Below are 72,089 nucleotides of genomic sequence, written 5' to 3'. Positions count from 1 at the left end.
AGGTTCTGTCCAGGTTTGACCAAGATATAATTGGTCTTCCAATTCAAAGATGGAGAAAATTCCATTGTAGCTGTCTGAGCTAAAAACAAAATACAATTAGAAATGAACACCGTTTAATGTTTAAATCTAGAATTTTGCAAATGATGCCATAAATAAAAAAATACAAACAAAAAATAAATCCTCACCAAATTTCTCCAAACATATCAGCCAGAAGATCAACTTTGCAGATGTCATCTTGCTCCAAGTTTTGGGCTGAGTGAAGAGAAGACTGGTCCTTTTTAAACTGATAAATGCTGCACTTGTATCTGATTGGGCAGCCGGAGATGACTCGAGGGTGTGACATACAGGAAACACGATCACTTGTAATGTCAGATTTGCTTGATAAAATTGATGTTGGAGAAATCAAAGGAAGATTTAAAGGTTAAAAAAACCCACAAGAAAAAACTTTGGATTACCGTATTTTCACGACTATAAGGCGCACCTAAAAGCCTAGAATTTTCAAAAAAATCTACGGTGCGCCTTTTAACCCGGAGCGCCTTTTGTATGGATTACGGTAATATTGGTTAATCGCGGCTACCGTAGTCAGTAGGCGTGGCCGAGGTAACAGCAGTAAATTCAGTCCCAAACCATTTCTGTCTGTAAAGACCCCAAAATGGCTCCTTGCAAGAGACGCGCTTTTGACGCAGAGTTCAAACTGAAGGCTATCAGTCACGCAGTTGAACACGGAAATAGAGCAGCGGCAAGAGAATTTAACGTGAACGAATCAATGGTGCGAAAGTGGAGGAAGCAACAAGACGACCTGCGCCAGGTAAAGAAGACTCAACGGAGCTTCCGAGGAAACAAAGCAAGAAGTGGATAACAAAAGGAACTCCAGCCGCTAAATATTGGTGTCAACGGGGCATTCAAAGCTAGACTGCGAACTGCGTGGGAGCGGTGGATGACGAACGGCGAACACACATTCACCAAGACGGGGAGACGCGCCGCGCGTCATACGTCACTATCGGCCAGTGGATCGTAAATGCCTGGGCATCGACCGTGGTCCGAGCTTTCGGGAAGGCAGGGATTGTCACTGAAATGCCAGACAACACCAGCGACACCGACCCTGATGACGACTTTGACGAGACGGAGCCGGCCATGTTGGACGCCGTATTCGCACAACTGTTCAATTCGGACACCGAAGAAGAAGAATTCGAGGGATTCCTGGATGAGGAATGAACTGATAAAGTGATCTTTACGTGTTTCTTTTGTGTGTTTACAACTTAACAAGGCTGGTCATACTGTGAATATGGAAATTACCGTTGAACAACGTTGTTATATTGCTATTGCTATCGCTTTGCACTACTTCGAGAGTTCGAGTTACCGTATATTGTGTTTGCACTAACGTTTGATTTACCGCAACGGTACTACGTGATAAAAATGTTGCACTAATCGAAGATTTATTAAACTCCACTATCCCTTGTGATAAAATTGTTGCACTGCCTGTTATAACTCGCTGTTATTAAACGAACTGTGTTATGCGAAAACACTACGTCACTCGGGGAAAAATAATAAAACAGCTGTTTATTGTTTGTTTTGGTGAGTGAATAGAGTGTGAGAACGACGGTTTGTATTCTATTAATAAGTTTGACTGACTTATCTGGCTGTTTATTGACATTCCTTTTAGCGCAGCTCGATCTAGTGAACGCGTCATGAAACCACAGGCACTACGCAGTTTCTATGCTATGCGCCTTATAACACGGTGCGCCCTGTGTATGAAAATATTTCTAAAATAGGCTGTTAATTGAAGGTGCGCCCTATAATACGGCGCGCCTTATGGTTGTGAAAATACGGTACCTTAAGAATAGGATTTTGCTTCATATATAAATAGAATTCAATTTGAGTTGAGTTATAATGTGCATCATTTCTAACCAATCAACAACAACCAACCAACCAACCAGCCAACCAACCAGCAATCATTCTTTTTTATTTTTTCCATGTTGCAGTAATGCATCCAGTAAATGCTCACTAATTATTATGACAGACAGCTTTTGGAAAATGATGCAGCAATGAGGGGTAGCATGGGCTCAAACAAGATTGTGCACGTAAGAGGGAGCAGATTACGGTATTAGTCTGTCGGTCAGCATGAATGACATGATCTTAATGTGGGCAGGTACAGTAGACCTCTATCAGCAGTGAGGTGGCATGGGCCTGCTTTCGTTGGACTATCTGAATTGGTGGAAATATGGGAGATCACCATGACTTGTATCAGCATTTGTAGGTTTAATGGCCTGGTTTTTCTGAGGCTGGATATGGCAAAGTGACGGGATGACAGGGAGACTGATGCTACATGATCACAAAACCTCAGATGATCAACAATCATGACTCCAAGGTTTCAAACAGCCTCGATAACAGGCAGGGGCCAATTTTGTGATCTATGTTTTGATGAATGGATAGTTTTGCCAAGGAAAGAAGGAGCTCATTTTCACCATGGTTAAGTTGAAGGTGGTGGCCCTGCATCCATGCGGATATGTCTGAGAGACATGGTGAGATCTAGTCTGAGCCGGAGGGTTAGTCTGGGGAAAATGAGACGCAGAACTGGGTGCCATGTGGAAAGCAGTGGTATAAAACACCATGGGAGACCATGGGATGATTTGCCTGAGCAATGTTGCGTATATGGTAAAGAGCAGCAGCCCCGGCACCGATCCTGGGTGACCCCAGTGGAGAACTAGTGATGAGCCAAAAGTTGATCATGCCACGACACCCTGAATGAATGCCCAGATAGGTACAATTCAAAACAGGAAAGTCAGAGCAACAGAGCTGAGATCCTCCATATATTCACTATTCATGAAAAAAGTTCATTTGATTGGCTAGCAAGAAGTGACACTGACTGCCCTTGTTTGGAAACCATGAACACGTGCTGAGTGGCTCGCACCTTGTCGAACAAGCTGAAGTCCACACGATGAAGATGACGTCAAAAGCAATTTCTTAAGAACAATTTCTTAAACCACCTGGCTTCTGGGTTAAAGTTCTTGAATTTGGCTTAAAAGGGGGGGAGGGTCTACTTAATTAGCAACACAAGAGAGATAAGCACACCTTTATTCACCATAACTGGAAAATGTTTGAAAGAGGGGTTGATTTTGCTCTTACAACAAAAAATTGTGCCCCCATTGCTTTAATGTTGATGGGATCCTCTGAATATTCTTAACAATGAATTCCACATGAACCATTACAATAATAATATATCGTCCAAATTTCATCTTGCCAACATTAGCCAACATGCATGAAACCACTCTCTTGCTGCACAAATTTGGATGAAACAGTTGAATCCTGCTATGTTGTAGTTGATCATGATCCTCTTCTCTTGTGAAATTAACTCGACTGATCACAACAGAACCTTTCTTAAGAGAACGCCGCTACAATGGAATATATTTGGTTGTTACTTCTTTGTGGTCAGCTTTGAACAGAAACTCTGCATAGACTTCCTGTCAGCAGCCACACAGACAAAGCACACGTTAAAGCTAAAGTTAGACTGAGAGCTGATCTTTTACTGGTAGCCACACTGATGGGGTTGTGTCATGCAATATGTACATTTACAAGAAACAGCTAAAAAATATAGTAAAGTATAGTATTGTTTGTCCTGATTGGGAAACATTTCACACTAACTGTTTAACACAAATGAAATCATAGCCATTCTGTTCCGTTGAAAGGATACAGTAGAACCTTTGCTTTTGAATTTAAATATAACAGGCGTAGGTGAAATATCAGCATCACCATCTTTGATGACATACTTTACTATCTCATACTTTACTAGCTTTAGATAGCAAAGCTGCTGACGTCGATCCCAAACTATGCACACCATATAGGCCCAATTTTGTCCCATCAAAATTAATTTCATAAAACCTTTGGACTGTGGGACAAAGTCGTCTATCCAGAAAAAAACAAAGGTGACACGGGAACTCCACTCCCAAAGACCAAAATTCCTGAACCTTCCTTGTACAGATCTGATAAAGTGTCTGTCTTTGTGGTGGTTTGCGACACCTAACCACAACCACATTGCCTCTTATTAGAGTTGAGTACATTTGATGTGGATCTAAACTGAAAAACATTTTTTTATTTCTGTCAATTTCCAAGCAAGACTCGAGCAGGCTGCCCTTCCTGTATTCAACTTCTGACTTGTTTTTCCACTAATGGAAACTTTAACTCTGAGGTTTGCGCCACCTTCACCGCAGCAGTGAAAAGTAAATGTGAGACGTAACATTCATGCTCAACATGCAGAATATTTATAGATTGTCTTTATGGACACTGAGTTGTTTTTGTTAAAGAGACCCATTTCCACATCCTCGGAAAAAATGTATCCAAAAAGTTAAATTAACTTATTTCCTTTGATTTAACTTTGATATATAGTTTACATTTCCTCTTAGTTTTATAATTGATACTGAGTTCCATCATTAATGGGATTTTTTTTTTAACCCGGCAGCAGCATAACAGAGGTCACCTCCATCATGGCTCTGTTAATAACACAGTAAAAAACCGGAGAAAAGGTTAGTTTAATAATAATTAATTTATTTACCAGGTCATATGATTCTTTCAAAATAGTCTAGCGATAAGTTACCGTGGTGTCAGCACCTGCAGAACTGAGTGGAGGGCTCAGGACGCAGCCTGAGCATGTGCTCACTCTGAACATGTTTGATATGTGGGCTAGAGAATTAATTGGGAATTCAGTAAAAAGATCAGAATATGCGCAGCATTCACATTTGAAGCGATATGTTACATTTGTCAGTTTACGTTTTGGATGCAGCACCAGCAGAGAGGTTACTGCGTTCAAATGAAGCACACCGTGATTGTGGTCTGTATGTGCTTGAATTGTCAAAGCTGTGTTCAGATCACACTTCCTGAGTCATGCAGCTTGACAGCAGGAGGTAGTCGCACAAAGGAAAAGGAGATCAGCTTAAACTAGTCTGTTAACTTCTTTGTACACTTCTACGCTTTATTTGCAGAATTATTTTCACTCTTTGCCCACTTGCTCAATATTTGTGTGCAGTTAGCTACCTTTCAAAGAACAGTTATGCAGATTTGTTGGCTGACATGCAACTGTGGCAACAAAGACCTGCATTACAAAGGAAATGCTGTTTGAACAGTTGTCTACTGCAGCCACAAATTAGTTAAATAGACAGAGACTGCAGCAGGTATCAGCAGCAACGATTGCTTGTTGTACTCAAGTTGTATGGTGGAGATTCAAATGTCATGTAACTGTGGAAAAATGGGATTTTCTTACAGGCAGAATTAGAAACATTTGAGGAGACATCTTACCCTAAACCGATGACACACAAGAACTTTTCCAGTTAATTTATTTTTTACAGACTGAGAAAAGTACAAAAATTAAATACACTCATGAGGTGACCTTACAAACACTTGCACACCGCCCTCTTCCTTTGTGGGAGACATGTAAAACACAAAAGCCTTGAAAACGTCAGAGCCAACAAAGACCATCTAGGTCAAAACCCGTTTTGACATCCTGTACAAGAGCCGATAAAACCACCATGATGAACCTGATGCGAGTGAGCTTGATCAGAGCAGGAGCTCAGACACAAAGTGAGAAAATGATTTTCTTTCAACTCAGTTGGCTGCAGGATGTTTACACATTAACACAGGTGTTGGTGGGGAACAACTCATCTTTATTTTTTTCATTTGAAATAGAGAAAAGAGATTTAACAAAAACATTAATTAGGTATATATGTATGTGTATATATGTATGTGTGTGTGTATATAAATATGTATATGTATGTGTGTATATACAGTATATATATAAATATGTGTGTGTGGTGTTCCTCAAAACTGAATGTCTGTCAAGAATGACCTCAAGAACAACACAAATTACATTATATCTGTGGGTAAAACAGTGCTCCCGTAGTGCATTCACATCACCGGGGCAACATATCAGGTGTGTAACTGGTCATATGATGAACTGGTCAGAAACTGAATATTTGACATAAAAGACTTGGATCGTAACGGCGTTGAGATGAGCGAGCTCTGTGCATGGACCCAACATCTGGTTGGGAATTATACTGCATTACCTGGTGGGGCAACAGTTTCCTAGCGGTGGCTGCTTTAGCCTAAATGCATAGTCCTCACATACTTGAGTAGGCTGTATGTTGGATAGACGAAAACAGAGTTATGGTCTAAGACAGAGGCATGAGAGGTCAAGTGCAAGAGAGTGTGACAGAGAGAGAGAGAGAGAGAGAGAGAGAGAGAGAGAGGAAGAGAGCTTTGCAAGACCATATTTACCTCATAAACCCTGCTTTATCCCTCCAGTCTCATTTGTGGCCATAACAGCAACTGATCTTCATGTTATTTACTTTTGAGCATCTGTTTAATACAATGATACAAAGACGATAAACGACTTTTTATGTGTTCAAAAATCTTCACAGAAACCACAAACACAAGAAACCACATAAAGTAGAAACTATGCTAAACTTCTTCCATTTTGGTTTGCAGCAGTAAAATATAACATCGGCAGAACTGTATGTGATAATGTCTGGCTTCAATTTTCACAGTTCCTCTTGTAAGAGCTAAACTAATTAGATTTTTTTTGATTGATTTTATTGAGCTCAGCTGGAATCACAGAATCTTCTTGAGTTACATTGTTTGAATGTTTAAAGGTTCCTTTTCCAAGTTTGAAAAAAAAATCTGCACAGACCAAATATTACAAGGATATCCAAAGACACTAACAATTGCATTTGTGTACGATTAAGTAATAGATATGGCTGATCATTTTCATGGGACTACCAGATTTGTACCACACACAGGTGGGATGATGTCTGTTGAGATGATGACTGTTCAGGATTCATTCATTTAAAGCTAAAGGCCTGAATGCAGAATCAGATCTTAATTGTATGAACATCTCGTTTATATTTCAAGTAATGTTGAGAAGATAATAAACCCTAAACCCATCATCTGAAAAAAAGTCAGAGTAGCATGGTCTCCAAAATAAAAGTGATATTTCAGAGGTTTCTATAAATAAAATTGCTCTTAGAATGTGTTTCCACTCACGAGTGTTTTAGATAAGAGCTCTGAGGTTCTTCACCAATAGCTGCTGTAAAGTTTTTGTCTTTATCAACCATCAGAACAGTCATCTCACCTGAAAAAACAGAACAAACAAAGTTATGAATTATTTTGAGGGTTGTTTGTTTCTTTCCATATTAAAAATAGAAATGAGAGTGCTCCAGTGCTAATATTAGATAGATAATACAAGAATAATAAATCACTCACCCATCTTCCCAGCAATCACACATACCAGATAGAAAACAAACGTAAATACCATTGTGTTGCTGTGCTGAATGAAACTAATTTTGTCCTTTCCTCCACTTAAGCCTGAGTTTACTGACTGGCTGTGATTGGCCGACCCGGTTTCTTTGTATGTCTTATTAAGGAAACAAGGGTATGAGTTTCTCTGAGACCTTGTGACGTGTTGATTGTTTTAGACGCATGTTTTTGACACATCTGGGTTTGCATTGATCCTTGCAACTTAAACAGTCAATTTTTAGTAACAGTTTGGGAAAACATAATGCATCTGTATCAGGACTGGATGGTCAGGAGCCATTTCACAGGCAATAATTAGCAAAAATCACAGATCATAAACTCACAAAACATAATTCTAATGATCCTTTTACTTCTCAACTTCATATATTTCCCAGGCTTGTCCAGTAGAGCAATGCAAAGAGACTAAAAATCATGTGTACATCAGAATATATTAATGCAAGTTTGTTATGATATGATTAGCTGGGTAATTAAAGTCACTGTCAAGCCACGAGAGCATTGTGATTCAGAAAACTAAAAGCCATATTTGAAAAACCCTTCAGCAGTGAAAGTATCTTTGTTCTAAAAAAGAAATAATAAATCCTGCAAGCAAAGCAATAACTGAGTCCTGTCACCATCTGTTCTGCCATAAGCAGGACAATGCTGCCACTCCCGTCACTCTCTCCACAGCCTCATGCCTGACTTTCCAGCACTCATTCCTGGACTCATTTCCTTTTACTGACCCTTACTGTTCCATGTTACAACCAGTCTTGGAGCTCTGAGCCTAACACAAACCCCCAGCTTCCTCAAGGTCTAAGTGACCAATGACACAAAGTTAATCAAAAGTTAACATGGGTGATCATTTATACCAAGGATCATTCCAAAAATCAAAATTCAAAAGGTTTTATCAGCACAAATATCCTCAGAGTGACTTTTAGCCAAAATAACAATCAGAATCAGTCTAATTGAAAAGAAACAACCAAAATGTTCCCTAACAGGCAATAACCAAAATACATTCCTTAACCTACCTAACTTCAAAAACAGGAGAAAACAATATAAAAAATGTGGCCGTGCACTTTTACACATCACAATGATTCAAAACACATCAGAGGCCCACTGGATTATTGAGGAAGTTGAGGAGCTTGCAGGTGGCAGCAATCTTCTGCTTTAAATTTAGTCCCTCCTGGACAATCCACCAATTGGCAGATACTTGATCTTCGGATGACCAATCCGGCATCTGGCACAGCACACAGCCATTTGCATAACTTAACATCTGTCCCAGCCCTGGCCACTGTCTGCTGCCTGCCCGGTGATTTTTCATTATTGAAGTTTACTACTTCTGCAATTTGCTATGGGCCTACCTGCCATTCATCCTGGTGAAGAAACATAGGACGTTAGATGGGTGATCCAAAATGAGGTTCAATATGAGGATTTTTAGCTGATAGCCATTGGATATAAAAGTGATGTCAAAAAGGTGAAAATACTAAAGATGATTACAAGCCCATCAAGGACCATGGAGGCTTTATTGGAAGGAAGTGGAAGGGGTTTCATCAAATGGGCACAACATAAAGCAGCAATTTGTAGGCCATCGAATATGCGGCTGAAAATGGCAATCGAGCAGCTGCAAGACATTTTAATGTCCTGTGGGAACAAAGCAAGGTGGCCCGAGCTGGAAAACCGAGTGAAACAGTTGGTTGTGGAACAGCAAACAACTGGAAGGGGTGTCTCTACTGTCCCCATTCGACAAAAGGCCAAAGCGATTGCTGAAGAAATGGACATTGAGCACTTCCAAGGAGGTCCGTCTTGGTGTTTTTGCTTTATGAGGAGGTAGCATCTCTCCATACGCGCAAGGACAACTGTTGCGCAGGCGGCTGCACGTGGATTACCAGAGAGGGCGGCCATCTTCCGCACCTACTGCCGCGACAAGATAACCGCGCCCAGCCACATCACCAACATGGATGAGACCCCTCTGACTTTTGACATCCCTTTGACCCACAAAGTGGAGAAAAAGGGACCAGCACGGTGGCGATACGCACAACGGGGCACGAAAAGTCGTCGTTCACCGTTGTTCTCCACTGCCACGGAAACGGACAGAGCGCTGGATGAAGGAAGGCGAACACTCCTTCACAAAGACTATGAGGCAGCGGCGGGCAAGTTATGCCACCATATGCGGGTGGATTGTAGAAACATGGGCTATGATACCGTCTTCATGTATTGGAAGAGCTTTCACAAAATCAACGCTGAAGCGGAACCGGTTAGTGAGTCTGATTCAGATGATGAAGAAGAGGAATTTGGGATGTTGGACATTGAAATAGTGCAGCTGTTTAATTCAGATACAGAAGATGAAAACTTTGATGGTTTTGGTGGCGGAAGAATGAATATTTCGTTCAATAAATGTGATGAAACTCACCATTTTACTTCCGTTGTCATTTTTTACTGTATGTTTTAGCATGCGCCTAATAATACGGTGCGCCTTATGTATGTTTTAAAAACAGATATAGTACCCGCAACTGAGACTGCGCCTTTTATTACAGTGAAAATACGGTAGTTCAAAAGTGCCATAATCATAATATTTTCAAAGATTATGATTATGCCATAACCAAATATTTGTAAAGATTATGCTTTATGATTATGGCACTTTGTGATCAGTAATCACAACATGATGAAAGTGGCACAACACAAGGGGAGACGCACATGAGGTGAACTGACACAGGGGTGGCACGGTTATGTAGGGGCTAAAATGGCTGCCACAAAGCAAGAAGGTTCCTGCAGTCAGGGGGGCTTTTTTGTGCAGAGTTTGCCTGTTCTCCCCGTGTCCATGTGCATTGACATTAGAAGTGAATGAGGGCATGAACAGTTGTTTGTCTTTTTGAGTTAGAAGTGGGATAAGCGGCCACCTGTCCCCTAAAAGGGATAAAGAAGTCGAAGACTGATAGAGGATGGACAAAAATCCCTTGGCCAGTTTTTTCACAATTCTAATAAAAGTGTTGAAGGTCTTTTGTTGCAAAATAAAATTTTAAGTGATTATATCTTAACAATGGCAGCTGTGACTGCTTTTCATCATGCTGAATGCTGATGCACCAATTAGGAAGCTAACCAAGGTCTGCAGATTCAAAAAGCAGCAGACAGATGTCAAGGTTTCAGTTGTATTGGGAATCTTGAGCAGGTAGTAATTTTTAATTAAATCAACAATTAATATTTGTATTGTGTTCAATTTTGTTATCTGTTTTGTTAGTCTTTATGCCCCAAGTTTTACAAAAAAAAGGTCACAAAGAGAGCTAAACATTTTCTAAACTGCTGGCAAATTGGATCCCAAATAAGCAAAAATCGTTCCTGGGAAAAATGTTTCCGGGGAGAGAGACCACGGTGGACACAGCAGGAGTACGCCAACCCTTTGGATAATACTGCCCCTGCCTTAGCATTTCTATGTATCCAAGACATAGCCTGCTGCTGTTTACATGGTCATGATCACATAATGGAGCATTTGTCTCATCCAGTGGGTGTTTTGGTCAACTTAATAGTCCGATGGATATGAATGCTTGTGAAAACCATTGTTGCAGCTTTTGACTTCACAAATTAAGGACTGCAACAGCACGATACAAGCTTTGTCTTCATAAAATGAATATAAATATATGGAGGTAATCTAATCGAAATGGCCAGAAAAAACAACTTTATTAGGAAAACTTTGCCTCATCGAGACTGATAAATGATACAATTGAAAATGTAGAAACCGGTATGAGTAAATACAAAATACTTAATTAGGTCCTGTGTTAACCTGCAATGACAACAAGACATCTACATACAGCCTCACAGCAGAGTACACACATTCATTCTGTCTGTTCTGCATTGATCTGTTGGGCTGGTTGTTCCTCAAAGCTGAATAATGGAGGTTGTTTTCCTCTTGGTAGCCCTGGAGATTGTGATAAAGGGTATGTTAGTGTGTGTAAATAAGGATTATTTATACATACAAAAAAATCAAAATTGTCTCCACCTCTGCATTTGCTGTGGATGAAGCTTGGAATCTTGATTGAGAGTCTGTTTTAAAACACAGGAAGACATTTTTTTAAAGTAATTTTCCCAGTTTACCTTTAGGAATCTTCAAAATATATTGCATCAGTTACCCAGAGAGTGATGACTGTTTTTCCTCTTTGTCATAAAAACTGAAATGGATAATAAAACAACCACAATGATGGTAAATATCCAGGCCGCACTGAGGAAATACACCAAAACAAGATGGTTTCCTTCATCTGTAACGAGATGCATCAGAAATTGTGATATCCGCGATGCCGTTTCAGACAATCACTTAAGTATTTCCACAAATTTGTCCTCTCACTTTATATTAAGCTAGTTATGATGTCATTACTGTGTAATTCAGGGAGACAATAGACATCACCAGTCACAAATTATTTTATAAAGTAACAATATGCTGTAGAAGCAGAACCTATACTGACATAACAAGGAATGAGTTAAAGTGATACTCACCCCCACACACCAACTTGGTTCCATTTCCAAACAGAATTTAAAAAACTTATATGCCACACTAAATTAACAGCTGCGCATTCTGGATTATTTACAGTCTTTTTCAACTTTAAGATATTTTTTTGTTAAATAAGAAACATGCAACGGCTGCAAGTGCTTGTTGGAAAAGTCACCACCAATCTCTTTGGTTTTAGTGACATTTAGCTCCAGTCAGTTGTTGCACCAATCAAAAACCTGGGGAAATAAAGCCCTGGGAGATACAGCCTGTGGCAGATACTGACAGCAGATACAGCAGGACCATGTGTAAAAGGGGTGGTTTTGTACGATAGCTTGGCTGCTTTCATGTCATGCTTAACTTCTCTATTGACTTCCTTCTTCTCAGAATCAGAGCATGTGAAAAAGGAACTTTTCTTTCTGCTAAGGATTTCCTTGAGCTTTTATCCTTGTGTGACCCTGCCATGGCCTATCACCTAATGCATATGGCCCCAGACCCTGCTGCAAGACAGACCCATGTCTCTGTTTTATGTTTGGACGATCTGGGCCCATAGACAAAGTCCCAGCCATTGGTCGTGCACCAATGTGCTCCAAACAGAGGCCTCGGCCCCCTGGTCACTAAGTGGGACATGCTGTTCCTAATTGATAATGTCTTTGAGATCTGTGCTTTATCTGGCCCTCCACCTAGTACCCTTTTCCCATTGGAGGCCTTATGAGGGGCAAATTAAGACAAAACAGATTCTGGGATGTTGAGGACACTTAAGCTCCTCCACCATGATTCGTTGGTAGTTGGAGGACAAGACAATCAAGTGTGTGTTGGTTATTTTCTCCTTTATTGTACCAAGGATCCTGAACATCCTGAACAATGTAGAATGTACACAATGAATCAAATATCTATAAATCAACCACAGAAGAGCCTTTTTCTATTTTGTGAGTTTTCTGAAACTACAGGATATCTAAAATTGTTGAAAATGGTCATTTTTCTATTCTACTGCTTTACACTGAAGTAAACACATTCAGTCCAGGTATGTTCTCTGTTCATCTTCTTCTTCCACAAAACAGAACCATCTGCATCTGGACGATCCTGTAAATGACAACAATGAACTCAGTGCCTTTTGAATATTTAATGAACGACTTTATTCTGACTAATAGAAAATACCTTTGGTTTGAATAGAGGTGAGAGTCTTACATGCGATTCTGAAAAATAAAATGGAATGTTAGAAATGTAAAATTACTATCTAAAAGCAGACCGGACGTGTAATTAATCATACCTTTATAATTGCAGCTGTGACTGTAACATTCATTTATTTATTATTTTTAAGAATATTCAAAATATATTACATCAGTTACCCAGAGAGTGATGGCTGTTTCTCTTTTTCGTCATATAAAGTGAAATGGTTAATAAAATAACCACGATGATGGTAAATATCCAGGTCGCACTGAGGAAATACACCAAAACAAGATATTTTCCTTCATCTGTAACGAGAGGCATCAGAAATTGTGATATCCGCGATACTGTTTCAGATAATTATTAAGGTCTTTACACATATTTGTCTTCTCACTTTATATCACGGCAGTTATGATGTCATTATTTTCTATTGAGCGAAACTACAGGCATCACCATTCACACATTATTTTATAAAATAACAGTATTTAAAGAGAATCTATACTGACATAACAAAAATATGAGTTAAAGTTATACTTTGACCACAAATGTTTTTAATGTGCTGCTGTGGTGTAAAATTCAAACAGCATAAATTTTATGACTGTATGAACTTAGAACTTAAGGTTCATGTTGCTATAAATTGCTCTATGTGTTTAAACATAGAGCAATTAAGAAATTAAGTTACATTTTGGATTTTTTTTTTAACACTGAGGTCATGTTGGCTTTATTATTTTTACAGGCGTATGGAAACAATCTGCACATAAAATAGCACTTAACAGCTTTTGAATAAAATGATTTCAAAACTCACTCACCCTCAAACACCAGCTTGGTTCTATTTCCAAACAGAATGTGTCCACATGCTGCAACAGCGCAATAGTAGGTCCCAGTCTGAGAAGTGTTCAGGTTCTTCATGGAGAAGCTGTAGAAACAGGTGTTGGTTTCCCTCTCACACTGCTTATTCCTGCCTGTATGGCTGTACATGAGTCCCAGTTGAGATGGTCCAGAGTTTCTGAACCAGTAAACAGTGTGATCCCCATCACAAGTCCACCCAGTATGGACTGTACAATTCAGCGTCACAGACCCTTCTGCTTGGATAGAATGTGATGCTGGCTGATCTATAGTCAACCCTGAACCCTCTACAATGACATTATAACCTTCTGTAAAGTCAAATACATTTAAATACCGATTTACACAGTAATATGTCGCTGAGTCTGATAACTTCAAATCTGTTATTGTCAGATTAGTTCCTTTGTTACCAGCATGTAGTTGGAAACGTGGATTGGAGTCATTAACACAGCTACAACGATTCCTTAATATCCAGTATGTACCGAGCAGAATCGGCTTCTCTCCCAGAGTTTCTTTAAACCAAGAGATCTGGGTAGAAACATCACCTCTGTGAAGACACGGCAAAGTCAGGTTCTGTCCAGGTTTGACCAAGATAATAATGGTCTTCCAATTCAAAGATGGAGAAAATTCCATTGTAGCTGTCTGAGCTAAAAACGAAATACAATTAGAAATGAACACGTTTAATGTTTAAATCTAGAATTTTGCAAATGATGCCATGAATAAACAAAATACAAACAAAAAAGAAATCCTCACCAAATTTCTCCAAACATATCAGCCAGAAGATCAACTTTGCAGATGTCATCTTGCTCCAAGTTTTGGGCTGAGTGAAGAGAAGACTGGTCCTTTTTAAACTGATAAATGCTGCACTCGTATCTGATTGGGCAGCCGGAGATGACTCGAGGGTGTGAGATACAGGAAACACGATCACTTGTAATGTCAGATTTGCTTGATAAAATTGATGTTTTTGAGTTGAGTTATAATGTGCATCATTTCTAACCAACCAACCACCAACCAACCAACAACCAACCAACCAGCAATCATTCTTTTTTATTTTTTTCATGTTGCAGTAATGCATCCAGTAAATGCTCACTAATTATTATGACAGACAGCTTTTGGAAAATGATGCAGCAACGAGGGGTAGCATGGGCTCAAACAAGATTGTTCACGTAAGAGGGAGCAGATTCCGGTATTAGTCTGTCGGTCAGCATGAATGACATGATCTTAATGTGGGCAGGTACAGTAGACCTCTATCAGCAGTGAGGTGGCATGGGCCTGCTTTCGTTGGACTATCTGAATTGGTGGAAATATGGGAGATCACCATGACTTGTATCAGCATTTGTAGGTTTAATGGTCTGGTTTTTCTGAGGTTGGATATGTAAAAGTGACGGGATGACAGGGAGACTGATGCTACATGATCACAAAACCTCAGATGATCAACAATCATGACTCCAAGGTTTCAAACAGCCTCGATAACAGGCAGGGGCCAATTTTGTGATCTATGTTTTGATGAATGGATAGTTTTGCCAAGGAAAGAAGGAGCTCATTTTCACCATGGTTAAGTTGAAGGTGGTGGCCCTGCATCCATGCGGTTATGTCTGAGAGACATGTTGAGATCTAGTCTGAGCCGGAGGGTTAGTCTGGGGAAAATGAGACGCAGAACTGGGTGCCATGTGGAAAGCAATGGTATAAAACACCATGGGAGACCATGGGATGATTTGCCTGAGCAATGTTGCGTATATGGCAAAGAGCAGCAGCCCCGGCACCGATCCTTGGGTGACCCCAGTGGAGAACTAGTGATGAGCCAAAAGTTGATCATGCCACGACACCCTGAATGAATGCCCAGATAGGTACTATTCAAAACAGGAAAGTCAGAGCAACACCACATAGGTGGCCCTGGCCCATAGACAGTGACCCTGAGGAGAAGACAGCAAGAGAAGCTGGAGGAGGAACTGATGAAGATGTAAGCACTCTCTGTTGCACATGGATAGAATCAATACGGAGTATATCAGAGGAACTGGAATATTGTGTTTTTGTAAGCCTATAAAATCATGAATTAGTCCACTTATTAACCTATATATTAAACAAAATGTATGTACTCAAGTGAATGTGTCATTATAATCTAAAATATAATTAATCTAAAAATGTTTGCATACAGACAATTCGATGGATAAATGTGCTTAATACAAACAGAAATAACACTATTGACAAGAACATGTGTTGATGTGACTGCAATGGGGATCACATTAACATTACAGCAATGTCATTTTCCTTACACTAGTTGTCTTTGAATGCCAAGGTCAAGAGAGTGAAGCGATGTAGTTTGACTGCTGTGTGTTAAGACACAGCAAAGACTTCCTGTTTGAAACCACCAAGACAGAAGGGGAAAAGTCAAGCCCAAAAAAGATTCTGACTGTGTTACAAAAATACATTTGGACATTTTAGACAATAAAGGGCTGCAACTTTATTTGAATCTTATTTTAGAAGAAGATTGACTGCAGGACAAAATATATAAGTACAGGATTATTTTTAAACATGTCAAAACTTTAAGTGTTTTGCATCATAGTCTAAAAACATGGCTGTACGTATGGTAACGTATGAATGGTATGGTATATTACTTGGTATTTCTTTACATGATGTGTATATATTTATGTAATGTTTTATTCCAAGAAGAAGAAGAAAGAAAGAAAAGAAATATCATTTCAAATGTAAAAACAGACAGCAAACAGGTCGAGCAGTAACTGATGTTGTGGTTTTGTTTCTACTGCACAGTGTCACATGTGTGGGGGTGTGTAAGCTAACACCCTAACACCTAGGGTGTCTAAACTAAAGTGCCACACTAAATTAACAGCTGCGCATTCTGGATTATTTACAGTCTTTTTCAACTTTAAGGATATTTTTTTGTAAAATAAGAAACATTCAACAGCTGCAAGTGCTTGTTGGAAAAGTCACCACCAATCTCTTTGGTTTTAGTGACATTTAGCTCCAGTCAGTTGTTGCACAATCAAAAACCTGGGGAAATAAAGCCCTGGGAGATACAGCCTGTGGCAGATACTGAAAGCAGATACAGCAGGACCATGTGTAAAAGGGGTGGTTTTGTACGATAGCTTGGCTGCTTTCATGTCATGCTTAACTTCTCTATTGACTTCCTTCTTCTCAGAATCAGAGCATGTGAAAAAGGAACTTTTCTTTCTGCTAAGGATTTCCTTGAGCTCTTTTTTATCCTTGTGTGACCCTGCCATGGCCTATCACCTAATGCATATGGCCCCAGACCCTGCTGCAAGACAGACTCATGTCTCTGTTTTATGTTTGGACGATCTGGGCCCATAGACAAAGTCCCAGCCATTGGTCGCGCACAACTGTGCTCCAAACAGAGGCCTCGGCCCCCTGGTCACTAAGTGGGATATGCTGTTCCTAATTGATAATGTCTTTGAGATCTGTGCTTTATCTGGCCCTCCACCTAGTACCCCTTTCCCATTGGAGGCCTTATGAGGGGCAAATTAAGACAAAACAGATTCTGGGATGTTGAGGACACTTAAGCTCCTCCACCATAATTCGTTGGTAGTTGGAGGACAAGACAATCAAGTGTGTGTTGGTTATTTCCTCCTTTATTGTACCAAGGATCCTGAACATCCTGAACAATGTAGAATGTACACAATGAATCAAATATCTATAAATCAACCACAGAAGAGCCTTTTTCTATTTTGTGAGTTTTCTGAAACTACAAGATATCTAAAATTGTTGAAAATGGTCATTTTTCTATTGTACTGCTTTACACTGAAGTAAACACATTCAGTCCAGGTATGTTCTCTGTTCATCTTCTTCTTCCACAAAACAGAACCATCTGCATCTGGACAATCCTGTAAATGACAACAATGAACTCAGTGCCTTTCGAATATTTCATGAACGACTTTATTCTGACTAATAAAAAATACCTTTGGTTTGAATAGAGGTGAGTCTTACATGCGATTCTGAAAAATAAAATGGAATGTTAGAAATGTAAAATTACCCTCTAAAATAAGCCCAGAAGTGTAATTAATCATACCTTTATAATTGCAGCTGTGACTGTTCATCACGCACCACCGAGAAAGCCAGATACTCTACCAGAAAGGTGCTGAATGATGATGCACCAAGGAAGTAAACTGAGAACTGAGTGTGTTTATCATCTATAGATGAACACAGCAGCAGACAGAAGTCAAGGTTTCAGTTCCATGGTGAAGAAGAACAGGCAGTAGAGCTTGAACAAGTACAGTTAGCGATTTACTCCAACCACCAGTTCTGTTGAATAAGTTTTTCTCAAGTACCCAGGCTCTGAAACCAATGAGTTGAGGTGGAATGGCCTTTTATTGCAAGTTTAAGCCAATTAAAGAATTGTTTTTGAGGTTCATAATCTAAATCCAAGTAATCATTGTCAAATTCCTAGTTTGGCTACAATATGTCCACACAAAGCTTTTGTTCAGGTATTTGCAACTCAGAATAAAACTTATCATAAATTGCACCTTTTCGCTGAGGAGTCACCTCTCTACAGTCACTGTGAACATGTCACACTGCTTTGAAACATGTAATGTAAAGAACAAAGACTTTTGTGCTCGTAGCCAGATTTGCCAAAAACCAGACCTGGTAAAACTAGACAAATCAAATAATCAATTCAAATTCCTGAATCCAAGTTAAAGTCATAACAGTCGAAACTCAGAATACCGGAGTCATGAACATAGAAGGTAATTCACCCTCAAAGACCTGTTTGGTTCCATCTCCATGTAAAATTTAAAATGGGCTATAAATGTTACATTTCCTCCACATTTTAGAAACTAAAAGCTCCATATAACAGAGAATCAGGGGATATTTAGGCCATATCTGTTTAAACATAAGGTTAATTTTTCTATCAATCGCTATATATTTTGAAACCAACTGAACAGAGCTAACTGGGGTAACCTTTCTATGGACAATAAAATAATTCGTGGATTCTGGCTTAATTTTTTAAAAACTGGATATTATGTAAATTATTTCTACAATATATATAAAATAATCTGCACAAAAATATGTAGCACTTTAACAACTTGTATAAACCTTTTGAATAAAATGATTTCAAACACACTCACCCTCAAACACCAGCTTGGTTCCATTTCCAAACAGAATGTGTCCACATGCTGCAACAGCACAATAGTAGGTCCCAGTCTGAGAAGTGTTCAGGTTCTTCATGGAGAAGCTGTGGAAACAGGTGTTGGTTTTCCTCTCACACTGCTTATTCCCGCCTGTATGGCTGTACATGAGTCCCAGTTGAGATGGTCCAGAGTTTCTGAACCAGTAAACAGTGTTTACAGTAAACAGTAAACATGGTTTTGTGGTGGAAGAATTAATATTTTGTTCAATAAATGTATCGAAACTCACTGTTTTACTTCCGTTGTCATTTTTTACTATATGTTTTAGCATGCGACTAATAATACGGTGCGCCTTATGTATGTTTTAAATACAGAAATAGCACCCGTAACTGAGACTGCGCCTTTTATTACAGTGAAAATACGGTAGTTCAAAAGTGCCATAACATCATATATTTTCAAAGATTATGATTATGCCATAACCATAATATTTGTAAAGATTATGCTTTACGATTATGGCACTTTGTGATCAGTAATCACAACATGATGAAAGTGGCACAACACAAGGGGAGACGCACATGAGGTGAACTGACAGAGGGGTGGCACGGTTATGTAGGGGCTAAAATGGCTGCCACAAAGCAAGAAGGTTCCTGCATGCAGGGGGTTTTTTTGTGCAGAGTTTGCCTGTTCTCCCCGTGTCCATGTGCATTGACATTAGAAGTGAATGAGGGCATGAACAGTTGTTTGTCTTTTTGAGTTAGAAGTGGGATAAGCGGCCACCTGTCCCCTAAAAGGGATAAAGAAGTTGAAGACTGATAGAGGGATGGACAAAAATCCCTTGGCCAGTTTTTTCACAATTCTAATAAAACTGTTGAAGGTCTTTTGTTGCAAAATAAAATTTTAATTGATTATATCTTAACAATGGCAGCTGTGACTGCTTTTCATCATGCTGAATGCTGATGCACCAATTAGGAAGCTAACCAAGGTCTGCAGATTCAAAAAGCAGCAGACAGATGTCAAGGTTTCAGTTGTATTGGGAATCTTGAGCAGGTAGTAATTTTTAATTAAATCAACAATTAATATTTGTATTGTGTTCAATTTTGTTATCTGTTTTGTTAGTCTTTATGCCCCAAGTTTCACAAAAAGACATAGCCTGTTGCTGTTTACATGGTCATGATCACATAATGGAGCATTTGTCTCATCCAGTGGGTGTTTTGGTCAACTTAATAGTCCGATGGATATGAATGCTTGTGAAAACCATTGTTGGAGCTTTTGACTTCACAAATTAAGGACTGCAACAGCACGATACAAGCTTTGTCTTCATAAAATGAATATAATATATGGAGGTAATCTATCATTTGTTGACATGGCCAGAAAAAAAACAACTTTATTAGGAAAACTTTGTTTCATCGAGACTGATAAATGATACAATTGAAAATGTAGAAACCGGTATAAGTAAATACAAAATACTTAATTAGGTCCTGTGTTAACCTGCAATGACAACAAGACATCTACAGCCTCACAGCAGAGTACACACATTCATTCTGTCTGTTCTGCATTGATCTGTTGGGCTGGTTGTTCCTCAAAGCTGAATAATGGAGGTTGTTTTCCTCTTGGTAGCCCTGGAGATATGTGATAAAGGGTAAGTTAGTGTGTGTAAATAAGGATTATTTATACATATAAACTTTTTTTTTTTTAAAAAAATCAAAATTGTCTCCACCTCTGCATTTGCTGTGGATGAAGCTTGGACTCTTGACTGAGAGTCTGTTTTAAAACACAGGAAGAGATTTTTTGAAAAGTAATTTTCCCAGTTTACCTTTAAGAATCTTCAAAATATATTACATCAGTTACCCAGAGAGTGATGACTGTTTTTCCTCTTTGTCATAAAAACTGAAATGGATAATAAAACAACCACAATGATGGTAAATATCCAGGCCGCACTGAGGAAATACACCAAAACAAGATGGTTTCCTTCATCTGTAACGAGATGCATCAGAAATTGTGATATCCGCGATGCCGTTTCAGATAATCATTTAGTATTTCAACAATTTGTCCTCTCACTTTATATTAAGCTAGTTATGATGTCATTACTGTGTAATTCAGGGAGACAATAGACATCGCCAGTCACAAATTATTTTATAAAGTAACAATATACTGTAGAAGCAGAACCTATACTGACATAACAAGGAATGAGTTAAAGTGATACTTTGACCACAAATATATGTTTCTCCTCATTTCTCCTCATTTTAGATACTGAAAGCTCTGTGTAAACAGAGAATTGGGGGTTATTTAGGCCATATCTGTTTGAACTGGTAAATTTTTCGATAAAACACTATATATAAACCAACTGAACAGAGCTAATTAGGATAACCTTTTTATGGACAATTAAATAAATTACTGGATGCTGGCTTAATATTTTTAAAACTAGATAATATGTAAATTATTTCTACAATATACAGAAAATAATCTGCACAAAATTAGAGCACTCACCCCCACACACCAGCTTGGTTCCATTTCCAAACAGAATGTGTCCACATGCTGCAACAGCACAATAGTAGGTCCCAGTCTGAGAAGTGTTCAGGTTCTTCATGGAGAAGCTGTAGAAACAGGTGTTGGTTTCCCTCTCACACTGCTTATTCCTGCCTGTATGGCTGTACATGAGTCCCAGTTGAGATGGTCCAGAGTTTCTGAACCAGTAAACAGTGTGATCCCCATCACAAGTCCACCCAGTATGGACTGTACAATTCAGCGTCACAGACCCTTCTCTGCTTGGATAGAATGTGATGCTGGCTGATCTATGGTCAACCCTGAACCCTCTACAATGACTTTATAACCTTCTGTAAAGTCAAATACATTTAAATACCGATTTACACAGTAATACGTCGCTGAGTCTGATAACTTCAAATCTGTTATTGTCAGATTAGTTCCTTTGTTACCAGCATGTAGTTGGAAACGTGGATTGGAGTCATTAACACAGCTACAACGATTCCTTAATATCCAGTATGTACCGAGCAGAATCGGCTTCTCTCCCAGAGTTTCTTTAAACCAAGAGATCTGGGTAGAAACATCACTTCTGTGAAGACACGGCAAAGTCAGGTTCTGTCCAGGTTTGACCAAGTTATAATTGGTCTTCCAATTCAAAGATGGAGAAAATTCCATTGTAGCTGTCTGAGCTAAAAACAAAATATAATTAGAAATGAACACCGTTTAATGTTTAAATCTAGAATTTTGCAAATGATGCCATAGATAAACAAAATACAAACAAAAAAGAAATCCTCACCAAATTTCTCCAAACATATCAGCCAGAAATCAACTTTGCAGATGTCATCTTGCTCGAAGTTTTAGGCGGAGTGAAGAGAGACTGGTCCTTTTTAAACTGATAAATGCTGCACTTGTATCTGATTGGGCAGCCGGAGATGACTCGAGGGTGTGAGATACAGGAAACACGATCACTTGTAATGTCAGATTTGCTTGATAAAATTGATGTTGGGGAAATTAAAGGAAGATTTAAAGGTTAAAAAACCCACAAGAAAAAACTTTGTATTACCTTAAGAATACGATTTTGCTTCATATATAAATAGAATTAAATTTGAGTCGAGTTATAATGTGCATAATTTCTAACCAATCAACAATGACCAACCAACCAACCAACCAACAACCAACCAACCAACCAACCAACCAGCAATCATTCTTTTTTATATTTTCCATGTTGCAGTAATGCATCCAGTAATGCTCACCAATTATTATGACAGACAGCTTTTGGAAAATGATGCAGCAACGAGGGGTAGCATGGGCTCAAACAAGATTGTGCACGTAAGAGGGAGCAGATTCCGGTATTAGTCTGTCGGTCAGCATGAATGACATGATCTTAATGTGGGCAGGTACAGTAGACCTCTATCAGCAGTGAGGTGGCATGGGCCTGCTTTCGTTGGACTATCTGAATTGGTGGAAATATGGGAGATCACCATGACTTGTATCAGCATTTGTAGGTTTAATGGTCTGGTTTTTCTGAGGTTGGATATGGCAAAGTGACGGGATGACAGGGAGACTGATGCTACATGATCACAAAACCTCAGATGATCAACAATCATGACTCCAAGGTTTCAAACAGCCTCGATAACAGGCAGGGGCAAATATGATCTATGTTTTGTTGAATGGATAGTTTTGCCAAGGAAAGAAGGAGCTCATGGTTAGATCTAGTCTGAGCCTGAGGGTTAGTCTGGGGAAAATGAGACGCAGAACTGGGTGCCATGTGGAAAGCAGTGGTATAAAACACCATGGGAGACCATGGGATGATTTGCCTGAGCAATGTTGCGTATATGGCAAAGAGCAGCAGCCCCGGCACCGATCCTGGGTGACCCCAGTGGAGAACTAGTGATGAGCCAAAAGTTGATCATGCCACGACACCCTGAATGAATGCCCAGATAGGTACAATTCAAAACAGGAAAGTCAGAGCAACACCGCATAGGTGGGCCTGGCCCATAGACAGTGGCCCTGAGGAGAAGACAGCAAGAGAAGCTGGAGGAGGAACTGATGAAGATGTAAGCACTCTCTGTTGCACATGGATAGAATCAACACGGAGTATATCAGAGGAACTGGAATATTGTGTTTTTGTAAGCCTATAAAATCATGAATTAGTCCACTTATTAACCTATATATTAAACAAAATGTATGTACTGAAGTGAATGTGCCATTATAATCTAAAATATAATCTAATCTAAAAATGTTTGCATACAGACAATTCGATGGATAAATGTGCTTAATACAAACAGAAATAACACTATTGACAAGAAGATGTGTTGATGTGACTGCAATGGGGATCACATTAACATTACAGCAATGCCATTTTCCTTACACTAGTTGTCTTTGAATGCCAAGGTCAAGAGAGTGAAGCGATGTAGTTTGACTGCTGTGTGTTAAGACACAGCAAAGACTTCCTGTTTGAAACCACCAAGACAGAAGGGGAAAAGTCAAGCCCAAAAAAGATTCTGACTGTGTTACAAAAAACACATTTGGACATTTTAGACAATAAAGGGCTTCAACTTTATTTGAATCTTATTTTAGAAGAAGATTGACTGCAGGACAAAATATATAAGTACAGGATTATTTTTAAACACGTCAAAACTTTAAGTGTTTTGCATCATAGTCTAAAAACATGGCTGTACGTATGGTAACGTATGAATGGTATGGTATATTACTTGATATTTCTTTACATGATGTGTATATAATTATGTAATGTTTTATTCCAAGAAGAAGAACAAAGAAAGAAAAGAAATATTATTGCAAATGCAAAAAGAGACAGCAAACAGGTCGAGCAGTAACTGATGTTGTGGTTTTGTTTCTACTGCACAGCGTCACATGTGTGGGGGTGTGTAAGCTAACACCTAGGGTGTCTACATAAGTTCTCATCATACCCTGTGTGTCTTATTCAGATAGACAAGTTCTAAAATTTCTATGCCACACTAAATTAACAGCTGTGCCTTCTGGATTATTTACAGTCTTTTTCAACTTTAAGATATTTTTTTGTAAAATAAGAAACATGCAACAGCTGCAAGTGCTTGTTGGAAAAGTCACCACCAATCTCTTTGGTTTTAGTGACATTTAGCTCCAGTCAGTTGTTGCACCAATCAAAAACCTGGGGAAATAAAGCCCTGGGAGATACAGCCTGTGGCAGATACTGACAGCAGATACAGCAGGACCATGTGTAAAAGGGGTGGTTTTGTACGATAGCTTGGCTACTTTCATGTCATGCTTAACTTCTCTACAGAATCAGAGCATGTGAAACAGGAACTTTTCTTTCTGTTAAGGATTTCCTTGAGCTCCTTCTTATCCTTGTGTGTCCCTGCCATGGCCTATCACGTAATGCATAGGGCCCCAGACCCTGCTGCAAGACAGACTCTCTCTCTCTCTCTCATTCTCTACCGCTTGTTCCTCCACTGAGGGTCGCGGGGGGCTGGAGCCTATCCCAGCACAATGGGCGGAGGCAGGGTACACCCTGGACTGGACGCCAGTCAATCGCAGGGCTGACACATATAGACAGACAACCATTCACTCTCACACTCACACCTACACCTACGGGCAATTTAGAGTTTCCAATTAGCCTAATCCCCAATCATGCATGTCTTTGGACTGTGGGAGGAAGCCGGAGTACCCGAGAGAACCCACGCAGGCACAGGGAGAACATGCAAACTCCACACAGAAAGTCCCCAATCAATCCCAACCGGGGATCGAACCCCGGCCTTCTTGCTGTGAGGCAACAGTGCTAACCACCACACCACCGTGCCGCCCAAGACAGACTCATGTCTCTGTTTTATGTTTGGACCATCTGGGCCCATAGACAAAGTCCCAGCCATTGGTCGCACACAAATGTGCTCCAAACACAGGCCTAGGCCCCCTGGTCACTAAGTGGGATATGCTGTTCCTAATTGATAATGTCTTTGAGATCTGTGCTTTATCTGGCCCTCCACCTAGTACCCCTTTCCCATTGGAGGCCTTATGAGGGGCAAATTAAGACAAAACAGATTCTGGGATGTTGAGGACACTTAAGCTCCTCCACCATGATTCGTTGGTAGTTGGAGGACAAGACAATCAAGTGTGTGTTGGTTATTTCCTCCTTTATTGTACCAAGGATCCTGAACATCCTGAACAATGTAGAATGTACACAATAAATCAAATATCTATAAATCAACCACAGAAGAGCCTTTTTCTATTTTGTGAGTTTTCTGAAACTACAAGATATCTAAAATTGTTGAAAATGGTCATTTTTCTATTCTACTGCTTTACACTGAAGTAAACACATTCAGTCCAGGTATGTTCTCTGTTCATCTTCTTCTTCCACAAAACAGAACCATCTGCATTTGCACAATCCTGTAAATGACAACAATGAACTCAGTGCCTTTCGAATATTTCATGAACGACTTTATTCTGACAATAAAAAAATACCTTTGGTTTGAATAGAGGTGAGTATTACATGTGATTCTGAAAAATAAAATGGAATGTTAGAAATGTAAAATTACCCTCTAAAATAAGCCCAGAAGTGTAATTAATCACACCTTTATAATTGCAGCTGTGACTGTTCATCACGCACACCGAGAAAGCCAGATACTCTACCAGAAAGGTGCTGAATGATGATGCACCACACAGGAAGTAAACTGAGAACTGAGTGTGTTTATCATCTGTAGATGAACACAGCAGCAGACAGAGGTCAAGGTTTCAGTTCCATGGTGAAGAAGAACAGGCAGTAGAGCTTGAACAAGTACAGGTAGCGATTTACTCCAACCACCAGTTCTGTTGAATAAGTTTTTCTCAAGTACCCAGGCTCTGAAACCAATGAGTTGAGGTGGAATGGCCTTTTATTGCAAGTTTAAGCCAATTAAAGAATTGTTTTTGAGGTTCATAATCTAAATCCAAGTTATCATCGTCAAATTCCTAGGTTGGCTACAATATTTCCACACAAAGCTTTTGTTCAGGTATTTGCAACTCAGAAATAAAACTTATCATAAATTGCACCTTTTCGCTGAGGAGTCACCTCTCTACAGTCACTGTGAACATGTCACACTGCTTTGAAACATGTAATGTAAAGAACAAAGACTTTTGTGCTAGGAGCCAGATTTGCCAAAAACCTGACCTGGTAAAACTAGACAAATCAAATAATCAATTCAAATTCCTGAATCCAAGTTAAAGTCATAACAGTCGAAACTCAGAATACCGGAGTCATGAACATAGAAGGTAATTCACCCACAAAGACCTGTTGGTAGTGATGGGACGATGATACCTCAAGGAGTGTATTGACACACGACACAAAAGTCGGCACTGTATTGATACTGTGTTGGTCACCCGATAGTGACCCCTGCAGTAGTTATAAAATGATTGCAGGTAAAGGAATTCCTTGTTTGCTAAACTGAGTTGGTCTGTAAAATATAGCAAATTGAGTTACAATTTTTTACTTATGTACACACATTTGTTAACTGTTAAATCATATGAAATAAAAGACAAAAAAGTTATGAATTTTTATTGAGGAACAAAAGTTTTTGGAGTGTCTTTGCTCCAAGGCGATTTCTCCTCTTAAACACCATCTCCCCAGCCTTATGTGGCGGGGTGGAGAGAGAGGTGGAACGGTCAACGACAACGCCACCTGGGGAATTTCACCCCAGGAATTAACCGGAAACAGGCACGCGCAGATACGGTTCGGTTCCAGAGGCAGAGACAGGATTGAGGGTTAGGCAGTACAATTTTATTAAATCCAACTCGACACCGAACTAACTCGGCTGTACAAAAATCAAACAAAAAGGGGGTGGACAGGGCTGGGGCCCCACCGGCAGGTGAAACTCAATTAGGGGAGATAACCAAACTAAAAACACCCGTGCTACTGCAACCAAAACTACACACGAGGGGTGAGGAAAACGCCCTCCAGCAGGGGTTGGGTCCCCGCCGTGGCCCGCAGCACCTGTCCACAAAGAAAAGAGAACAATTAAAACACTGTTAAGAGTCTAAAAATGAAAGCAATAGCTCATGTGGTCGCCTCGGCGGCACCACTACGTCTCAGTGCCGTCCCCCGAGCGAAGGGGGGCGAGAGAGAGAGCGTGAGAGCGAACCGGAGAGAGTCCCGAAAGCGGGACGGAGCCAAAGCAGCAGTGGGTCCAGTAAACGAGGTGATCTACTCCATGAGGGGTTCCCGCTGGGGCATCACGACCCACTGACACCAGCCGGCAGCCAACTGCCCAGTGCCAACTAGCGCGCACGCCCTTACGGCAAAGCACTCTGGACGGAAGGATGGCGGGAGGAAGCACCACCTTCTTGGCGCTGCCAGACAGCATGCTCATTCTGGACAGGTTCAGTTGGTCAAACAGCCCAGATAGCTGCAACCACGCTACACCTTCGTCGAAGGGGGAAGTCCACTAAAGCTAGCTGGAGGCAGTGCCTTATATGAACCTTTTTCTCCCCACCCACCAATTAAGGCACTACCTCCATATGGCACCTGTTCGGAGGGCAGGCCACGCCCCGCCACACTTAGAAAATACTCTTTCACACGGTGCAGATGACGATGGTGAGCAGAGAGTTTTAAGTCCAAGTTGATGCAGATGTGGATATGTTTTCTGGTGCTCTCACGAGTATCTGCCAATTCTTCATTGCCATGCCGAGTTCTATAATGCCTCAGCATTGATGAAGTGCTCTTATTGATGTAAGGCACCTACAATAAAATAAAAAGTGAATTTATCTGAAAACAATTCAAACCTCTTACCAGAACAGAGTAAAAACTAAGGTGGCGCATTGCATTCACTTGTTAAAAAAATAGACACCCTATCTCATGATTTCGAGATCAGGATCTCGTTATTATGAGATAAAATGAATAAAGCAACTGTAAGGCTCTTTAACTGACTATCATATGTATCACAGGTCATTCACTTGATAAAGTGAGTGCAATGCGCCACCGTTAAAAATTGTATATAACAGGAAACAATGCTCAAAGCGGAAAAAGATTTCCCTTGTTTGGAGTCACAAGATCAAAATTATTCCACACTGGGGAAAACTTCTTAGAACGATCCATAATTGCGCAACTGCAAAACTCCATCCAACAAACGCACGACATGTCGATACGTTTGTTTCCTTATGAACACACTTTGACGCGGCACGTCCAAATGATACAATTCCTGTATCGGTCACGTGATTCTTTCTTAAAGCAATACACGTACCGATACGGGGTTTCACTCTTGAGCTCTCGGCACAGTGCTGACGCACCAGTGTCGCTCGTCCCATCACTACTGTTTGGTTCCATCTCCATGTAAAATTTTAAATGGGCTATAAATGTTACATTTCCTCCACATTTTAGAAACTAAAAGCTCCATATAACAGAGAATCAGGGGATATTTAGGCCATATCTGTTTAAACATAAGGTTAATTTTTCTATCAATCGCTATATATTTTGAAACCAACTGAACAGAGCTAACTGGGGTAACCTTTTTATGGACAATAAAATAAATGAGTGGATTCTGGCTTAATTTTTTAAAAAACTGGATATTATGTATAATTTATTCTACAATATATATAAAATAATCTGCACAAAAAATTTAGCACTTTAACAACTTGTATAAACCTTTTGAATAAAATGATTTCAAACACACTCACCCTCAAACACCAGCTTGGTTCCATTTCCAAACAGAATGTGTCCACATGCTGCAACAGCACAATAGTAGGTCCCAGTCTGAGAAGTGTTCACGTTCTTCATGGAGAAGCTGTAGAAACAGGTGTTGGTTTTCCTCTCACACTGCTTGTTCCTGCCTGTATGGCTGTACATGAGTCCCAGTTGAGATGGTCCAGAGTTTCTGAACCAGTAAACAGTGTGATCCCCATCACAAGTCCACCCAGTATGTACTGTATGTATATGTACTGTATGTATATACTGTATATATGTCTTATTTTATTTTATTTATCTTATTCTAGTGTGGTCTTCTTTATGTTGAATGTTGCAGCGTCACACCATGACAAATTCCTAGTTTGTGTAATACTGTGTATTACATGAACAATGGCAATAAATCTGCTTCTGATTCTGACTGTACAATTCAGCGTCACAGAACCTTCTGCTTGGATAGACTGTGATGCTGACTGATCTATAGTCAACCCTGAACCCTCTACAATGACATTATAACTTTCTAGAAAGTCAAATACTGTTAAATACTGATTTACACAGTAATAGGTGGCTGAGTCTGATAACTCCAAATCTGATATTGTCAGATAAGCTCCTTTGTTACCAGGATGTATTTGGAAATGTGGATTGGTTTTGAAGTCATTCACAAATATCCAAAGTTTACTTGATATCCACTACGTACAGATCAGCCTCGGCTTCTCTCCCAGAATTTGTTTAAACAAAGAGATCTTGGTAGAAACATAATCTCTGTTAGTTTCATGAAACACTTGTTGACCACTTTCCTTTAGGCGTTTATAATCGCTTGTGTCATGGGGGGAGGGCTGTTGTGTTTTTACTTCAAATTAATGAAGAAAGCCTTGATATATACATCCTTCTCCATGCTGTGCCTTTTTTTTGTATCTAGAATTCCTGCTTCTGCAGACACTTCTACATCCTGTTCAAAACCACATGTCATTTACCTTTCAAGCTTTTTTCACACTAAATTACGATGTGATTCGTGTGTGACCTTATATCAACAGCATGGTATACCCACAGTGATTACATTGGTCCTGACGTGATGGTATCATAGAGGTACCTGTTTGCAATAGTATAGTTATGGTTGACTTCATGTGAAATTAACATCACCCCAAACTCAGACTGGTGTCACTACATGAATAAAAAAAGTCTTTAATCTATGAAACATATTTTTACAAAGATCAATCAATAACATCACATTCCCGTATGTCAATATTTGAGGTGTGCCTTAAAATGTTTTATGTTGTGCAACATTCTATGCCGTAGTCTGATGATGTGGCTGTATTGGTTATACTGATGAGGTAGCCAATGGATACAAGATATTTCTCAGTGTTAGACTTCTGTGGTCTTGCAAGTTAAGCCCTTGGGTTTCTGATTAATTTCTTATAACCTTTGAGTGTTATTCTGACGCACACATTCTAAAACATTTTCGTATTGTTACAAGTTTTAAAATATTTTTTCTACAAAATAAAACTACAACAGCAGAACACACATTATAAATTGAGCATGGCCGAGTGGCCAGTTTGAATTAATTTTCAGCTAAATATCAAGCCTAACTTTTGCTTGTTTTGAATGTTGTAAACTGGGGGTCTACTCGGAACAGACTAAAACACATGGCCACTGGATCAATTCGATTTAAATGGCAAATTGATCATGTGGTGCAATGGAAGGTACAGACAATGATTGTTCAAGTATGTGGAGAGTATGTGCAAGTATACAAATGTTTGTTGTTTTGTGAGGTTGTGTGCATGGGGGGGATGCAGGTATATGTATGTTAATGTGTAAAGACATTGTGGAAGACATGCATCATCCCAGTTCTTAAGAAGAATCCTCCCAGGGAGCTGAATGTCTTCTGACCAGTGAAACTCACCTCACACCGCAGCACGGGACAAACTCAGCATGATAGTAGTGGACCTGGATTCTTGGTTCTCCAGATACCGTATCTCACCGACAGGCCACGGTATACCAGCCTGAAAGACACTGTGATTAGCAGCACAGGAGCACCCCAGGGCACAGTGCTGGGCCCTCTACTATTAACCCTGTACACATTAGACTTTTACTACAACTTTGAGCTGTGCCAAATTTAGAAGTTTGTCGATGACACAGCCATTGTGGCATGCATCAGGGACAACAAAGAGATGAAGTAACAACAATCAGACGGAGCATAGGAGCCTGTTCATGGAATGCCTGGAGCCACATGAACCATATACACCTCAACACCTCAAGACAAAGTAACTAGTCACTGACTTTGGGATGTCTAGACCAAAACTATGGCCAGCTCTTAGAGAAAGAGTTGAGGTGGAGGCTGTGGAGTTCTACAAGTACCGTATTTTCATCAAATCAAATCAAATCAATCTTTATTTATATAGCGTCTTATACAATCAAAATTGTTTCAAGGCGCTTTCCAGAATCCCAGGGCCTAACCCCAGACAAGCAACAGTGGCAAGGAAAAACTCCCCTTTAACAGGAAGAAACCTTGAGCAGGACCAGGCTCATGTAGGGGGACCCTCCTGCTGATGGCCGGCTGGGTAAAGAGAGAGGAGAAGGGGGAGGACAGGTAGAGGATAGGATAGGTAGGAGAGGAGAGGGGTAGAGGAGAGGAAAGTAGAGTGAAGGGGAGGTAGAGGAGAGGAGAAGGAAAAGGAGGAGGAGGGGAAAGAGGAGAGGAAGGGAGAGGAGAGGGAGAGGAAAAGGAGAAGGAGAAGGGAGGGGGAGAGGAGAGGAGAGGAGAGGAGAGGAGAGCCACAGACACAGAACACACACAAATAATATGATATACTCACTTCAGCGGGGCCGGAGGTCATTATGCAGCTCCGAGGGCGGCAATACCTGTAAATAATAGGGGGGGGGGAGAAGCAGAAAACTACACAAGAATCAGCATAACTAGTCTGCTTGATGAGGAGAGGAAAGGAGAGGAGAGGAGAGGAAAACATGACCCAGTGGAGTGACAGAGGCCATTCAGGTGATCATGTTTCCGGACCCCGGCAGCCTTGGCCTATAACAGCATAACTAAGATGTGACCTAATGATTAGACGACCCCCTAAGTATGATAATTTGTCTGTCTATGATAGTAACTGGAACTACTGAATTAGTAATAATAAGCTTTTTCAAAGAGGTAGGTTTTGAGTCTGATCTTAAAAGTAGCGATGGAGTCAGCCTCCCGTACCTGGACAGGGAGCTGGTTCCATAGCAGGGGGGCCTGGTAGCTAAATGCTCGGCCCCCCATTCTACTCCTAGAAACTCTGGGAACCACAAGTAGACCAGCATTCTGAGAGCGGAGCGGTCTATTGGGCTGATAAGGTATCACTAGCTCCTACAGGTAGGATGGAGCTAGACCTCTGAGGACCTTGTAGGTCAAAAGAAGGGTTTTAAAAATTATTCTAAATTTAACGGGCAGCCAATGAAGCGACGCCAGTACAGGAGTAATGATCTCTTTTTTCAATACCTGTCAGAACTCTGGCTGCAGCATTTTGGATCATCTGGAGGCTTCTTAAAGAGTTGTTTAGACACCCTGATAATAAAGAGTTACAGTGGTCCAGCCTGGAAGTAACAAATGCATGGACTAAGTTTTCAGCATCATGCCGCCTCAGCAGCTTCCTGATCTTTGTGATGTTCCTCAAGTGAAAAAAGACACTTCTAGAGACTAATTTAATGTGTGAGTTGAAGGAGAGATTTTGATCAAAGTTACTCCTAGATTCCTCACAGAGAGACTAGATGTTAATGAGATACCATCTAGAGTGATCATGTGATCTAATCTATCCCAGAGAGGTTCAGGACCAAACACCATGACCTCAGTTTTTCCTGGGTTAAGGAGGAGGAAATTTGAAGACATCCAGGACTTTATGACTTTAAGACAGGTCTGGAGCTTCACTATGCTTCTCTGTCTCCTCTGGTTTCATGGATAAATAGAGCTGAGTGTCATCAGCATAACAATGAAGATTTATCCCATGCTGTCGAATAATGTTCCCTAAGGGAAGCATTTACAATGTGAAGCGGATTGGTCCAAGTACAGAACCTTGAGGAACTCCATGGCTAACCCTACTGTATGAGGAGGGAACACCATGGACATAAGCAAACTGGTATCTATCAGATAAGTATGATCTAAACCAGTCTAGTGCTGTCCCTTTAATCCCAATCACATGTTCCAGTCTCTGTAACAGGATGCTGTGATCAACTGTATCAAAAGCAGCACTGAGGTCCAGCAGACCAGCATAGAGACCAGTCCATGATCTGAAGCTATAAGAAGATCATGAGTGACTTTAAGAAGTGCTGTTTCTGTGCTGTGGTGAGCTCTAAAGCCTGACTGAAACATCTCAAACAGGCCGTTCCTCTGCAGGTGCGCCAGTAACTGAGTCACCACCACCTTCTCTAGAACTTTAGAGATAAAAGGAAGGTTGGATATTGGCCTATAATTTGCTAAGACATCAGGATCAAGTGATGGTTTTTTAAGCAACGGCTTAATCACTGCCACCTTGTAGGACCGGGGTACATAACCTGACACTAAAGAACCATTGATCTGGTCCAGGATAGAACTGCCTATCAATGGTAAAACATCTTTCAACAGGTGTGTTGGGATGGGATCTAAAAGACACGTGGTGGTCTTGGATTTCTGAATTAGCGATGACACCTCAGAAAAATATATAGGGCTGAAGGAGCTTAAGGGCTCGTTGGAGACCCTGTATGTTCCCACAGTCGGCACATCTGGTGATGGTCCAGTTGTTGGGATGGCCTGGTTAGCTTTCTCTCTGATAGCTAGAACTTTATCAGTGAAGAAGCTCATGAAGTCTTCACCACTAAGGGAAGAAGGGATACGTGGATCTAAAACACTGTGACTCTTAGTGAATTGGCCACAGTGCTGAAAAGAAACCTGGGGTTGCTCTCAATCAAAGAAGAAAAATAAGCTGTTCTAGCCTTACGGAGGGCCTTTTTGTAAACTAATAGACAGTCTTTCCAGGCTACATGATAGCTGTCTATTTTACAAGAATGCCACTTCCTTTCTAGTCTTCGCACTTTCTGCTTGAGGGTCCTGATATGTGAATTATACCAGGGGGCACACCTCCTCTGATTTATTATTTTCTTTTTCAGGGGGGCAACAGAATCAAGCGTGATTCTCAGTGAGGTTGCTGCACCTTCAGCAATAGAGTCAACCTCAGCAGGGCTAAGATTATAATGACTGATCCCTGGGGAACACACGGTGGTCCTGGGATCAGCACAGGGATCACTTCCTTAAACTTAGCTACAGCATTATCTGAAAGACATCTGCTATAGTAAGACTTTGTTCTGAGCATAGAAGAATCCTTAATCATAAATGTAAAAGTGATCAAAGAATGGTCTGACAGGACTGGGTTCTGAGGGAACACTGACACATGTTCTACCTCAACACCATAAGTCAGGACTAAATCTAGGGTGTGGTTAAAGCTATGAGTTGGTTGGTTTATCTGCTGGAGGAAACCAACTGACTCAAGTAATGAAATGAAGCCATTTCTAAAGCTGTCATTTATAACGTCCATATGGATATTGAAGTCTCCAATGATAATGACTTTGTCCGTTCTAAGGACCAAGTCAGATAAAAAATCAGAGAACTCAGACAGGAACTCTGAATGTGGCCCAGCAGGGGGCCGATATACAACTACAAACAGAAGTGGCTTTTCTGTCCTCCTTTCATGACTATAAGGCGCACCTAAAACACTGAGATTTTCTCAAAAATTGACAGTGCGCCTTATAATATGGTGCGCCTTGTGTGTGGACTGAGTTCCAAAATCTGCAGTTCGCCTTTGGTGGGTGCACTACGGTAAACGCTCCGCCAATCGATTAGCAGCACACCTACGCGTAAGGATCCCCTAAAATGGCGCCGGTCAAGCGAGACACGTATGAATGAGGCTTACTTTAAACTGCAGGACATTAAATATGAAAATATTTAATGAAAATGGCAATCGAGCAATCTTAATATTTTCGCTTTATGAGGAGGCGGCATCTCTCCATACGTGCGAGGATAACTGTTGCGCAGCAGCTGCCCGCGGATTACCAAGAGAGGGTGGCCATCTTCCGCACCAACTGCCGCGACAAGATAACCGCGCCCAGCCACATCACCAACATGGATGAGATCTCTTTGACTTTTGACATCCCTTTGACCCACAAAGTGGAGAAAAGGGGACCAGCACGGTGGCGATACCCACAACGGGGCACGAGAAGTCGTCGTTCACCGTGGTTCTCGGCTGCCACGGAAACGGACAGAGCGCTGGATGAAGGAAGGCGAACACTCCTTCACAAAGACTATGAGGCAGCGGCGGGCAAGTTATGCCACCATATGCAGGTGGATTGTAGACGCATGGGCTTTGATACCGTCTTCATGTATTGTAAGAGCTTTAACACAAATCAACGCTGAACCAGAACCGGTCGGTGAGTCTGATTCAGATGATGAAGAAGAGGAATTTGGGATGTTGGACATTGAAATAGTGCAGCTGTTTAATTCAGATACAGAAGATGAAAACTTTGATGGTTTGTGGCAGAAGAATGAATATTTTGTTCAATAAATGTGAAGAAACTCACCGTTTTACTTCTGTTGTCATTTTTTACTGTATGTTTTAGCATGCGCCTAATAATACGGTGCGCCTTATATATGTTTTAAATACAGAAATAGCACCCGCAACTGAGACTGCGCCTTTTATTACAGTGAAAATATGGTAGTTCAAAAGTGCCATAATCATAATATTTTCAAAGATTATGATTATGGCATAACCATAATATAATATTTGTAAAGATTAGGCTTTATGATTATGGCACTTTGTGATCAGTAATCACAACATGATGAAAGTGGCACAACACAAGGGGAGACACACATGAGGTGAACTGACACAGGGGTGGCACGGTTATGTAGGGGCTAAAATGGCTGTCACAAAGCAAGAAGGTTCCTGCAGTCAGGGGTTTTTTTTGTGCAGAGTTTGCCTGTTCTCCCCGTGTCCATGTCCATTGACATTAGAAGTGAATGAGGGCATGAACAGTTGTTTGTCTTTGTGAGTTAGAAGTGGGATAAGCGGCCACCTGTCCCCTAAAAGGGATAAAGAAGTCGAAGACTGATAGAGGGATGGACAAAAATCCCTTGGCCAGTTTTTTCACAATTCTAATAAAACTGTTGAAGGTCTTTTGTTGCAAAATAAAATTTTAATTGATTATATCTTAACAATGGCAGCTGTGACTGCTTTTCATCATGCTGAATGCTGATGCACCAATTAGGAAGCTAACCAAGGTCTACAGATTCAAAAAGCAGCAGACAGATGTCAAGGTTTCAGTTGTATTGGGAATCTTGAGCAGGTAGTAATTTTTAATTAAATCAACAATTAATATTTGTATTGTGTTCAATTTTGTTATCTGTTTTGTTAGTCTTTATGCCCCAAGTTTCACAAAAAAGGTCAACAAAGAGAGCTAAACATTTTCTAAACTGCTGGCAAATTGGATCCCAAATAAGCAAAATCATTCCTGCAGTTCCGGGAAGGAGAGACCACGGTGGACACAGCAGGAGTACGCCAACCCTTTGGATAATACTGCCCCTGCCTTAGCATTTCTATGTATCCAAGACATAGCCTGCTGCTGTTTACATGGTCATGATCACATAATGGAGCATTTGTCTCATCCAGTGGGTGTTTTGGTCAACTTAATAGTCCGATGGATATGAATGCTTGTGAAAACCATTGTTGGAGCTTTTGACTTCACAAATTAAGGACTGCAACAGCACGATACAAGCTTTGTCTTCATAAAATGAATATAAATATATGGAGGTAATCTATCATTTGTTGACATGGCCAGAAAAAACAACTTTATTAGGAAAACTTTGTTTCATCGAGACTGATAAATGATACAATTGAAAATGTAGAAACCGGTATGAGTAAATACAAAATACTTAATTAGGTCCTGTGTTAACCTGCAATGACAACAAGACATCTACAGCCTCACAGCAGAGTACACACATTCTGTCTGTTCTGCATTGATCTGTTGGGCTGGTTGTTCCTCAAAGCTGCATAATGGAGGTTGTTTTCCTCTTGGTAGCCCTGGAGATATGTTATAAAGGGTAAGTTAGTTTAAAACACAGGAAGACATTTTTTAAAGTAATTTCCCAGTTTACCATTAGGAATCTTCAAATATATTACATCAGTTACCCAGAGAGTGATGACTGTTTCTCCTTTTCATCATATAAAGTGAAATGGATAATAAAACAACCACGATGATGGTAAATATCCAGGCCGCACTGAGGAAATACACCAAAACAAGATGGTTTCCTTCATCTGTAACGAGATGCATCAGAAATTGTGATATCCGCGATGCCGTTTCAGACAATCATTTAAGTATTTCAACAAATTTGTCCTCTCACTTTATATTAAGCTAGTTATGATGTCATTACTGTGTAATTCAGGGAGACAATAGACATCGCCAGTCACAAATTATTTTATAAAGTAACAATATAGAAACGGAACCTATACTGACATAACAAGGAATGAGTTAAAGTGATACTCACCCCCACACACCAACTTGGTTGCATTTCCAAACAGAATTTAAAAAATGTATATGCCACACTAAATTAACAGCTGTGCATTCTGGATTATCTACCGTCTTTTTTTTAACTTTAAGGATATTTTTTTTTAAATAAGAAACATGCAACGGCTGCAAGTGCTTGTTGGAAAAGTCACCACCAATCTCTTTGGTTTTAGTGACATTTAGCTCCAGTCAGTTGTTGCACCAATCAAAAACCTGGGGAAAAGCCCTGGGAGATACAGCCTGTGGCAGATACTGACAGCAGAACAGCAGGACCATGGTGTAAAAGGGGTGTGTTGTGTACGATAGCTTGCTGCTTTCATGTCATGCTTAACTTCTCTATTGACTTCCTTCTTCTCAGAATCAGAGCATGTGAAACAGGAACTTTTCTTTCTGCTGAGGATTTCCTTGAGCTCCTTTTTATCCTTGTGTGTCCCTGCCATGGCCTATCACCTAATGCATATGGCCCCAGACCCTGCTGCAAGACAGACTCATGTCTCTGTTTCATGTTTGGACGATCTGGGCCCATAGACAAAGTCCCAGCCATTGGTCGCACACAAATCTGCTCCAACCACAGGCCTAGGCCCCCTGGTCACTAAGTGGGATATGCTGTTCCTAATTGATAATGTCTTTGAGATCTGTGCTTTATCTGGCCCTCCACCTATTACCCCTTTCCCATTGGAGGCCTTATGAGGGGCAAATTAAGACAAAACAGATTCTGGGATGTTGAGGACACTTAAGCTCCTCCACCATGATTCGTTGGTAGTTGGAGGACAAGACAATCAAGTGTGTGTTGGTTATTTCCTCCTTTATTGTACCAAGGATCCTGAACATCCTGAACAATGTAGAATGTACACAATGAATCAAATATCTATAAATCAACCACAGAAGAGCCTTTTTCTATTTTGTGAGTTTTCTGAAACTACAGGATATCTAAAATTGTTGAAAATGGTCATTTTTCTATTCTACTTCTACTGCTTACACTGAAGTAAACACATTCAGTCCAGGTGTGTTCTCTGTTCATCTTCTTCTTCCACAAAACAGAACCATCTGCATCTGGACGATCCTGTAAATGACAACAATGAACTCAGTGCCTTTTGAATATTTAATGAACGACTTTATTCTGACTAATAGAAAATACCTTTGGTTTGGACAGAGGTGAGAGTCTTACATGTGATTCTGAAAAATAAAATGGAATGTTAGAAATGTAAAATTACTATCTAAAAGCAGACCGGACGTGTAATTAATCATACCTTTATAATTGCAGCTGTGACTGTAACATTCATTTATTTATTATTTTTAAGAATATTCAAAATATATTACATCAGTTACCCAGAGAGTGATGGCTGTTTCTCTTTTTCGTCATATAAACTGAAATGGTTAATAAAATAACCACGATGATGGTAAATATCCAGGTCGCACTGAGGAAATACACCAAAACAAGATAGTTTCCTTCATCTGTAACGAGAGGCATCAGAAATTGTGATATCCGCCATACTGTTTCAGATAATTATTTAGGTCTTTACACATATTTGTCTTCTCACTTTATATCACGGCAGTTATGATGTCATTATTTTCTAATTCAGCGAAACTACAGGCATCACCATTCACACATTATTTTATAAAATAACAGTATTTAAAGAGAATCTATACTGACATAACAAAAATATGAGTTAAAGTTATACTTTGACCACAAATGTTTTTAATGTGCTGCTGTGGTGTAAAATTCAAACAGCATAAATTTTATTACTGTATGAACTTAGAACTTAAGGTTCATGTTGCTATAAATTGCTCTATGTGTTTAAACATAGAGCAATTAAGAAATTAAGTTACATTTTTGATTTTTTTTTTAACACTGAGGTAATGTTGGCTTTAGCATTTTTACAGGCGTATGGAAACAATCTGCACATAAAATAGCACTTTAACAGCTTTTGAATAAAATAATTTCAAACTCACTCACCCTCAAACACCAGCTTGGTTCCATTTCCAAACAGAATGTGTCCACATGCTGCAACAGCGCAATAGTAGGTCCCAGTCTGAGAAGTGTTCAGGTTCTTCATGGAGAAGCTGTAGAAACAGGTGTTGGTTTTCCTCTCACATTGCTTATTCCTGCCTGTATGGCTGTACATGAGTCCCAGTTGAGATGGTCCAGAGTTTCTGAACCAGTAAACAGTGTGATCCCCATCACAAGTCCACCCAGTATGTACTGTACAATTCAGCATCACAGAACCTTCTGCTTGGATAGACTGAGATGCTGACTGATCTATGGTCAAAATAAAATCAAAATACAATTAGAAATGAACACCGTTTAATGTTTAAATCTAGAATTTTGCAAATGATGCCATAGATAAACAAAATACAAACAAAAAAGAAATCCTCACCAAATTTCTCCAAATATATCAGCCAGAAATCAACTTTGCAGATGTCATCTTGCTCCAAGTTTTGGGCTGAGTGAAGAGAAGACCGGTCCTTTTTAAACTGATAAATGCTGCACTTGTATCTGATTGGGCAGCTGGAGATGACTCGAGGGTGTGAGATACAGGAAACACGATCACTTGTAATGTCAGATTTGCTTGATAAAATTGATGGCGGGGAAATTAAAGGAAGATTTAAAGGTTAAAAAACCCACAAGAAAAAACTTTGGATTACCTTAAGAATAGGATTTTGCTTCATATATAAATAGAATTCAATTTGAGTTGAGTTATAATGTGCATCATTTCTAACCAATCAACAACAACCAGCCAACCAACCAACCAGCAATCATTCTTTTTTATTTTTTTCATGTTGCAGTAATGCATCCAGTGAATGCTCACGAATTATTATGACAGACAGCTTTTGGAAAATGATGCAGCAATGAGGGGTAGCATGGGCTCAAACAAGATTGTTCACGTAAGAGGGAGCAGATTCCGGTATTAGTCTGTCGGTCAGCATGAATGACATGATCTTAATGTGGGCAGGTACAGTAGACCTCTATCAGCAGTGAGGTGGCATGGGCCTGCTTTCGTTGGACTATCTGAATTGGTGGAAATATGGGAGATCACCATGACTTGTATCAGCATTTGTAGGTTTAATGGCCTGGCTTTTCTGAGGTTGGATATGGCAAAGTGACGGGATGACAGGGAGACTGATGCTACATGATCACAAACCTCAGATGGTCAACAATCATGACTCCAAGGTTTCAAACAGCCTCGATAACAGGCAGGGGCCAATTTTGTGATCTATGTTTTGATGAATGGATAGTTTTGCCAAGGAAAGAAGGAGCCCATTTTCACCATAGTTAAGTTGAAGGTGGTGGCCCTGCATCCATGCGGATATGTCTGAGAGACATGGTGAGATCTAGTCTGAGCCTGAGGGTTAGTCTGGGGAAAATGAGACGCAGAACTGGGTGCCATGTGGAAAGCAGTGGTATAAAACACCATGGGAGACCATGGGATGATTTGCCTGAGCAATGTTGCGTATATGGCAAAGAGAGCAGCAGCCCCGGCACCGATCCTTGGGTGACCCCAGTGGAGAACTAGTGATGAGCCAAAAGTTGATCATGCCACGACACCCTGAATGAATGCCCAGATAGGTACAATTCAAAACAGGAAAGTCAGAGCAACACCGCATTGGTGGCCCTGGCCCATAGACAGTGGCCCTGAGGAGAAGACAGCAAGAGAAGCTGGAGGAGGAACTGATGAAGATGTAAGCACTCTCTGTTGCACATGGATAGAATCAACACGGAGTATATCAGAGGAACTGGAATATTGTGTTTTTGTAAGCCTATAAAATCATGAATTAGTCCACTTATTAACCTATATATTAAACAAAATGTATGTACTCAAGTGAATGTGTCATTATAATCTAAAATATAATCTAATCTAAAAATGTTTGCATACAGACAATTTGATGGATAAATGTGCTTAATACAACAGAAATAACACTATTGACAAGAACATGTGTTGATGTGACTGCAATGGGGATCACATTAACATTACAGCAATGTCATTTTCCTTACACTAGTTGTCTTTGAATGCCAAGGTCAAGAGAGTGAAGCGATGTAGTTTGACTGCTGTGTGTTAAGACACAGCAAAGACTTCCTGTTTGAAACCACCAAGAAAGAAGGGGAAAAGTCAAGCCCAAAAAAGATTCTGACTGTGTTACAAAAAATACATTTGGACATTTTAGACAATAAAGGGCTGCAACTTTATTTGAATCTTATTTTAGAAGAAGATTGACTGCAGGACAAAATATATAAGTACAGGATTATTTTTAAACATGTCAAAACTTTAAGTGTTTTGCATCATAGTCTAAAAACATGGCTGTACGTATGGTAACGTATGAATGGTATGGTATATTACTTGGTATTTCTTTACATGATGTGTATATAATTATGTAATGTTTTATTCCAAGAAGAAGAAGAAAGAAAGAAAAGAAATATCATTTCAAATGCAAAAACAGACAGCAAACAGGTCGAGCAGTAACTGATGTTGTGGTTTTGTTTCTACTGCACAGTGTCACATGTGTGAGGGTGTGTAAGCTAACACCTAGGGTGTCTACATAAGTTCTCATCATACCCTGTGTGTCTTATTCAGATAGACAAGTTCTAAAATTTATATGTCACACTAAATTAACAGCTGTGCATTCTGGATTATTTACAGTCTTTTTCAACTTTAAGGATATTTTTTTGTAAAATAAGAAACATTCAACAGCTGCAAGTGCTTGTTGGAAAAGTCACCACCAATCTCTTTGGTTTTAGTGACATTTAGCTCCAGTCAGTTGTTGCATCAATCAAAAACCTGGGGAAATAAAGCCCTGGAGATACAGCCTGTGGCAGATACTGACAGCAGATACAGCAGGACCATGTGTAAAAGGGGTGGTTTTGTACGATAGCTTGGCTGCTTTCATGTCATGCTTAACTTCTCGATTGACTTCCTTCTTCTCAGAATCAGAGCATGTTTTGATCATGTTTGATCAAAATCTCTCCTTCAACTCACACATTAAATTAGTCTCTAGAAGTGCCTTTTTTCACTTGAGGAACATCACAAAGATCAGGAAACTGCTGACGCGGCATGATGCTGAAAAGTTAGTCCATGCATTTGTTACTTCTAGGCTGGACTACTGTAACTCCTTATTATCAGGGTGTCCAAACAACTCTTAAGAAGCCTCCAGTTGATCCAAAATGCTGCAGCCAGAGTTCTGACAGGTATTGACAAAAGAGATCAGATTACTCCTGTACTGGCGTCGCTTCATTGGCTGCCCGTTAAATTTAGAATAATTTTTAAAACCCTTCTTTTGACCTACAAGGTCCTCAGAGGCCTAGCTCCATCCTACCTGGAGGAGCTAGTGATACCTTACCAGCCCAATAGACCGCTCCGCTCTCAGAATGCTGGTCTACTTGTGGTTCCCAGAGTTTCCAGGAGTAGAATGGGGGGCCGAGCATTTAGCTACCAGGCCCCCCTGCTATGGAACCAGCTCCCTGTCCAGGTACGGGAGGCTGACTCCATCGCTACTTTTAAGATCAGACTCAAAACCTACCTCTTTGAAAAAGCTTATTGTTACTAATTCAGTAGTTCCAGTTACTATCATAGACAGACAAATTATCATACTTAGGGGGTCGTCTAATCGTTAGGTCACATCTTAGTTATGCTGTTATAGGCCAAGGTTGCCGGGGTCCGGAAACATGATCACCTGACAGGCCTCTGTCACCCCACTGGGTCATGGTTTCCTCTCCTTTCCTCTCCTCATCAAGCAGACTAGTTATGCTGATTCTTGTGTAGTTTTTCTGCTTCTCCCCCCCCCCCACCCCTCTATTATTTTTTACAGGTATCGCCGCCCTCGGAGCTGCATAATGACCTCCGGCCCCGCTGAAGTGATTGTGCATCATATTTTTTGTGTGTGTTTCTGTGCTCTGTGCCCTCTCCTCTCCTCTCCTCTCCTCTCCTCTCCTCCTCCCTCCTCTCCTCTCCTCTTCATCCTCTCCCCCTCCTTCTCCTTTCCTCTCCTCTCCTCTTCTTTCCTCTCCTCTTTCCCCTCCTCCCCTCTCCTCTCCTCTACCTCCCTCCCCTCCACTCTACTTCTCCTCTCCTCTACCCCTCTCCTCTCCTACCTATCCTATCCTCTACCTGTCCTCCCCCTTCTCCTCTCTCTTTACCCAGCCGGCCATCAGCAGGAGGGTCCCCCTACATGAGTCTGGTCCTGCTCAAGGTTTCTTCCTGTTAAAGGGGAGTTTTTCCTTGCCACTGTTTCTTGTCTGGGGTCAAGCCCTGAGATTCTGGAAAGCGCCTTGAAACAATTTTGATTGTATAAGACGCTATATAAATAAAGATTGATTGATGTGAAAAAGGAACTTTTCTTTCTGCTGAGGATTTCCTTGAGCTCTTTTTTATCCTTGTGTGTCCCTGCCATGGCCTATCACCTAATGCATATGGCCCCAGACCCTGCTGCAAGACAGACTCATGTCTCTGTTTTATGTTTGGACGATCTGGGCCCATAGACAAAGTCCCAGCCATTGGTCGCGCACAAATGTGCTCCAACCACAGGCCTAGGCCCCCTGGTCACTAAGTGGGATATGTTGTTCCTAATTGATAACGTATTTGAGATCTGTGCTTTATCTGGCCCTCCACCTAGTACCCCTTTCCCATTGGAGGCCTTATGAGGGGCAAATTAAGAAAAAACAGATTCTGGGATGTTGAGGACACTTAAGCTCCTCCACCATGATTCGTTGGTAGTTGGAGGACAAGACAATCAAGTGTGTGTTGGTTATTTCCTCCTTTATTGTACCAAGGATCCTGAACATCCTGAACAATGTAGAATGTACACAATAAATCAAATATCTATATATCAACCAGAGAAGAGCCTTTTTCTATTTTGTGAGTTTTCTGAAACTACAGGATATCTAAAATTGTTGAAAATGGTCATTTTTCTATTCTACTGCTTTACACTGAAGTAAACACATTCAGTCCAGATATGTTCTCTGTTCATCTTCTTCTTCCACAAAACAGAACCATCTGCATCTGGACAATCCTGTAAATGACAACAATGAACTCAGTGCCTTTCGAATATTTAATGAACGACTTTATTCTGACAATAAAAAAATACCTTTGGTTTGAATAGAGGTGAGTATTACATGCGATTCTGAAAAATAAAATGGAATGTTAGAAATGTAAAATTACCCTCTAAAATAAGCCCAGAAGTGTAATTAATCACACCTTTATAATTGCAGCTGTGACTGTTCATCACGCACACCGAGAAAGCCAGATACTCTACCAGAAAGGTGCTGAATGATGATGCACCACACAGGAAGTAAACTGAGAACTGAGTGTGTTTATCATTTGAAGATGAACACAGCAGCAGACAGAGGTCAAGGTTTCAGTTCCATGGTGAAGAAGAACAGGCAGTAGAGCTTGAACAAGTACAGGTAGCGATTTACTCCAACCACCAGTTCTGTTGAATAAGTTTTTCTCAAGTACCCAGGCTCTGAAACCAATGAGTTGAGGTGGAATGGCCTTTTATTGCAAGTTTAAGCCAATTAAAGAATTGTTTTTGAGGTTCATAATCTAAATCCAAGTTATCATCGTCAAATTCCTAGTTTGGCTACAATATTTCCACACAAAGCTTTTGTTCAGGTATTTGCAACTCAGAAATGATCAGGAATAAAACTTATCATAAAGTGCACCTTATCAATCGCTATATATTTTGAAACCAACTGAACAGAGCTAACTGGGGTAACCTTTCTATGGACAATAAAATAAATTAGTGGATTCTGGCTTAATTTTTTTAAAAACTGGATATTATGTAAATTATTTCTACAATATATATAAAATAATCTGCACAAAAATATGTAGCACTTTAACAACTTGTATAAACCTTTTGAATAAAATGATTTCAAACACACTCACCCTCAAACACCAGCGTGGTTCCATTTTCGAACAGAATGTGTCCACATGCTGCAACAGCACAATAGTAGGTCCCAGTCTGAGAAGTGTTCAGGTTCTTGATGGAGAAGCTGTAGAAACAGGTGTTGGTTTTCCTCTCACACTGCTTATTCCCGCCTGTATGGCTGTACATGAGTCCCAGTTGAGATGGTCCAGAGTTTCTGAACCAGTAAACAGTGTTTACAGTAAACAGTAAACATGGTTTTGTGGTAGAAGAATTAATATTTTGTTCAATAAATGTATCGAAACTCACCGTTTTACTTCTGTTGTCATTTTTTACTGTATGTTTTAGCATGCGCCTAATAATACGGTGCGCCTTATGTATGTTTTAAATACAGAAATAGCACCCATAACTGAGACTGCGCCTTTTATTACAGTGAAAATACGGTAGTTCAAAAGTGCCATAATCATAATATTTTCAAAGATTATGATTATGGCATAACCATAATATTTGTAAAGATTTTGCTTTATGATTATGGCACTTTGTGATCAGTAATCACAACATGATGAAAGTGGCACAACACAAGGGGAGACACACATGAGGTGAACTGACACAGGGGTGGCACGGTTATGTAGGGGCTAAAATGGCTGCCACAAAGCAAGAAGGTTCCTGCAGTCAGGGTTTTTTTTGTGCAGAGTTTGCCTGTTCTCCCCGTGTCCATGTGCATTGACATTAGAAGTGAATGAGGGCATGAACAGTTGTTTGTCTTTGTGAGTTAGAAGTGGGATAAGCGGCCACCTGTCCCCTAAAAGAGATAAAGAAGTCGATAGAGGGATGGACAAAAACCCCTTGGCCAGTTTTTCACAATTCTAATAAAAGTGTTGAAGGTCTTTTGTTGCAAAATACAATTTTAATTGATTATATCTTAACAATGGCAGCTGTGACTGCTTTTCATCATGCTGAATGCTGATGCACCAATTAGGAAGCTAACCAAGGTCTGCAGATTCAAAAAGCAGCAGACAGATGTCAAGGTTTCAGTTGTATTGGGAATCTTGAGCAGGTAGTAATTTTTAATTAAATCAACAATTAATATTTGTATTGTGTTCAGTTTTGTTATCTGCTTTGTTAGTCTTTATGCCCCAGGTTTCACAAAAAAAGGTCAAAAAGGTCAACAAAGAGAGCTAAACATTTTCTAAACTGCTGGCAAGTTGGATCCCAAATAAGCAAAAATCATTCCTGCAGTTCCGGGAAGGAGAGACCACGGTGGACACAGCAGGAGTACGCCAACCCTTTGGATAATACTGCCCCTGCCTTAGCATTTCTATGTATCCAAGACATAGCCTGTTGCTGTTTACATGGTCATGATCACATAATGGAGCATTTGTCTCATCCAGTGGGTGTTTTGGTCAACTTAATAGTCCGATGGATATGAATGCTTGTGAAAACGATTGTTGCAGCTTTTGACTTCACAAATTAAGGACTGCAACAGCACGATACAAGCTTTGTCTTCATAAAATGAATAAATATATGGAGGTAATCTATCATTTGTTGACATGGCCAGAAAAAACAACTTTATTAGGAAAACTTTGCCTCATCGAGACTGATAAATGATACAATTGAAAATGTAGGAACCGGTATGAGTAAATACAAAATACTTAATTAGGTCCTGTGTTAAGCTGCAATGACAACAAGACATCTACAGCCTCACAGCAGAGTACACACATTCATTCTGTCTGTTCTGCATTGATCTGTTGGGCTGGTTGTTCTCAAAGCTGCATAATGGAGGTTGTTTTCCTCTTGGTAGCCCTGGAGATATGTTATAAAGGGTAAGTTATTGTGTGTACATAAGGATTATTTATACATATAAACTTTAAAAAAAAAAAAAATCAAAATTGTCTCCACCTCTGCATTTGCTGTGGATGAAGTTTGGAATCTTGATTGAGAGTCTGTTTTAAAAACACAGGAAGACATTTTTTTAAAGTAATTTTCCCAGTTTACCTTTAGGAATCTTCAAAATATATTGCATCAGTTACCCAGAGAGTGATGACTGTTTTTCTCTTTGTCATAAAAACTGAAATGGATAATAAAACACACCACAATGATGGTAAATATCCAGGCCGCACTGAGGAAATACACCAAAACAAGATGGTTTCCTTCATCTGTAACGAGATGCATCAGAAATTGTGATATCCGCGATGCCGTTTCAGACAATCACTTAAGTATTTCCACAAATTTGTCCTCTCACTTTATATTAAGCTAGTTATGATGTCATTACTGTGTAATTCAGGGAGACAATAGACATCACCAGTCACAAATTATTTTATAAAGTAACAATATAGAAGCAGAACCTATACTGACATAACAAGGAATGAGTTAAAGTGATACTCACCCCCACACACCAACGTGGTTGCATTTCCAAACAGAATTTAAAAAATTTATATGTCACACTAAATTAACAGCTGCGCATTCTGGATTATCTACAGTCTTTTTTTTAACTTTAAGGATATTTTTTTGTTAATAAGAAACATGCAGCAGCTGCAAGTGCTTGTTGGAAAAGTCACCACCAATCTCTTAAGTTTTAGTGACATTTAGCTCTAGTCAGTTGTTGCACACAATCAAAACCTGGGGAAATAAAGCCCTGGGAGATACAGCCTGTGGCAGATACTGACAGCAGATACAGCAGGACCATGTGTAAAAGGGTGGTTTTTGTACAATAGCTTGGCTGCTTTCATGTCATGCTTAACTTCTCTATTGACTTCCTTCTTCTCAGAATCAGAGCATGTGAAAAAGGAACTCTTCTTTCTGCTGAGGATTTCCTTGAGCTCCTTTTTATCCTTGTGTGTCCCTGCCATGGCCTATCACTTAATGCATATGGCCCCAGACCCTGCTGCAAGACAGACTCATGTCTCTGTTTTATGTTTGGACGATCTGGGCCCATGGGCAAAGTCCCAGCCATTGGTCGCACACAAATGTGCTCCAAACACAGGCCTAGGCCCCCTGGTCACTAAGTGGGATATGCTGTTCCTAATTGATAATGTCTTTGAGATCTGTGCTTTATCTGGCCCTCCACCTAGTACCCCTTTCCCATTGGAGGCCTTATGAGGGGCAAATTAAGACAAAACAGATTCTGGGATGTTGAGGACACTTAAGCTCCTCCACCATGATTCGTTGGTAGTTGGAGGACAAGACAATCAAGTGTGTGTTGGTTATTTTCTCCTTTATTGTACCAAGGATCCTGAACATCCTGAACAATGTAGAATGTACACAATGAATCAAATATCTATAAATCAACCACAGAAGAGCCTTTTTCTATTTTGTGAGTTTTCTGAAACTACAGGATATCTAAAATTGTTGAAAATGGTCATTTTTCTATTCTACTGCTTTACACTGAAGTAAACACATTCAGTCCAGGTATGTCTCTGTTCATCTTCTTCTTCTTCCACAAAACAGAACCATCTGCATCTGGACGATCCTGTAAATGACAACAATGAACTCAGTGCATTTTGAATATTTAATGAACAACTTTATTCTGACTAATAGAAAATACCTTTGGTTTGGACAGAGGTGAGAGTCTTACATGCGATTCTGAAAATAAATGGAATGTTAGAAGAAATGTAAAATTACTATCTAAAGCAGACCGGAAGTGTAATTAATCATACCTTTATAATTGCAGCTGTGACTGTAACATTCATTTATTTATTATTTTTAAGAATATTCAAAATATATTACATCAGTTACCCAGAGAGTGATGGCTGTTTCTCTTTTTCGTCATATAAACTGAAATGGTTAATAAAATAACCACGATGATGGTAAATATCCAGGTCGCACTGAGGAAATACACCAAAACAAGATAGTTTCCTTTATCTGTAACGAGAGGCATCAGAAATTGTGATATCCGCGATACTGTTTCAGATAATTATTTAGGTCTTTACACATATTTGTCTTCTCACTTTATATCACGGCAGTTATGATGTCAATATTTTCTAATTCAGCGAAACTACAGGCATCACCATTCACACATTATTTATAAAATAACAGTATTAAAGAGAATCTATATTGACATAACAAAAATATGAGTTTAAAGTTATACTTTGACCACAAATGTTTTTAATGTGCTGCTGTGGTGTAAAATTCAAACAACATAAATTTTATTACTGTATGAAATTAGAGCTTAAGGTTCATGTTGCTATAAATTGCTCTATGTGTTTTAAACATAGAGCAATTAAGAAATTAAGTTACATTTTAGATTTTTTTTTTTAACACTGAGGTCATTGTTGGCTTTATATTTTTACAGGCCTATGGAAACAATCTGCACATAAAATAGCACTTTCTGTTGTGACTCCTACTCTGGCCCACCCCTCCTGTGCAATCAGCTCAACCACCACCACCTGGGCCCTCTCCTCAGCTGCACCCAATCCGCCCAAACGACTCTGCACCCATAAAAGGCCCCGCTGCACTCAGGCCAGTGCTTGATCTAACTGATGTTTTGGCAACACGTCCCGTCGACCCAGCATCTCTCCAGGCTCCCCAGCGACCCCCAGCGCCTCCCTGTGTCTCCCTGCGTCTCCCTGCATCTTCCAGCATCTTCCAGCGCCCCCCAGCGCCTCTCTGTGTTCCTGCGTCTTCCAGCGACTCCAGCATTCTCCAGCGTCTCCCCCTGCCCCTCTGCAACCTTCCTAGCCCCTCTTCCCCTTCCTCGGACGGATTTTCCCCTGGCCTCTGGACACTTGGACTCCCCCACGGACTCTCGCCCCTGGATCTCGGACTTGGTTCGTCTGCCGCATCACGCCCCCTATAGTTTGTCTCGGCCTCCCTCCTCATTTAGTTTCTTCCCTCCTGTCTTTGTTTTGTTTTCATTAAAACCGGCTGAGTTACTTTAATTCCCGTGTCTGTCTGCCTTCTTTGGGGTTCTGCCACACTTGACCGCCAGTCCTCTCGAGCGTAACACTTTCACAGCTTTTGAATAAAATTATTTCAAACTCACTCACCCTCAAACACCAACTTGGTTCCATTTCCAAACAGAATGTGTCCACATGCTGCAACAGCACAATAGTAGGTCCCAGTCTGAGAAGTGTTCAGGTTCTTCATGGAGAAGCTGTAGAAACAGGTGTTGGTTTTCCTCTCACACTGCTTGTTCCTGCCTGTATGGCTGTACATGAGTCCCAGTTGAGATGGTCCAGAGTTTCTGAACCAGTAAACAGTGTGATCCCCATCACAAGTCCACCCAGTATGGACTGTACAATTCAGCGTCACAGAAACCTCTGCTTGGATAGAATGTGATGCTGACTGATCTATGGTCAGCCCTGAACCCTCTACAATGACATTATAACCTTCTGTAAAGTCAAATGCATTTAAATACTGATTTACACAGTAATAGGTGGCTGAGTCTGATAACTTCAAATCTGTTATTGTCAGATTAGTTCCATTGTTACCAGGATGTAGTTGGAAACGTGGATTGGTTTTGAAGTCATTAGCACAATATTTACTTGATATCCTGTACATACAGATCAGAATCGGCTGCTCTCCCAGAGTTTCTTTAAACCAAGAGATCCTGGTAGAAAAATCATCTCTGTGAAGACACGGCAAAGTCAGGTTCTGTCCAGTTTGACCAAGATATAATTGGTCTTCCAATTCAAGATGGAGAAAATTCCATTGTAGCTGTCTGAGCTAAAATCAAATACAATTAGAAATGAACACCGTTTAATGTTTAAATCTAGAATTTTGCAAATGATGCCATAAATAAACAAAATACAAACAAAAAAGAAATCCTCACCAAATTTCTCCAAACATATCAGCCAGAAGATCAACTTTGCAGATGTCATCTTGCTCCAAGTTTTGGGCTGAGTGAAGAGAAGACTGGTCCTTTTTAAACTGATAAATGCTGCACTTGTATCTGATTGGGCAGCTGGAGATGACTCGAGGGTGTGAGATACAGGAAACACGATCACTTGTAATGTCAGATTTGCTTGATAAAATTGATGTTGGGGAAATTAAAGGAAGATTTAAAGGTTAAAAAAACCCACAAGAAAATTTTTGGATTACCTTAAGAATAGGATTTTGCATCATATATAAATAGAATTCAATTTGAGTTGAGTTATAATGTGCATCATTTCTAACCAATCAACAACAACCAACCAACCAACCAACCAGCAATCATTCTTTTTTATATTTTCCATGTTGCAGTAATGCATTCAGTAAATGCTCACTAATTATTATGACAGACAGCTTTTGGAAAATGATGCAGCAACGAGGGGTAGCATGGGCTCAAACAAGATTGTTCACGTAAGAGGGAGCAGATTCAGGTATTAGTCTGTCGGTCAGCATGAATGACATGATCTTAATGTGGGCAGGTACAGTAGACCTCTATCAGCAGTGAGGTGGCATGGGCCTGCTTTCGTTGGACTATCTGAATTGGTGGAAAATATGGGAGATCACCATGGCTTGTATCAGCATTTGTAGGTTTAATGGCCTGGCTTTTCTGAGGTTGGATATGGCAAAGTGACGGGATGACAGGGAGACTGATGCTACATGATCACAAAACCTCAGATGGTCAACAATCATGACTCCAAGGTTTCAAACAGCCTCGATAACAGGCAGGGCCAATTTTGTGATCTATGTTTTGATGAATGGATAGTTTTGCCAAGGAAAGAAGGAGCTCATTTTCACCATGGTTAAGTTGAAGGTGGTGGCCCTGCATCCATGCGGATATGTCTGAGAGACATGGTGAGATCTAGTCTGAGCCTGAGGGTTAGTCTGGGGAAAATGACATGCCGAACTGGGTGCCATGTGGAAAGCAGTGGTATAAAACACTATGGAAGACCATGGGATGATTTGCCTGAGCAATGTTGCGTATATGGCAAAGAGCAGCAGCCCCGGCACCGATCCTGGGTGACCCCAGTGGAGAACTAGTGATGAGCCAAAAGTTGATCATGCCACGACACCCTGAATGAATGCCCAGCTAGGTACAATTCAAAACAGGAAAGTCAGAGCAACAGAGCTGAGATCCTCCATATATTCACTATTCATGAAAAAAGTTCATTTGATTGGCTAGCAAGAAGTGCCCAAACTGCCCTTGTTTGGAAACCATGAACACGTGCTCAGTGGCTCGCACCTTGTCGAACAAGCTCAAGTCCACACGATGAAGATGACGTCAAAAGCAATTTCTTAAGAACAATTTCTTAAACCACCTGGCTTCTGGGTTAAAGTTCTTGAATTTGGCTTAAAAGGGGGGGAGGGTCTACTTAATTAGCAACACAAGAGAGATAAGCACACCTTTATTCACCATAACTGGAAAATGTTTGAAAGAGGGGTTGATTTTGCTCTTACAACAAAAAATTGTGCCCCCATTGCTTTAATTACTGGTTGATGGGATCCTCTGAATATTCTTAACAATGAATTCCACATGAACCATTACAATAATAATAATATCCTCCAAATTTCATCTTGCCACATTGCCAACATGCATGAAACAGAACCTTTCTTAAGAGAACGCCGCTACAATGGAATATATTTGGTTGTTACTTCTTTGTGGTCAGCTTTGAACAGAAACTCTGCATAGACTTCCTGTCAGCAGCCACACAGACAAAGCACACATTAAAGCTAAAGTTAGACTGAGAGCTGATCTTTTACTGGTAGCCACACTGATGGGGTTGTGTCATGCAATATGTACATTTACAAGAAACAACTAAAAAATATAGTAAAGTATAGTATTGTTTGTCCTGATTGGGAAACATTTGACACCAACTGTTTAACACAAATGAAAGCATAGCCATTCTGTTCCACTGAAAGGATACAGTAGAACCTTTGCTTTTGAATTTAAATATAACAGGCGTAGGTGAAATATCAGCATCACCATCTTTGATGACATACTTTACTATCTCATACTTTACTAGCTTTAGATAGCAAAGCTGCTGACGTCGATCCCAAACTATGGACACCATATAGGCCCAATTTTGTCCCATCAAAATTAATCTCATAAAACCTTTGGACTGTGGGACAAAGTCGTCTATCCAGAAAAAAACAAAGGTGACACGGGAACTCCACTCCCAAAGACCAAAATTCCTGAACCTTCCTTGTACAGATCTGATAAAGTGTCTGTCTTTGTGGTGGTTTGCGACACCTAACCACAACCACATTGCCTCTTATTAGAGTTGAGTACATTTGATGTGGATCAAAACTGAAAAACATTTTTTTATTTATGTCAATTTTCAAGCAAGACTCGAGCAGGCTGCCCTTCCTGTATTCAACTTCTGACTTGTTTTTCCACTAATGGAAACTTTAACTCTGAGGTTTGCGCCACCTTCACCGCAGCAGTGAAAAGTAAATGTGAGACGTAACATTCATGCTCAACATGCAGAATATTTATAGATTGTCTTTATGGACACTGAGTTGTTTTTGTCAAAGAGACCCATTTCCACATCCTCAGAAAAAATGTATCAAAAAGTTAAATTAACTTAATTTCCTTTGATTTAACTTTGATATATAGTTTACATTTCCTCTTAGTTTTACAATTGATACTGAGTTCCATCATTAATGGGATTTTTTTTAACCCGACAGCAGCATAACAGAGGTCACCTCCATCATGGCTCTGTTAATAACACAGTAAAAACCGGAGAAAAGTTAGTTTAATAATAATTAATTTATTTACCAGGTCATATGATTCTTTCAAAATAGTCTAGCGATAAGTTACCGTGGTGTCAGCACCTGCAGAAACTGATGAGAGGAGGGCTCAGGACGCAGCCTGAGCATGTGCTCACTCTGAACATGTTTGATATGTGGGCTAGAGAATTAATTGGGAATTCAGTAAAAAGATCAGAATATGCGCAGCATTCACATTTGAAGCGATATGTTACATTTGTCAGTTTACGTTTTGATGCAGCACCAGCAGAGAGGTTACTGCGTTCAAATGAAGCACACCGTGATTGTGGTCTGTATGTGCTTGAATTGTCAAAGCTGTGTTCAGATCACACTTCCTGAGTCATGCAGCTTGAGCAGGAGGTTAGTCGCACAAAGGAAAAGGAGATCAGCTTAAACTAGTCTGTTAACTTCTTTGTACACTTCTACGCTTTATTTGCAGAATTATTTTCACTCTTTGCTCACGTGCTCAATATTTGTGTGCAGTTAGCTACCTTTCAAAGAACAGTTATGCAGATTTGTTGGCTGACATGCAACTGTGGCAACAAAGACCTGCATTACAAAGGAAATGCTGTTTGAACAGTTGTCTACTGCAGCCACAAATTAGTTAAATAGACAGAGACTGCAGCAGGTATCAGCAGCAGCAACGATTGCTTGTTGTACTCAAGTTGTATGGTGGAGATTCAAATGTCATGTAACTGTGGAAAAATGGGATTTTCTTACAGGTAGTAGAATTAGAAACATTTGAGGAGACATCTTACCCTATACCGATGACACACAAGAACTTTTCCAGTTAATTTATTTTGTACAGACTGAGAAAAATACAAAAATTAAATACACTCATGAGGTGACCTTACAAACACTTGCACCGCCCTCTTCCTTTGTGGGAGACATGTAAAACACAAAAGCCATGAAAACGTCAGAGCCAAAAAAGACCATCTAGGTCAAAACCCGTTTTGACATCCTGTACAAGAGCCGATAAAACCACCATGATGAACTCGATGCGAGTGAGCTTGATCAGAGCAGGAGCTCAGACACAAAGTGAGAAAATGATTTTCTTTCAACTCAGTTGGCTGCAGGATGTTTACACATCAACACAGGTGTTGGTGGGGAACAACTCATCTTTATTTTTTTCATTTGAAATAGAGAAAAGAGATTTAACAAAAACATTAATTAGGTATATATGTATGTGTATATATGTATGTGTGTGTATATAAATATGTATATGTATGTGTGTATATACAGTATATATATAATATGTGTGTGTGTGTGTGTGTTCCTCAAAACTGAATGTCTGTCAAGAATGACCTCAAGAACAACACAAATTACATTATATCTGTGGGTAAAACAGTGCTCCCGTAGTGCATTCACATCATCAGGGCAACATATCAGGTGTGTAACTGGTCATATGATGAACTGGTCAGAAACTGAATATTTGACATAAAAGACTTGGATCGTAACGGCGTTGAGATGAGCGAGCTCTGTGCATGGACCAACATCTGGTTGGGAATTATACTGCATTACCTGGGGGGGGGCAACAGTTTCCTAGCGGTGGCTGCTTTAGCCTAAATGCATAGTCCTCGCATACTTGAGTAGGCTGTATGTTGGATAGACGAAAACAGAGTTATGGTTTAAGACAGAGGCATGAGAGGTCAAGTGCAAGAGAGTGTGACAGAGAGAGAGAGAGAGAGGAAGAGAGCTTTGCAAGACCATATTTACCTCATAAACCCTGCTTATCCCTCCAGTCTCATTTGTGGCCATAACAGCAACTGATCTTCATGTTATTTACTTTTGAGCATCTGTTTAATACAATGATACAAAGACGATAAACAACTTTTTATGTGTTCAAAAATCTTCACAGAAACCACAAACACAAAGAAACCACATAAAGTAGAAACTATGCTAAACTTCTTCCATTTTGGTTTGCAGCAGTAAAATATAACATCGGCAGAACTGTATGTGATAATGTCTGGCTTCAATTTTCACAGTTTCTCTTGTAAGAGGTAAAACTAATTAGTTTTTTTTTTTGATTGATTTTATTGAGCTCAGCTGGAATCACAGAATCTTCTTGAGTTAAATTGTCCATTTTTGTGTGTTGTGTTTCTTAAAGTGGGAACTACAAGTAGTGCACACTCTTACCTCCACTTTCTATAATTGCTTTTCACATCGCTCTGCACCAAAGTCACCAAATGTGTTGTGATGTGACACCACATGCACCTCAACCACTAATCAGGAACCTTTTAGAATGTTTAAAGGTTCCTTTCCAAGTTTGAAAAAAAAAAATCTGCACAGACCAAATATTACAAGGATATCCAATAATCCAAAGACACTAACAATTGCATTTGTGTACGATTAAGTAATAGATATGGCTGACATCATTTTCATGGGACTACCAGATTTGTACCACACACAGGTGGGATGATGTCTGTTGAGATGATGACTGTTCAGGATTCATTCATTTAAAGCTAAAGGCCTGAATGCAGAATCAGATCTTAATTGTATGAACATCTCGGTTATATTTCAAGTAATGTTGAGAAGATAATAAACCCTAAACCCATCATCTGAAAAAAAGTCAGAGTAGCATGGTCTCCAAAATAAAAGTGATATTTCAGAGGTTTCGATAAATTAAAATTGCTCTTACAATGTGTTTCCACTCACGAGTGTTTTAGATAAGAGCTCTGAGGTTCTTCAGAAATCTTATCTTGTGAGTCTCACATTTGCGGGTTTGCTGCTGAGACTCAGGCCCAGGTGATGTATACCAAAGTACATTAAACAGCAAAAATATTATTCATGCAAACTTGGCAGTTGAAATCACTTTATGTTGGCATGTTTTTTTAAAAAGATATTCTCCTTTATTTAAGAAAAAAATACAATCTTGACAGGTTTGTATAGGTTGATCAAGCATTACATATCACTTAAAAAGTTACTGTATTTTATACACATTGTTATGATCAGCTCGTGAGGATCACAACAAGTACGTAAGTAAAGGGGAAGTCCAAGCAGCACCTTGCATTTTCAGAGAGGTTTTATTCTAGTTAACAAACAAAACAATGAAAAGGCCATGTGGCAGGTCACGGCTGCAACCCGGGGAGCCTCCGAGCAGAAGTTCAGAGCCTCCTTTAAGCCCTTCCCTTGAGGTGCCGGCCAATCAGGGAGCCACACCATCTCCACGCCAGCACCTTCAGCAAGGGAGCCAAACCTGCTGAAAACACAACCAGAAACACACCACCACCCACAGGGAGAAAACCACCGTGCCCTAATGTTGCCAGGGCGGCAGGCCATCACACCCCCCCCCCATAAAAAACGAAGACCCCCGTGGGGACTTCGTAAGCAACATTGAATTCAAGCTCTGGAAGGAGCATCCGCCATCACATTTTCTCGACCTTTTATGTGACAAATGTTCAAGTTATACGACTGTAAGAACAGTGCCCAGCGCATTAGCCTTTGGTTGCTATTCTGCATTGTAGACAGAAAGGTTAAGGGATTATGGTCTGTATACACAGTTACTGGTTCTGAGCCAGAACTTACATAAACCTCAAAAAACTGTAGGGCCCAGATAAGCGCCAAAGTCTCCTTCTCTACGACCGAATAGTCAACTGGGCGTTTGACTTACGAGAGAAGAAGCAGACCGGATGATCAACGACCCCTTCTCCCTCCTGCAGCAGAACAGCTCCAGCACCAACTCCACTTGCATCCACCTGTATTTTAAAAGGTTTTTCAAAGTTCGGAGCTGCGAGTACAGGAGACAAACAGAGCAAACGCCTCACAGAAAGAAAAGCGTCCTGACAACGAGGAGAGACCAACAAATGCGCCCCCCTTTTTACTCAAAAGGTTTGTCAGAGGAGCTACTACAGTGGAAAAATTAGGACAAAACCCTCGATAATATCCCACCAAACCCAAAAACCTCCCGAGCTCCTTCTTGGTTTTTGGCACCGGATACCTGTCGATAGCCTCAACCTTGGCTCGCACAGGACGCACTTTCCCTTGGCCCACTATCTTGCCAAGGTAGGTCACAGTTGCCCGAGCAAACTCACATTTTGATAAATTGACCGTCAGGTTTGCCACCACCAACGACCACAAGGCCTTCAGACGCTGAACATGAGATTCCCAGGAATCACTGTAGACCACAATGTCATCCAAATATGCAGTGCAACCAGCCAGTCCGTCCAGTACCTTGTTCATCAGCCGCTGAAATGTAGCCGGAGCATTACGCAACCCGAACGGCATGACATTATATGAATACAAACCTTTAGATGTGATAAAACTACATATTTCCTTTGCTCTCTGAGTAAGTGGCACCTGCCAGTACCCCTTAAGAAGGTCTAGCTTTGTCACATATTTCGCACCACCTACCTCTCAATCACACAATCTTCTATACGTGGTAATGGATAGCAATCAGGCTTGGTTACCATGTTCACTTTCCTAAAATCTGTGCAGAACCTATCAGAACCATCAGATTTAGGAACCAGCAAGCACGGTGAGGATAAGGAGGGAGAGGCCCCTTTGAGAAGCTGGCTCAGCGAGATTGTTAACCAGCAGGTACTCAACTTCCTTTTCCATACGTTACCGCTTTCCCACTGGCACGCGATAAAAACGTTGCTTTATAGGCCTAGAATCGCCAACATCTATATCGTGGTGCACAAGATTGGTACATGATGGGATATCTGAAAAAAGAGAAAGGTGAGAGGTTATCAGCTGAACCAAATCTTTCCTCTGTACCTCTGTCAAACCCTTCATTTGAGACTCCAAATTTCTCAAACATAATGAGTTGTTCAGTTTTCCCTCTGCAGTTTCTTCTTTACAAGACAAATCATCCGATGACCAGGCAGGCTTCGTGACCGCTAAAACAGCTTTTGCTGCCTGTGACTCGGCAGCGCCCCCTTCCTCCGCCCCAGCAGAACTCCGACCATCATAATAAGGTTTTAAAAGATTTACATGACACCACTGAACTTTTTTCCTCCTTGTCGGTGTGTGGATTACGTAGTCACACTCAGACATGCGACTCTTTACAGTAAACGGCCCGCTAAATTTTGCCTGAAAAGGGGAACCGACAACAGGCAACAATGCCGAAACTTGATCCCCTGGATCAAACTTCTTGCCTTAGCCTTACGGTCAAACACAACTTTCATCTTTTCCTGAGCTGACCCCAGTTTTTTCCGAGCCATGGCACAAGCGGTATACAAACGACAGCGAAAGTCATTGACATACCCCACAATACTTTCAGGCGGACCCACATTCTTCCAGTGATCACTCAAGACAGACAAAGGACCCCGTACAGTGTGCCCAAACACCAGGTCGTTGGGAGCAAAGCCTGTGCTTTCCTGACAAACCTCCCTGACTGCAAGCAAGAGCCAAGGAAGGCCGTCCTCCCAATCTTGTGAGAGCTCAGTGCAATAGGACCTCAACATGGATTTCAGGGTCTGATGGAATCTTTCAAGGGCCCCCTGCGACTCTGGATGATATGCACTTGAAACATTGTGTTTTATTTGCAGTTGCTTTAACACTTGAGCAAACGTGCGGGACATAAAATTACTGCCCTGATCTGTCTGGATAACCTTTGGAACACCAAAAATAGACATAAATGTAGACAAGGCCTTCAGAACAGGTTTGACCTTAATCGACCGCAGAGGAAACGCTGCTGGGTATCTGGTAGCTTTACATAGTACAGTCAACAAATACCTGCTACCAGTTTTACTCTTAGGTAGAGGACCAACACAGTCAGCAATCAAATATTCAAAAGGAGGTTCCACCACTGGAATTGGACACAGAGGAGCCGGCATTATCTTCTGATTTGGCTTGCTGGTCAGCTGACATGTGTGGCAAACTTTACAATATGCAGACACATCACGTTTCAACCTTGGCCAGAAAAAATGACGCAGAACCCTGTCATAAGTTTTCTTAACCCCCAGGTGACCAGCTGCCCCATCATGTGACAAACTCAACACTAAATTTCTGAACCTGGACGGTACCACCACCTGTGTTACTTGGTCCACTATTACATTGTCAACTGTACGGGTCCACTTCCTGTACAAGACTCCTTCGAACACAAAATAACCACCGGCACACTCTTGAATGTTCTTGTTCTGACAAATCAAAGCCAATAAAGGAGCCAACGAAGGATCTTCCTTCTGTTCTGCAATCAGTTCCTCTCGGCTAATATTTGGTAACAGCCAGGGACAGACCGGCGCTTGATGGCGACCTTCACCTAAAGCTTTGTTACCAACAGAACGCACTGGAGAATCATTTGCAACAGAACTCTCCACGCTGTCTGAATGAGCTTTACTCCTCGCACGAGTTACCGCACAAACAGGAAACACCCTTGGATGTTGTTTCTCAAATTCATCTTGAGACGACATGCCCCCAGGCACTGCTGTTAGCTCAAGTAGTGGTAAGTCGTCTTTCCATACTTTTGCACCAGCCAGGTCATTTCCCAATAAAACATCCACCCCATCCATAGGCAAGGATGTCCTCAGTCCCATTACAACTTCGCCATTAACAAGATCGGAGGACAGAGTAAGGCGATGTAATGGGACAGACACTGGAACCAAGCTGATGCCAAGAACCGGAGTTGTATCACCTGTATCTGTAGCTTCTGAAAACGGCAAAATATGTTCCAAAATGAAACTCTGAGCCGCCCCTGAATCCCTTAAGATATTCACCTGTTGACCTGCGTCGCCGTCACCTAGAGACACAAAACCAGTTGACATGAAAGGAGCATAGATTCCATCCACACCTTTTGACACTTCCTCTGGAGGTGGTTCAAGTAACTCCACACTCCGAACATGAGCCCCAGAAGTTGCCAGACCAGCAGATTTCACATACACACTTGACTGAGCTGGTCTTTTATCTATGCTGACGATTGGACAGTCCCCCTTCCAATGGCCCTTGTTTTTACAAGAAAAACACACTTTCCCTGAATCAAATTTTCCATCTGCTCCTGGGACACACCTGACATTAGCCTGTGATCCCTGATTGGTCCCTTCAAACTTGACTGGCCCCAACTTACCAAATTTTTTCGGAGCCCTGGACCAGTCTGAACGACTACCATGAGTCAACATGTACTCATCAGCAAGAACTGCAGCTTCTGAAGCTGTCCTGACCTTACCCTCATTAATGTGCAGTGCAACCTGGTGTGGGACAGAATTTTTAAACTGCTCTAACACAATCAAATTACTCAAGCCGTCGTAGTCATTCACTTCAGAGGCAGAACACCAACGTGCAAAGTGTGCAGTGTCACGAGCACAAGCATTGCGCCTGTCGCTCCTGTTTCAGCCTTCGCTCAGCCGCTAACACCTCTGCCTGTACGCTTCAGGAACCAATTCATAAGCTTTTAGCACTGCAGCTTTACTTTACTTTAATTAGTCCCTGCTGTCTACAGAACTAAGGGCAGAATATGCTTCCTGAGCCTTACCTGTAAACACACATTGCAGCATTAACGTCCTATCAGCATCAGGCCAACCCCTACTATCTGCTACTCTTTCAAACAAAGCAAAGAATGTATCTGGATCCCTTTCATTAAATCGTGGCAATAAACGCAAATTGCCCGACACATCGAACCCTGTATCAATACCAGCATGCACTGACACACCTAAGAGAGACTCATTAGCCTTACCTTCCCTAATCAATTCAAGTTTCAACTGCTCAAGCTTGATCTTTTCTCTCTCCAAAGCTACCTTACTCTCCACCTCCCTTGTTTTCTGCTCCTGTTCTGCTCGTAGCCTCTCATGCTCTAATTGAAACTGCATCCTCTCCCTTTCCAACATAGCTTTCTCTCTTTCTAATTGCATATACTGATCAAACGACAACTTCTCAGCCACCCTGGGATGCCTCACATCAGGCCCCTTGCGCTGTTCAGGTTCCAGTATGCCACACGACACTGTCAACTTCTCAACCGCCTCCCTTAACTCTGCCTTTTTAGGCACCTGCTCAGGCTTCTCCCACCCTAAATGCACAGCCAAGTCAATTAAATCCACTTTTGAAAACTGAGCCAAAGTACTACGGCTAGCCCGCTGCAGAAATTCAGCAACCAGAGGATTCCTATGTTCAGTCGACATACTGTACACACGAAGTAGCCAACCACCTACCAAAATTGTCTAAAACATTACCTGAGACAAAACCAAGATGCCGCTCACACAGTGCACAACCATAGAGCAAACTTAACTTGACTGGAGCTTTCCCCCCTGAACTGCCTAACCCAAACCTGATTAACTCAACCCTAGTCTTCGAATGTGTACTGGCGGTGGGTATTTACGCACCTAAAGCCCGCTTGCCATGGGGAAGACACACTGTCTTCAGCCAAAGCTACGGAAGGCACCCCCAAGACAACTGCTTTAAACCGCACGGACAACATCCAAAAATAAAAAACCCTGAAAACAACAAACTCAACAATCCTCCTTATAAGGACTGCTGCTACCGCCTAACTGGGGAATAAATGACTGATATGCTCCAGTAACAGTTATATTGTCCACGCAGTTCCTCTACAGGTACACCTGTACGAGCACATGCATCCTTTAATTAAATTAACCAGTCGTAATCTTGAAGCAATAACTAGATTAGATACTGCAGACCTGCCTCAAGAAAAAAACAAAAAAAAACAACCAAACAAACCAGCAAGATACGAGGAGTCTCCATTTGTTAACCAAACATTTGTTCCCCAAACATTTGGGATCCCGGACGAGCCCCCATTTGTTATGATCAGCTCGTGAGGATCACAACAAGTACGTAAGTAAAGGGGAAGTCCAAGCAGCACCTTGCATTTTCAGAGAGGTTTTATTCTAGTTAACAAACAAAACAATGAAAAGGCCATGTGGCAGGTCACGGCTGCAACCCGGGGAGCCCCCGAGCAGGAAGTTCAGAGCCTCCTTTAAGCCCTTCCCTTGAGGTGCCGGCCAATCAGGGAGCCACACCATCTCTACGCCCAGCACCTTCAGCAGAGGGAGCCAAACCTGCTGAAACACAACCAGAACACACCACCACCCACAGGGAGAAACCACCGTGCCCTAATGTTGGCCAGGGCCATCACAACATGGAACAGATTAAGAATATGAACAGTATTAAGAAACAAAGTAATAAACTCTTAAACACAACAATGTACATAATCATTCACCAAAAGCTGAAACATGTTTAGCGATGATGCTTTACTCTTCTGTACACACATTCTTCGTTAATGGCTCCCATCTGTCTCTTTGGTCTGTCGGTCATACTCGTCCGTAAAGCAGCATAGTGGAGAACATCCTCATTTGTGTGGCCCTTTTGTTGAAACAGAAAATAGGAAATACCTATATGATGCACAGCAATCAGGATGTTTTTATTAATATAGATAACAAGTACCTCTTCATTTGTGGTAGGATCATCTGAATATCTCAAGTTACTTCCTGAAACAAAACAAACCGATATTGTGTCATTGTGTTTTACTTACTTTAAGTTCACAAAAACTTTTACCTCCACTGCGGCCGCTTTGGCTCTTGTAGATATGCACAGTAAGACAGCCATGAAACTGGCCAGAATGGTGGTGAACGCCAACGCTTCACTCAGAATATACAGATTAAGATAACCATCTGCAGATTCAGAGAGATTAGATGATGCATTGTCTCATATTTAATTTCTTAGATGAAACCGACTCACCCTCCGCACCGGGTGGCTTTTGGGGTAGCTTTAGAAAGTGTCCACATGTTACAACAGCACAATCAACAGCCAGGTTGTTTGCTGGCAAACTGTAGAAACAAGTGTTGTTTTTCCATGTGTAAAGAGCTCCTGGATCAGATTTTTCAGATGTTCTCAGCTGGTAAACACCGTGTTCTTGGTCAATGGCTCTGCCATGTGCAGTGCAGTTGAACCTAACAGCACCTTCTGACTGATTCAAGTAATATTCTGGTCTCTGGATAAAGACTGGGATGTTCAAACCTGAACCCTTTATGATGATTGTAATTCCATCTTTGAATTCAAGTTTTTCTGAAAAGCTACTAGCGCAGTAGTACGTTCCTGTATCAGAGTGCTGTAAATTGGCAATCATCAAGTGATTTTGTTCTTTCTTTGCATCCAGTGCAAAACGTGAATTGTTTTACAAATTCATCATAAAACTTTGCACTTTCATCAAAGGTATAGAAGCTCGACACAAGCCTTGGAAAGTCTCCCATTATTTCTTTATACCAATAATACTTTGCTACAAAATCAGATCTGATGAAACATCCCAAAGTTACACTGTCACCAATAGCTGCTGTAAAGTTTTTGTCTTTATCAACCATCAGAACAGTCCTCTCACCTGAAAAAACAGAACAAAGCTATGAATTATTTTGAGGGTTGTTTGTTTCTTTCCATATTAAAAATAGAAATGAGAGCGCTCCAGTGCTAAGAGTCACCATATTAGATAGATAATACAAGAATAATAAATCACTCACCCATCTTCCCAGCAATCACACATACCAGATAGAAAACAAACGTAAATACCATTGTGTTGCTGTGCTGAATGAAACTAATTTTGTCCTTTCCTCCACTCAAGCCTGAGTTTACTGACTGGCTGTGATTGGCCGACCCGGTTTCTTTGTATGTCTTATTAAGGAAACAAGGGTATGAGTTTCTCTGAGACCTTGTGACGTGTTGATTGTTTTAGACGCACTCGTGGAAAACTACATGAAAAAACATACGAGGGCTTTCTGTTTGAATCCAAGAATGACACATCTGGGTTTGCATTGATCCTTGCAACTTAAACAGTCAATTTTTAGTAACAGTTTGGGAAAACATAATGCATCTGTATCAGGACTGGATGGTCAGGAGCCATTTCACAGGCAATAATTAGCAAAAATCACAGATCATAAACTCATAAAACATAATTCTAATAATCCTTTTACTTCTCAACTTCATATATTTCCCAGGCTTGTCCAGTAGAGCAATGCAAAGAGAGTAAAAATCATGTGTACATCAGAATATATTAATGCAAGTTTGTTATGATATGATTAGCTGGGTAATTAAAGTCACTGTCAAGTCACGAGAGCATTGTGATTTAGAAAACTAAATGCCATATTTTAAAAACCCTTCAGCAGTGAAAGTATCTTTGTTCTAAAAAAGAAATAATAAATCCTACAAGCAAAGCAATAACTGAGTCCTGTCACCATCTGTTCTGCCATAAGCAGGACAATGCTGCCACTCCCGTCACTCTCTCCACAGCCTCATGCCTGACTTTCCAGCACTCATTCCTGGACTCATTTCCTTTTACTGACCCTTACTGTCCCATGTTACAACCAGTCTAGGAGCTCTGAGCCTAACACAAACCCCCAGCTTCCTCAAGGTCTAAGTGACCAATGACACAAAGTTAATCAAAAGTTAACATGGGTGATCATTTATACCAAGGATCATCCCAAAAATCAAAATTCAAAAGGTTTTATCAGCACAAATATCCTCAGAGTGACTTTTAGCCAAAATAACAATCAGAATCAGTCTAATTGAAAAGAAACAACCAAAATGTTCCCTAACAGGCAATAACCAAAATACATTCCTTAACCTACCTAACAGGAGAAAACAATATAAAAAATGTGGCCGTGCACTTTTACACATCACAATGATTCAAAACACATCAGAGGCCCACTGGATTATTGAGGAAGTTGAGGAGCTTGCAGGTGGCAGCAATCTTCTGCTTTAAATTTAGTCCCTCCTGGACAATCCACCAATTGGCAGATACTTGATCTTCGGATGACCAATCCAGCATCTGGCACAGCACACATGCATTTGCATAACTTAACGTCTGTCCCAGCCCTGGCCACTGTCTGCTGCCTGTCTGGTGATTTTTCATTATTGAAGTTTACTTCTGCAATTTGCTATGGGCCTACCTGTCATTCATCCTGGTGAACAAACATAGGACGTTAGATGGGTGATCCAAAATGAGGTTCAATTTGAGGATTTTTAGCTGATAGCCATTGGATATAAAAGTGATGTCAAAAAGGTGAAAATACTAAAGATGATTACAAGCCCATCAAGGACCATGGAGGCTTTATTGGAAGGAAGTGGAAGGGGTTTCATCAAATGGACACAACATAAAGCAGCAATTTGTAGGCCATCGAATATGCGGCTGAAAATGGCAATCGAGCAGCTGCAAGACATTTTAATGTCCTGTGGGAACAAAGCAAGGTGGCCCGAGCTGGAAAACCGAGTGAAACAGTTGGTTGTGGAACAGCAAACAACTGGAAGGGGTGTCTCTACTGTGCCCATTCGACAAAAGGCCAAAGCGATTGCTGAAGAAATGGACATTGAGCACTTCCAAGGAGGTCCGTCTTGGTGTTTTCGCTTTATGAGGGGGCGGAATCTCTCCATACGCGCAAGGACAACTGTTGCGCAGCGGCTGCCCGCGGATTACCAGGAGAGGGCGGCCATCTTCCGCACCAACTGCCGTGACAAGATAACCAGGCCAGCCACATCACCAACATCCCTTTGACCCACAAAGTGGAGAAAAAGGGACCAGCACGGTGGCGATACGCACAACGGGGCACGAAAAGTCGTCGTTCACCGTGGTTCTCGGCTGCCACGGAAACGGACAGAGCACTGGATGATGGTAGGCGAACACTCCTTCACAAAGACTATGAGGCAGCGGTGGGCAAGTTATGCCACCATATGCGGGTGGATTGTAGACACATGGACTATGATACCGTCTTCATGTATTGGAAGAGCTTTCCCAAAATCAACGCTGAAGCGGAACTGGTTGGTGAGTCTGATTCAGATGATGAAGAAGCTGTTTAATTCAGATACAGAAGATGAAAACTTTGATGGTTTTGTGGCGGAAGAATGAATATTTTGTTCAATAAATGTGACGAAACTCACCATTTTACTTCCGTTGTCATTTTTTACTGTATGTTTTAGCATGCGCCTAATAATACGGTGCGCCTTATGTATGTTTTAAATACAGAAATAGCACCCGTAACTGAGACTGTGCCTTTTATTACAGTGAAAATATGGTAGTTCAAAAGTGCCATAATCATAATATTTTCAAAGATTATGATTATGCCATAACCATAATATTTGTAAAGATTATGCTTTATGATTATGGCACTTTGTGATCAGTAATCACAACATGATGAAAGTGGCACAACACAAGGTGAGACACACATGAGGTGAACTGACACAGGGGTGGCACGGTTATGTAGGGGCTAAAATGACTGCCACAAAGCAAGAAGGTTCCTGCAGTCGGGGGGGGGGGTTTGTGCAGAGTTTGCCTGTTCTCCCCGTGTCCATGTGCATTGACATTAGAAGTGAATGAGGGCATGAACAGTTGTTTGTCTTTGTGAGTTAGAAGTGGGATAAGCGGCCACCTGTCCCTTAAAAGGGATAAAGAAGTCGAAGACTGATAGAGGGATGGACAAAAATCCCTTGGCCAGTTTTTTCACAATTCTAATAAAAGTGTTGAAGGTCATTTGTTGCAAAATAAAATTTTAATTGATTATATCTTAACAATGGCAGGTGTGACTGCTTCTCATCATGCTGAATGCTGATGCACCAATTAGGAAGCTAACCAAGGTCTGCAGATTCAAAAAGCAGCAGACAGATGTCAAGGTTTCAGTTGTATTGGGAATCTTGAGCAGGTAGTAATTTTTAATTAAATCAAAAATGAATATTTGTACTGTGTTAATTTTGTTATCTGTTTTGTTAGTCTTTATGCCCCAAGTTTTACAAAAAAAAAGGTCAACAAAGAGAGCTAAACATTTTCTAAACTGCTGGCAAGTTGGATCCCAAATAAGCAAAAATCATTCCTGCAGTTCCGGGAAGGAGAGACCACGGTGGACACAGCAGGAGTACGCCAACCCTTTGGATAATACTGCCCCTGCCTTAGCATTTCTATGTATCCAAGACATAGCCTGCTGCTGTTTACATGGTCATGATCACATAATGGAGCATTTGTCTCATCCAGTGGGTGTTTTGGTCAACTTAATAGTCCGATGGATATGAATGCTTGTGAAAACGATTGTTGCAGCTTTTGACTTCACAAATTAAGGACTGCAACAGCACGATACAAGCTTTGTCTTCATAAAATGAATATAAATATATGGAGGTAATCTATCATTTGTCGACATGGCCAGAAAAAACAACTTTATTAGGAAAACATTGTTTCATCGAGATTGATAAATGATACAATTGAAAATGTAGAAACCGGTATGAGTAAATACAAAATACTTAATTAGGTCCTGTGTTAACCTGCAATGACAACAAGACATCTACAGCCTCACAGCAGAGTACACACATTCATTCTGTCTGTTCTGCATTGATCTGTTGGGCTGGTTGTTCCTCAAAGCTGCATAATGGAGGTTGTTTTCCTCTTGGTAGCCCTGGAGATATGTGATAAAGGGTAAGTTAGTGTGTGTACATAAGGATTATTTATACATATAAACTTTAAAAAAAAAAAAAATCAAAATTGTCTCCACCTCTGCATTTGCTGTGGATGAAGCTTGGAATCTTGATTGAGAGTCTGTTTTAAAACACAGGAAGAGATTTTTTTAAAAGTAATTTTCCCAGTTTACCTTTAGGAATCTTCAAAATATATTGCATCAGTTACCCAGAGAATGATGACTGTTTTTCCTCTTTGTCATAAAAACTGAAATGGATAATAAAACAACCACAATGATGGTAAATATCCAGGCCGCACTGAGGAAATACACCAAAACAAGATGGTTTCCTTCATCTGTAACGAGATGCATCAGAAATTGTGATATCCGCGATGCCGTTTCAGACAATCACTTAAGTATTTCCACAAACTTTTCCTCTCACTTTATATTAAGCTAGTTATGATGTCATTACTGTGTAATGACATTGAGCTTGGACGACTAACTGCTCCAGTTTGGTGAAGACGGCTCACCAGCGTCTCTTCTTCCTGAGGACTCTGAAGAAACACCACCTCTCTTCAGACATCCTTGTGAACTTCTATCGCTGCTCCATCGAGAGCATCCTTACCAGCTGTGTTACGGTCTGGTATGGGAACTGCTCTGCCTCACACTGGAAGGCATTGCAGAAGGTGGTGAAGACCGCCCAGCGAATAGCTGGAGCTTCTCTTCCTTCCATCGAGGACATATACAGGAGGCGCTGTCACAGGAGGGCCAAGAAGATCTCTAAAGACTCCTGTCACCCAGCGCATGGACTGTCTACCCTCATGCCCTCTGGGAGGCGCTACAGGAGCCTCTGGACAAAAACCACCAGGTTCAGAAACAGCTTCTTCCCCACTGCTGTCTCCCTGCTGAACTCTGACCCCTCTCACTTTACCTCCCTTCAGGCACAATAACCCCGTCTGGACTGACTGATTGTACATTCACGCTATTTGCACTGACTACATCTGTTACAATAATTGCACTATTTACATCTGTTATTTGCACTATTTACATCTGTTATTTACATCTGTTATTTGCACTAGTTACATCTGTAATTTGCAGTATTTACATCTGTTATTTGCAGTATTTACATCTGTTATTTGCACTACCCACATCCGGTTACTTGCACTGCTTTCCATACTTTGCACATCAGCACCATAGTTACAGCCTGTATATATATTTATGTTGGTTGCAAAGACTTTTATATATCCTTTACATATCTGTGAACTCTGTAAATACAAACATATAGATTGATATCATAAACATATATCATTGTGTGTATATATTGTATACTGTATACCCATCACAGTTTTATTCGCTACATAAGCACTTGCTACAACATAGCATGAGCTAACTCGTTACTTATTTCGTTACTTTGACAGTGTGTAATGACAATAAAGTTGAATCTAATCTAATTCAGGGAGACAATAGACATCACCATTCAAAAATTTTTTATAAAGTAACAATATACTGTAGAAGCAGAACCTATACTGACATAACAAGGAATGAGTTAAAGTGATACTCACCCCCACACATCAACTTGATTCCATTTCCAAACAGAATTAAAAAAAATATATGCCACACTAAATTAACAGCTGCGCATTCTGGATTATTTACAGTCTTTTTCAACTTCAAGGATATTTTTTTGTTAAATAAGAAACATGCAACAGCTGCAAGTGCTTGTTGGAAAAGTCACCACGAATCTCTTTGGTTTTAGTGACATTTAGCTCCAGTCAGTTGTTGCATCAATCAAAAACCTGGGGAAAGAAAGCCCTGGGAGATACAGCCTGTGGCAGATACTGACAGCAGATACAGCAGGACCATGTGTAAAAGGGGTGGTTTTGTACGATAGCTTGGCTGCTTTCATGTCATGCTTAACTTCTCTATTGACTTCCTTCTTCTCAGAATCAGAGCATGTGAAAAAGGAACTCTTCTTTCTGCTGAGGATTTCTTGAGCTCCTTTTTATCCTTGTGTGTCCCTGCCATGGCCTATCACCTAATGCATATGGCCCCAGACCCTGCTGCAAGACAGACTCATGTCTCTGTTTCATGTTTGGACCATCTGGGCCCATAGACAAAGTCCCAGCCATTGGTCGCGCACAAATGTGCTCCAACCACAGGCCTAGGCCCCCTGGTCACTAAGTGGGATATGCTGTTCCTAATTGATAATGTATTTGAGATCTGTGCTTTATCTGGCCCTCCACCTAGTACCCCTTTCCCATTGGAGGCCTTATGAGGGGCAAATTAAGACAAAACAGATTCTGCGATGTTGAGGATACTTAAGCTCCTCCACCATGATTCGTTGGTAGTTGGAGGACAAGAAAATCAAGTGTGTGTTGGTTATTTCCTCCTTTATTGTACCAAGGATCCTGAACATCCTGAACAATGTAGAATGTACACAATAAATCAAATATCTATAAATCAACCACAGAAGAGCCTTTTTCTATTTTGTGAGTTTTCTGAAACTACAAGATATCTAAAATTGTTGAAAATGGTCATTTTTCTATTCTACTGCTTTACACTGAAGTAAACACATTCAGTCCAGGTAGGTTCTCTGTTCATCTTCTTCTTCCACAAAACAGAACCATCTGCATCTGGACAATCCTGTAAATGACAACAATGAACTCAGTGCCTTTTGAATATTTAATGAACGACTTTATTCTGACTAATAGAAAATACCTTTGGTTTGGACAGAGGTGAGAGTCTTACATGCGATTCTGAAAAATAAAATGGAATGTTAGAAATGTAAAATTACTATCTAAAAGCAGACCGGAAGTGTAATTAATCATACCTTTATAATTGCAGCTGTGACTGTAACATTCATTTATTTATTATTTTTAAGAATATTCAAAATATATTACATCAGTTACCCAGAGAGTGATGGCTGTTTTCTCTTTTTTCATATAAAGTGAAATGGTTAATAAAATAACCACGATGATGGTAAATATCCAGGTCGCACTGAGGAAATACACCAAAACAAGATAGTTTCCTTTATCTGTAACGAGAGGCATCAGAAATTGTGATATCCGCGATACTGTTTCAGATAATTATTTAGGTCTTTACACATATTTGTCTTCTCACTTTATATCACGGCAGTTATGATGTCATTATTTTCTAATTCAGCGAAACTACAGGCATCACCATTCACACATTATTTTATAAAAGAACAGTATTTAAAAGAATCTATATTGACATAACAAAAATATGAGTTAAAGTTATACTTTGACCACAAATGTTTTTAATGTGCTGCTGTGGTGTAAAATTCAAACAGCATAATTTTATTACTGTATGAACTTAGAGCTTAAGGTTCATGTTGCTATAAATTGCTCTATGTGTTTAAACATAGAGCAATTAAGAATTAAGTTACATTTTAGATTATTTTTTTTAACACTGAGGTCATGTTGGCTTTATTATTTTTACAGGTGTATGGAAACAATCTGCACATAAAATAGCACTTTCACAGCTTTTGAATAAAATAATTTCAAACTCACTCACCCTCAAACACCAGCTTGGGTCCATTTCCAAACAGAATGTGTCCACATGCTGCAACAGCACAAAAGTAGGTCCCAGTCTGAGAAGTGTTCACGTTCTTCATGGAGAAGCTGTAGAAACAGGTGTTGGTTTTCCTCTCACACTGCTTGTTCCTGCCTGTATGGCTGTACATGAGTCCCAGCTGAGATGGTCCAGAGTTTCTGAACCAGTAAACAGTGTGATCCCCATCA

General features: G+C 40.5%; 2 long non-coding RNA genes and 3 pseudogenes across 2 annotated transcripts; all 5 read right to left on the bottom strand.

Annotated features, from left to right (window-relative positions):
* Positions 1-12,562: 12,562 nt before the first annotated feature.
* LOC130522151 (uncharacterized) lies at positions 12,563-51,248 on the bottom strand (annotated as a pseudogene).
* On the bottom strand, positions 25,450-27,673 carry LOC130522159 (uncharacterized). Its single transcript, XR_008949566.1, has 2 exons — positions 25,795-27,673; positions 25,450-25,719 (listed from the first exon to the last, which is right to left on the bottom strand). It is a non-coding gene; the product is annotated as an uncharacterized LOC130522159 (long non-coding RNA).
* LOC130522160 (uncharacterized) lies at positions 44,273-45,153 on the bottom strand. The gene is made up of 2 exons (XR_008949567.1): positions 44,618-45,153; positions 44,273-44,542 (listed from the first exon to the last, which is right to left on the bottom strand). It is a non-coding gene; the product is annotated as an uncharacterized LOC130522160 (long non-coding RNA).
* An 11,530-nt stretch (positions 51,249-62,778) lies between the features above and the next one.
* LOC130523392 (uncharacterized) lies at positions 62,779-64,429 on the bottom strand (annotated as a pseudogene).
* Positions 64,430-70,701: 6,272 nt separating this feature from the next.
* LOC130522150 (uncharacterized) overlaps positions 70,702-72,089 on the bottom strand; it is a 2,101-nt pseudogene continuing 713 nt past the window's right edge.

This window comes from Takifugu flavidus, chromosome 3, assembly GCF_003711565.1.
Source record: "Takifugu flavidus isolate HTHZ2018 chromosome 3, ASM371156v2, whole genome shotgun sequence".
NCBI classification, from domain to species: domain Eukaryota; kingdom Metazoa; phylum Chordata; class Actinopteri; order Tetraodontiformes; family Tetraodontidae; genus Takifugu; species Takifugu flavidus.
Note: the sequence above shows the minus strand (reverse complement) of the source record. Positions and strands in the feature narration are given on the sequence as shown.